The sequence below is a fragment of the Schistocerca nitens genome, chromosome 11 (assembly GCF_023898315.1).
Source record: "Schistocerca nitens isolate TAMUIC-IGC-003100 chromosome 11, iqSchNite1.1, whole genome shotgun sequence".
In the NCBI taxonomy this organism is placed as follows: Eukaryota; Metazoa; Arthropoda; class Insecta; order Orthoptera; family Acrididae; genus Schistocerca; species Schistocerca nitens.
In genome coordinates this window covers 100,273,976-100,346,064 of record NC_064624.1, presented here as the reverse complement: position 1 = coordinate 100,346,064, position 72,089 = coordinate 100,273,976, and the positions used below count along the sequence as shown (strand labels likewise).

At 40.0% G+C, this 72,089-nt stretch overlaps 1 long non-coding RNA gene across 1 annotated transcript; it reads left to right on the top strand.

The window, feature by feature from the left end:
- Positions 1-31,451: 31,451 nt before the first annotated feature.
- On the top strand, positions 31,452-65,966 carry LOC126212825 (uncharacterized). Its single transcript, XR_007540921.1, has 3 exons — positions 31,452-31,511; positions 45,162-45,230; positions 65,934-65,966. It is a non-coding gene; the product is annotated as an uncharacterized LOC126212825 (long non-coding RNA).
- Positions 65,967-72,089: the final 6,123 nt, after the last annotated feature.

Here is a 72,089-nt window from a genome sequence, read left to right as displayed (position 1 = left end):
AAGATGAGCCTACCATTTTTCAAAGTTAATGGTATGTTGCTTGCCAACATTCAAAGAAATTAAAAGTTAGTGTTCTGTGCCCAAAAGGATCAACTGCTTCATTGCTTTTCCTTATCTATATCTTGAAGTCTCTTACACATCTAAACTGGTTGTATTCTAGGGTAAGCCGAGCCCAGTACGGCCACTGGGAGAGTCTGTACTTTGATTTTTGATAAAGTATCATAATAACCACTTTGTTTGTTCTTGTTTACAATTTGTTGTAAAATCCAAACAAAAGGCATCTTACAAATGAGACTTCAGGTAACATAGCTCAAGTGACTGCTTTGTGTAATCTTATTTTATTCATTTTTATTCTCTTGTGGGATTAAAGGATTGCTTAAACCTTTCCAAACAAAATGCAAATGATGTTCATTAAAGTCATTGTTAGCCTTTGTTTCTACGGTGGGTAACTTTTATTACTTAAATACATCATCATATTCATACTATATATAGGATTGATAAACATGTAGTTCAGTTCTTAGTAAGACTAATACCATAGCTTTGCTTCTGGAGGAAAGTTGTTGGTTGGTCGATTTGGGAGAGGGGACCAAACGGTGAGGTTATCAGTCCTGAAGAAAAGTCATCATTTCCCGGCTTGTTACTTAAACAACTTAAAATGTACATAATAGAATGGTCTTAACATTGTATCTCAAATACCCTTGCTTTCTTTATCTTGAAATTTAACACATTGTATGTAAACAAAAGGACTGTTTTTGACACTTACCAAATATTTAAAAAAAAAAGAAAAAATTGAGAATCACTTTAGATTTCTAATCAAAGCTCAATCAAACCTAGACATTTACATTATTTATGTTGATGGTGATTGACAACTGTTTGAAATTAATTCGCTAAATAGTAATAACTTGGTACCATTGTATTAGGTACAGATGTTGTACCTTCTGGTGTTATATGAAAATATGTGCCAGACTGGGACTCGAACCCGGATTTCCCGCTTATCGCAAGGGGTCCTCTTACCATTAGGCTATCTGTTCATACCTCCTGGACCGATCCAAACACTGCGTTCCTATACTGTAGTCTTACTTTCATCACTGAATGCTTGCAGCTTAATTCTGTATGCCTGCATTAGTGGGAATAAGACTGTAGAGAATAGAGACCTATTCATTATAATCTAGGGCCTGCACCAATATGGAGTATTACATTAATAATGATTAACAGCCGCTTGAATTCAGATCAAAATAAATTAACTGAATGTGAATTACTTGGTGTCAGCTATTTTAGGTACTAATGTTTTACCTGTGGGTGACATTTGAAAATTTGCACCGGACTGGGACTCGAACCCAGATACCTTGCTTATCGTGAGCGGTTGCCTTAGAATGGAGCTATCTGTGCACACCTCTTGGATCGACACAAACTTCTATACGTTACGTTGTCCTCATCCCGACACCATAGGTGCTGGTCGGTCTGGGAGGCAAGTACAGACAGCCTAATCCTGAGGTGAGCACATGTGATAAGTGGGAAAAACTGGGTTCGAGTCTCCGTCCGGCACAAATTATCACGTGACCATCTGGTAGGACATCCGTATTGTAACAACTGATGTCAAGTTGCTTGGATTTGGTGAATTTATTTCGATCTAAGTCATTTATGTTAACGTCAGTTTCAGATTTCTAGCAACAGTAGTTCTGAAGTTTCATGGCAATCTCAAAAAATGCTTCTCTTGTTATTTGAAAAACAAATAACCTGTGCTTCAACAGAATATTACATTTATTAGGCCTACTTTTTGTTTACTCTGTGGGTATATACTTTAAATAAAAAATAATAAATACCTGACACTTTGATGTCAAAATCTTTTGGCTATTTGATATAAACTAGCCCACAGGTACCAGAAGCACAGATGATAATTTCCACATTATCCATATTGGTATCATATATCACGTTTAATAATGATTACGATAAGATATATAATAATAGTCCTAAGCCTCGATAGTACTAAGAAGAGGAATTGACATTTTGTATTAAATAGTCACAAGGGGACAAGATCACAATGAAGCAATGGACAGCACTAGATCTGCTGTTCCAAAAAGCTGACAAAACAGAATGGGGAAAAATAGCACTGTATTGCACCACATGATCAAATAGTGTTCACTCAGTGACAAACCCCATTGCAGTGTCCTTGCTAATCAGTGAAATTACATTTTCACCTGTCAGCCCCAAACACACACACACACACACACACACACACACACACACACACACACACACATTGATTACATTTTGTGTAATGTAGAATGGAGTATATGGGAAGCGGTTTGTTCTTTTCAGTAATCACAAAGTTTTTCCTGCTCAAATTGTAAACATTCTTAGTGTGGTATCCACATTTGTAGTGTCTCCCAACTTATCTTCAACCACGTTGTTGCCATTTGACCTGACTTATATCCCTAGCCGTATTGCTTAGCAATCTCCCACCGCAACCAAGATTTCAGGTGAGAAACAGTGCCTTAGTGTTGGCAGTAATAACTCACATTTAGAAGGGTGCATAAACATTTTCAGGAAGCTGTTTCTAGGAGTTCTATGTGACACGGTGGGGGTGGGTGGGACTAGTGAATATAAAAGGGGGGGGGGACCCCAAAATCACTGGAATTTCTTTGTAGAAAGCATTTACTTTATTGTTTTTCAAACACAACCTTGACCTCCTTCTAAGTACACTCCATTAGCATTAATGCACTTGTTCAAATGTTCATTCCAGTGTTGGCAGTACCTTTTAAATTCGTCCTCTTTGTGACGTGACACTGCGTCGTACGTCTTTGATATCGGCAGAAAACTTCCCTTTCGAGTCTCTTTTTATCCTCAGGAACAGGAAGAAGTCAGAGGGTGGTAAATCTGGCGAATAAGGCACGGGGTCAAGGTAGTCGTCTTTGCTGAGGACAAAAACTGGTGAACACTGAGAGCTGTGTGTGTGTGTTAGTGTTGACAAGATGCAGGGACCAATTACTGGAATCCCACAAAGTTGGACGTTTTCACACCAAACTCCTGTGCAGACTTTTCATAACTTCCATATAGAATTGGTGTTCACTGTATGGTCTTGAGGGACAAATTATGAGTGTGCAATCCGTTTGATGTAAAAAAAAAAATTTGACAGTGTCTTCACGTTCGATTTCACTAGCCGAGCTTTTTCTGGACAATGTGGGCCAGTTAACTTCCATAGAATTGACTATTGCGTACTATCTGGATCATATCGATAGCACTGTTTCTCATCACCTGTGATGATTTTGTTGAAAAAGTTTAGATCGTCTTTGAATGTATCCTTCAGTTTGTGACAGGCTCAAACGTGATGATCCTTTTGATCTGTGGTGATAATTTTCAGCACAAACTTTGCTGCCTCTTTACACCTCCCCAAATCAACAGTCAAAATGCACTGAATTGAGCTCCAGGACAACCCTGGCATGTCCTCAAATTGGTCAGTTGCCTGCATAGATCTTTGTTAATCAGATCACGCATTTTGCTGATATTGTCCTCGCTTCGAGCAGTCGAAGGGCGATTGGAATGAGGCAGATCTTCAGTGGCCATTTCTCTGATTTTGAACTGAGAAAATTGTTTGTACACTTGAGTTTTACTGAGAGCATGTTGTTTGTGCGTTGTTTTAATCATCACATCTGTTTCCGTTACTTGTCAAGAACATAGCGGAAACAGCTATGATGATGCAAACAGCTCACAAACAACACGCTCTCCGTAAGATTTGAGTGGTTATGTGAATTTTGAAAATAAAATGAAAATGATAGTAATGATGATGAAAATAATAAGAAATGATAATAGCAAGAAAAAAAATGCATATGTTTACCTTATGTATCAGGAACGTGTGCCTTTTAAAAAGCAGACATAATTAACATGAAAGTTTAAGTAAAAGGAATTGAAGAAAATATGTTTAAGGTCAGAAACCGATTATTTTCCTTGACTTCAGTAAGTGTGGTAAAACTGTAATAAGCCTGATCATAGACTATTTGTACTGACATTGTTTCACTACTTCTGTGGACTACACTGCAAAGAGAGCCAATTAGCTGTTAGCATGTCTTGCTTAATCATTAATCTTTTAGTTAAACCAGGTTAAGCAATTAATGTAACTACGTGAAGTAAGTTAAATTAACCTCCCCTGAAAATCCATACCAATTAATATTACTGCCACCCAGTATAAAACAGTATAAACCCAGTTTTGTCACGTAGCAGATGAAATATACAAAACCCATTTTAACTTATACAACATATGAACTTCTTATGTAATTTGTTGTTGGAGAGACCTAATCATTTATTCACATAAAAACCTTAATCTACACTTGTTAAGGCACCAACATCAGTAAATAATAACTTACCTCTCATAGAAGACTTAGAGGATGTTCCTTTTCTTCAAGCATTTTGATTACTGTTAGCATTACCATTTCTGGAGGACTCTCCCTTCTGAGCAATTCCAGCCAAAAACTAGCCAGTGTCTGTAGCAGGGGAAAAAGGAAAAGAATTGTGTCTCTGCAGAGAGAAAAGGGTTTAATTACTATTAGATACATGGGTAAATCAATTGCTATCCACAATTTAGTTATATTTTGGTTTATTTTGGTAGTACTGTCATTTTACGTTGATGACGCATACTTTGTTCATTGGATGCTCTGCTGTCTATTTGCACCAAAGAAGAGCAACGTTCAGTGATGCTTTTATTGTGGTCAGAAGGCATATCGGGCCGAAATTCATTGAAGACTTTCAGTACAGTACGGGAATAGTGTTTTGCCACAACGGAGTGTCTAGGAATGGATTGAAAAAATTCTGAAATGGTCGCACAAGTGTTACACACGATGAAGGAGCCGAACTACCGTTTACCGCCACAAATGAAGAAACCACTGAGCATTCATGTGAAATGATTCTTTTAGATAGACGATTAACTATTGATGAAGTGGCACATCGTCTGCAAATTAGTCACAGTTCTGCCTATGTAATCATCCACAACAGACTTGTGTTTCATAAAGTTTGTGCAAGATGGGTCCCAAATTAACTCACACAGTTGCCTAAACGAATGCGGTTGGACACCTGCAAAAAATATTTGGATTGCTATGGTAATGAAGGGAACAACTTCTTAGACAAGATCATTATTGGTGACAAAACATGGATCCATCATTACAAGCCGGAAAGTAAACAGCAGAGTGTGGAATGGAAACAACCAAATTCGCCATGCAAGAAAAAGTTCAAGAGACAACCGTCTGCAGGAAAACTGATGCTTACTGTTTTTTTCGACGCGCAAGGCCCAATACTGGAACATTATGGGGAAAGGGGCACAACAATAAACAATGTACATTATAGTGAGATGTTTACTGCCAGGCTAAAGCCTGCAGTTCGAAGCAAATGCCCAAATGCTGAGGATTGCTGTCAAAAGGTGTTGTGTGTTGTGTTGTTGCACGACAAAACCCTTCTGAATACTGCTGCCCACACTGCTGAAACGCTCCAGAAACTCAAATTTGAAGTACTGGATCATCCTCCATATAATCCTGATCTTGCCCGTTCTGACTATCACTTGTTTGGTCCAATCTAACAGGCATTAAGGGGCTGTCGATTTGCCTCGGATTAAGCAGTGAAAGAAGCGGTTCATTCCCGGTTCACAGCTCAACTGAGAACCTTCTTTTATGAGGGAATCAGGAGGCTTATACAACGATGGACCAAGTGTGTTGAAACGCAAGGAGGCTATGTCGAAAAATGATGTTCTTGTTAAGTTTCCTGTTTGATTACAATAAAATTTTATAACTACTTTGTGTATAATAATTGACTTACCCTTGTAGGTTCTTCCTTGTAGCAAGGGGAGAAAGATTTCGCACTACATTAATCTACACCATGTAGGTGCTCACCCCCTCCCTCTTTTTTTTAATGAAAAGAAGGAAGAAGAAACATTACTTGACCTCAATACTAATTTTAACATTCATTATGAATTTTTACATCATTTGGTTCATCATAATAGACCCTAACAAATGGTACCTCCTAACCAGGGCACAAAGTCCTCAGGCCACCATCCAGTCACACTTATACAGGGTGTAAATGATAGAAGCTACCATAATTATACAGCAGGTACATGTCATTGTGCTTGACAAAAAAAATCTATTGAGATATCACTGTATCACATTCTTTATTTTTGTACTCCTAAAAGGCAGATATTTGTGGGTTTGATAGTTGATGCACTTCTGTTTACATTGTCATCTGACGGCATACAGCGTTTCTTGTCTATTACAGACATTGACACAGTGGTCAGAGAAAGGTAATGGATGAACCAGAGCATTGGACGTGTACAAGAATGCTGCGTGGTGTCTAGGTATTAAAATACTACAATAGTACTAATAGTACAAAATGAACCAATTATAATTTGTTGTGCATTAATTAAAATCAACTGTTTTCTCTTTTTACAATAAAACTGCAATGAAAATTAAATTCAGGTTGTTTCCCTTTGCTACAAAAGTACTGTAATGAAACCCACATTACATTGTTTAGTGTTACACCAGTGTTCAAAACGCCCGCCATTCATTTCAACACATGCTTCATGATGGCGAACCCAGTCTTGTCACACTCATTCACACGTGTGCTCATTTGCCTTCACGGTATTGGCAGCATCGAATATCCTCTGTGTAAGTTCATCCACACTATTTACTTTCTGGACGTAAGTAATTCCCTTCATAGGGCCCGAAAAGTAAAAAAATCCAGTGGATTTAAATCAGGACTGCATGCTGGCCATCAATGTGCACAAAAACATCCTATCCATTGTCCTAGAAATCGTCCATTCAAAACCTCCATACTGTGTGACCAGTGTGGGGTGGAGCACCACCATGGAGGAACCATGTGTTGTGACATATGGCTAATGGAACATTTTCCAATGAAGTTGTTAGCAATGTCTCCTCTAGATAGTTTCGGTAATTGTTAGGAATCCATCATGCAGGTAAAACGTAAGGTCCAATAATTAAATCATCGATTATACCTGCCCGTACATTTACAGAAAAGTGGTACTGAAAATGTCTTGCTACTACTTGGCATGGACTGTGTTCATTCCTCGTGTGCACGTTATGAAAATTAGTTATTCTGTCGTGAGTCAAACACGGTTCAATCTGTGATGAGTATTTTGTTTACCATGCGATCTGTTGTTGCCTACCTGTTTCCAATTCACTCTCGCTATATCTTTATGCGCAGGGGCAGTGGTGATCCTAGAAGTCGGTTAAGGGGGGTTTTGGGGGAATGGAATATCGCTTAACTAAACGAGAGTTGGGGTCCTCCACTGACAAATTGTTAAAATTTGGTGTTGCTTAAAGTTGTTTTTGGTAATAGTTTTTGGTAACATGTCTACAGAATGTGTGTGCTTGTGAAAATAACACGATTTGTCCCAGATGTCCGGCAATTTCGAAGTTTTTTGTCTGGGGTCAGCAGTTTGTGTTGGTAGGCATACCCAGCATAGGCCTATTTAGCTTCCTTGATTATTGTAAGTGGTATTCGTACATCAATAATCATCCAGTGTATATTAATAAATAATAAGATGCCCTTTTTAAGTTAAATGATATTTATTGGTTTTGATAGTAAGCTATTTGCTGCTCTTATTCTTTTGTTAAAATGTGTTTGAAATACATTGCAACCTATATTGCTATATAATCATAAAAATGGTTGAATCTGTTGAAGTTATGTATTTGCTGATTTCTGAAGTCATTTTATCCAGTGTAACATGATACTCCATTGGGGGGTGGGAGGGCTATAGCCCCATAGCTAACCCCTTGCTACCGCCCCTGCGCAGTGGTAAATAATGTGAACCGATCGCTTACATAAGCGTACCTGTGTTGGAGGACGTGTGGGACAGGCTCCCTTAGTTTTTGATTCTCTTTAATGGATTCTTCCAGTCTACTATGCATAATGTTTCCACAAGTCACATCTAATCCGTGCGTGCTGTCCAGTGTCAACTTTTCCAAAAACATTGTCCCGAGTCGAACTCCTTTTTTTTTTTTTTTTTTTTTTTTTCCTGGAACATTTGTAGGAAATGGACAAACATTTTACTAGATGTTTTAAATCATTTGGTTGTGATTTACTAACATGATTTTTTTTTTTTTTTTTTTTTTTTTTGCAGCTTATACCAATTACATCTTGTATGTCTGTTCGTATATGCCTAAAATACTTCTCCTTAACTTTCTACCAGTTACTCATCTTGTTCCCATTGTGATAATCTAACTACTTCTCATCTTGTAGCAGACTCTTACAGTTAATGAGACAAATGTATTGTCATCTATGAAACTTCCAAAATAAATATAATCTTAAATCATTGCAGTGCCAGATGTTTTACCTGCCAAGTGCCTTAACCTAGTCTGAAGAGCCAGTAGTTACTCAAATACCCTGAATTTTGGAACTATGTGTTGGTCAGTTGATAAGACTGTCAGGTTTTCCATGATAATAGCTTACCCTTGCTCTTTGTAGGAAGGTGCTCCCACAAACAGTGATGTTATTTTATTCCTTATTTGTCTTCCACATGCACACTACTGGCCATTAAAATTGCTACACCGAGAAGAAATGAAGATGATAAATGGGTATTCATTGGACAAATATATTATACTAGAACTGACGTGATTACATTTTCACGCAATTTGGGTGCATAGATCCTGAGAAATCAGTACCCAGAACAACCACCTCTGGCCGTAATAACGGCCTTGATACGCCTGGGCATTGAGTCAAACAGAGCTTGGATGGCTTGTACAGGTACAGCTGCCCATGCAGCTTCAACACGATACCACAATTCATTAAGAGTAGTGACTGGCGCATTGTGACGAGCCAGTTGCTCGGCCAACATTGACCAGAAGTTTTCAGTTGGTGAGAGATCTGGAGAATGTGCTGGCCAGGGCAGCAGTCGAACATTTTCTGTATCCAGAAAGGCCCGTACAGGACCTGCAACATGCGGTCGTGCATTATCCTGCTGAAATGTAGCGATTCGCAGGGATCGAATGAAGGGTAGAGCCACGGGTCGTAACACATCTGAAATGTAACGTCCACTGTTCAAAGTGCCGTCAGTGTGAACAAGACTTGTAACCAATGGCACCCTATACCATCATGCCGGGTGATACGCCAGTATGGCGATGACGAATACACGCTTCCAATGTGTGTTCACTGTGATGTCGCCAAACACGGACGCGACCATCATGATGCTGTAAACAGAACCTGGATGCATCCGAAAAAACGACGTTTTGCCATTCGTGCACCCAGGTTCGTCATTGAGTACACCATCACAGGCGCTCCAGTCTGTGATGCAGCGTCAAGGGTAACCGGAGCCGTGGTCTCCGAGCTGATAGTCCATGCTGCTGCGTCGAACTGTTTGTGCAGATGGTTGTTGTCTTGCAAACATCACCACCTGTTGACTTGGGGATTGAGACGTGGCTGTACGATCCGCTACAGCCATGCGGATAAGATGCCTGTCATGTCGACTGCTAGTGATACGAGGCCGTTGGGATCCAGCACGGCATTCCGTATTACCCTCCTGAACCCACCGATTCCATATTCTGCTAACAGTCATTGGATCTCGACCAACGCGAGCAGCAGTGTCGTGTTACGATAAACCGCAATCGCGATAGGCTACAATCCGACCTTTATCAAAGTCGGAAACGTGATGGTACATAATTCTCCTCCTTACACGAGGCACCTCAACAATGTTTTACCAGGCAACACCGGTCAACTGCTGTTTGTGTATGAGAAATCGGTTGGCAACTTTCCTCATGTCAGCACGTCGTAGGTGTCGCCACCATCGTCAACCTTGTGTGAATGCTCTGAATAGCTAATCATTTGCGTATCACAGCATCTTCTTCCAGTTGATTAAATTTTGCGCCTGTAGCACGTCATCTTCGTGATGTAGCAATTTTAATGGCCAGTGGTGTAATAAAATAATCTTCAGTCTTGATAAATTTGCTACATGATCAAAGTCCAAACAGAAAAGGGTAATAAATTCCTGTAGTAATTTCTTGATGCAAATACTTAGCCTCCTCATGTATTATAAGTTTCAATACAGTCCAGATATCTAACTCCAAGGCATGTGATGACAAAAATATAGTAAATTTTGATTACAAATATGTGTAGCAAGTTGTCAGTAATTATTTTCTATTTCAACTGTCAAACCAAATTTCTTCCATTCCAGATTCATGTTACACTCCAGGACTGCCATGTGAGAGAGTCTGCTGTATGTAAAATCCATTAAAATTTTGTTACTCTTAAAGTGTTTTCCTTTTCACTATATTCTTTACTATTATTTATCATTATTATTTACTCCTTCATACTGGGAAATAGTTATCGACAGAATTAGATAACAGAGTACCTTGTTATATGCTACCTCTGTATATACATCAGAGCAACTTTTAGTACTCACTGTCAGCTTTTCTGTACAAGTTTTTACAGAAGCATTTTTGCTTGTAGCTTTCATTGACAGTGTCAGATATCTCTTACTCTGAGGCGCTCCTTAAGACATCCATGTAGAGTTGGAAGCTCTGTCGTGTACTTGGTATGACATAAAGGCATTTGCTGACAAATTTCTAATGCCACACACCGCCCAAGGAATACCTCAAATAAACAATAATACAACACAAACAAAATATGTGTACTAATATGTAACAATACATGCAAAATGTGGGCCTATGTGCCTTACATTATTAATAAACTGCACAATTCCTCATTTTTAGAGTTCCGTATCTCAGCTGATAAAAATGGAACCCATACAGGATCAGTATGTTATCCATCCGTTTGTCTGCCTACCCGTGCGGCCATTTTTATTTTATTTATTTACGCATCAAGTTCTGTAAAATCAAATTGAGGAGCAAATCTCCAAGGTCCTGGAATGTGTCAGTACATGACATTACAACATAAAAGTAATAACAGATAAAAATAAAATGTGTATAAGCCTGAAAAACGTCAAGCCATAAGTTTCAGTAAACCCAGTCAGCAATATAACGTAAGAATCAGCTTAATTTTTAAGAAACTCCTCAACAGAATAGGAGGAGTGACCCATGAGGAAACTCTTTAGTTTAGATTTGAAAGCGCATGGATTACTGCTAGATTTTTGAATTCTAGTGGTAACTTCTTGAAAATGGTTGCAGCAGTATACTTCACACCTTTCTGCACAAGAGTTAAGGGAGTCCAATCCAAATGCGGGTTTGATTTCTGCCGAGTATTAACTGAGTGAAAGCTGCTTATTCTTGAAAATAAGCTAATATTGTTAACAAGAAATGACAGTAAGGAATATATATATTGAGAGGCTAATGTCAAAATACCCAGACCTGTGAACAAGGGTCTACAAGAGGTTAACTTACACGACTTATTGCCCGAACCACCTGTTTCTGGGCCAAAACTATCCTTTTAGAATGGGAATAGTTACCCCAAAAACATAATACCAAATGACATAAGTGAATAAAAATAAGCAGAGTAGACTAATTTTCATGCCGGGCGATCACTCAATTCAGATTGCATTCGAATCGTAAAAATGGCAACATTAAGTCTTCGAACAAGATCCTGAGCGTGCGCTTTACATCAACAGTTTACTATCTATCTGAACACCTAGAAATCTGAACTGTTCAGTTTCACTAATCATACGCCTATTCTGTGAAACTAAAATGTCAGGTTTTGTGGAATTGTGTTAGAAACTGTTAAAACTGAGTCTTACTGTGATTTAGCGTTAGTTTATTTTCTACAGGCGACGAACTTATGTCGTGAACTGCACTATTTGAAACCAAGCCAATGTTGCGCGCAACATCCTTCACTACCAAGCTAGTGTTATCAGGAACAGAAATATTTTAGAGTTACCCGTAATTATTTATTTATTTACATAGTTTATGCCCACATTGCAGCACTAAGATCAAACATAATACAACAGAGTCTACAATGATTAAATTTAGGTCTTAGCAGTCAGCAATTTCTTCGTTTTCCAAAACTTCTTCATTCGCAGTGATCTGTCTGCTCGTTCTTCTGCAGATATGACATATTTCTTCCATACTGATGGTTTGAATCTCAGCCGTGTGTATTTGTTCTCCAGAAGCAGTTTCTCTTCACTTTGTTGAATTTGGTGTGTGGTGATGTTCAGTTCATCCAGATCACTTTGTACTTCTTTAAACCAGATGATTTTGGTTTTACTGTCCCAGAAGTAGTCTAAAAGTTGCTTCAGGATTCTAGTATTTGGAAGGTGAGATATGTGGCCGAAAAATGCAATCCTTATTTTCTGCATTTTATAAAAAATGGATTCACTTTCTTTATACACTACTGAATTTGGCAAAAGTCTCCTCTGCCCATTAACTTGATGTTTCTTACTGATAATTATTAGGAGTATTCTTATCTCAACTTTCTGCAATTTGTCAGTTGTTGCTTGAGTATTTAGTTGGAATAGTGTTTCACTTGCATATGTCGCTTCCAGTTTAACGACGGAGGAGTAACGTCGAAATATAGCATTTATTGAGAGAGATTTTTTTTTTTTTTTTGTAGGTTGGCCACATTGTTCTCTGCACTCACTGAAGTTCTTATGTTCTACTATCTACTGATGCTCTTTCATTAACATTCCAGGTAATAATCTCACCAAGTTATTAAACTTTATTTTAATTTTTTGATCATTATGGAGCATGATATGGGATGTGTCAACCGAGAAAGCTGGGCATCATTTCTGTTTTCTCAAACGAAATTTGCAATCCGATCTTTGCCGCTAGTCGTTCTATTTGTTCTGTCTGAACCTTTGCTTCATTAATATTGTTTGCTAATAGCGCCAAATCATATGCAAATGCAAGGCAGTAAGTCGAATCTTTCATCCAGTCTTAACAGGTGGTGGGCATATCTTGTTCCATTTACACATGATTTTCTCCAGCACCCAATAGAACAATAATGGAGACAATCCATTGCCTTGTCATAGGCCAGTATTGATCTCAAAAGGTTTAGAGAATTCATTTCTGAACCTTACTCTAGCTTTAGTATTTTGAAGGGTGACTGCAACGAGGTTGACACGTTTCTGATGTAAACCAAATTCTTTAAGAATTGACAGTAGAGATTCACGATGGATACTATCGTAGGCCTTTTTAAAATCGACAAATGTGATCACTAGTTTCTTGTCCCTGACCCTTCGATGTTTCATTATCCATATGAGACTAATAATTTGATCAGGACAGCTTCGTCCTGGACGAAAGCCTCCTTGATATTCGCCTAGTTCACCATCAAGCTGTTCATGAATTCTGAAATACCGAACCTTGGAAGAAATTTTATAAGTAATATCCAGCCGGGATATACCCCTATAATTATTTGGATCCAATCTATCTCCTTTTTTGTGTAGTGAATGGATTATCGCAACATTCCATTCCTCTGGTAAATTCTCAGTATTCCAAATGTCAGAAAGACATTTGTGTAAGTTCAGAATAATTTGTTCATTTGCATATTTCCAAAGTTCTGCCACTAGTTGGTTCTCACCTGCTGCTTTATAATTCCGAAGTGAGTTAATCGCTGCTTGTACTTCATCTGAAAGTGGTGGTATAAGTCTTTCTAAATGTGTTTTGTTTCTTGGATAGGGGTCAGATTCAAAATGATGTTCAGGTTCCACACTATTTAGTAACTGTTTGAAATATTTAGCCAATATCATTGAATTGTCATAATTGTTGTGTGCTACCTTTCTGTTTGTATCCTTCATCATAAGAGTAGGTGGAGTGTATTTCGACTGGTACTGTTTGAATGTCTGTTAGTAATGTCTGGTTTTGTGGTGATTGAAAGCATCCTCAATAGATTTTTAGCGATTCCTTATGGAATTGCCTTTTGACCCAACTGATTTCTTTGGCAGTTGATCATCTAGCATTTAATAATTCTTCCCTGGAGCTTTCAGTTCTCTTTTGTTGGTAATTTAACCAGGTCTTATGTTTACATTGAATCACTACATCGCATTCCTCATTCCACCAAGCATGTTTCTTGCGTTTCCATACAGGAGCTACTTCTTCAGCTAAGGCTTTTAATCAATTGACAGTGGCTTCTAGATTGTCACTTAAAGGTATTCTTGATCTCTCGTAATATATTTGATTATTAATATTATAACTAGGATCATATGTTCTCTTTGTATCTAACTTTTGAGGTTTGCTTTTTCTTTTAGGTTTCAGTTAGATTTTAATTTTAGAAGTGTGGTGGTCTGAATAAACATCAACGCCACGCAGCACTTATAATAGACTTCCTTATGGTATTTCTGATCCATGGCCACATCTATCTGGAACTCTACTAGCTTGACGTTAGGACATTTCCATGTCATTAACTTATGTGATCTTCTCTTAAACCTTGTTGTCTTAAACACCAATCCATTTGTAGTATAAAATTCAATTAACCGTTCCTCATTCCTGTTCATAAGTTTATGAGCTGGCCATCACCCCACCACACCTCGAAATTCCTTCTCTCGTCTTGTCTTCGCATTACAGTCTCCAAGCAGAATTTTAATGTTAGTTTCTAGTATGGTCCTTACTAGTTGATCAAGTTCATCCCAGAATTTTTCTGTTCCATCCTTGTCAGTTCTATTTTCAACATTAGTTGGAGCATGAATATTTATCAGTGTGTATCTTTTGTTTTCCACCTTAATAATGCCATTCTTGAGGAATTGGACGAAAGATCGTCAATGGAATCAAATATTCTATTGTGTACCAAGAAACCCACACCAAATTGGGGAAGATTTTCTATTACCCTTTCTCCTGGTGGTCCCTTATAAATTCGATATCCCCCTGATTCGATAGTGTCCCGGTTAACTCTTGAAGGGCCGTGATAACTATGTTCTGTTGATCTAAGACATCTGTTAAATGTTTCAATTTACCAACTTTCCTTAAAGAATTAATTTTAGCACCTTCTTATGTGGAATCTGTTGCTTGTTTGTTCATTCAGTGCATCGCTAGGTGCTCAGACTCGCCTTTGTACTCTACGTGACACCCCACCGTATCCGAATGGTGTCTTCGCCCGGATAATCTCTACGTGACTGTCCAAACCGGTGGATTCTTTTAATAGAAGACTCCTTATATTTGTTTGATTATCTGATCAATGATTAAGTGTCTGACCAAGGTCAGGGTTTACAATACCAGTTACCCGTAATACTAGAGGGCATATCATTTATATAAATAAGGAACAGGAGTGGCCCCAACATTGGTCCATCTGTTGAGACTCCTTTTTTCCGGGAATGGGTACAGGTATCAAGTGTGCCAAGTTGAAATTTTTTGTCAGCTACTATGGTTCCTTGGCAATGTAAAATATTTAAGCTTCTCGAAGTCAGTGCAGTATGGCCACTTATTTCGCATATTTGACACCCACAAATCCACTCGTCAAATCCTATAGCGTGCTTTACATTGACGTACAATAGTAAAATTTGGCAAGAAGCACGGTTTCACAGTACAAGTAAAGGAATAAAATCCAGAAACTGTTGAGTTCTTACTATGTCACATAAAGCAATATTTTTTTGCTATTTATCGGCCCCAGTATGCTGTTCGCCTGCCTGTCAAGACACCTTTTCCTCAGGAGCAGGTATAGGTATGACAATGAAAGTTATGTCAAGTACTAAGCTCTATGGTTCCTTGACTGTGTAAATAATTTAAGTTTCTAATTAATTGCAATCAAAAGATGTCACCATATATGACACATATATGGAATGTTTCCCTCTGTTTTATATATATATATATATATATATATATATATATATATATATATATATATATAACAGAGGGAAACATTCCACGTGGAAAAATATATCTAAAAAGAAAGATGATGAGACTTACCAAACAAAAGCGCTGGCAGGTCGATAGACACACAAACAAACACAAATATACACACAAAATTCAAGCTTTCGCAACAAACTGTTGCCTCATCAGGAAAGAGGGGAAGGAGAGGGAAAGACGAAAGAATGTGGGTTTTAAGGGAGAGGATAAGGAGTCATTCCAATCCCGGGAGCGGAAAGACTTACCTTAGGGGGAAAAAAGGACAGGTATACACTCGCACACACACCCATATCCATCCACACATACAGACACAAGCAGACATATTTAAAGACAAAGAGTTTGGGCAGAGATGTCAGTCGAGGTGGAAGAGTAGAGGCAAAGAAGTTGTTGAAAGACAGGTGAGGTATGAGTGGCGGCAACTTGAAATTAGCGGAGATTGAGGCCTGGCGGATAACGAGAAGAGAGGATATACTGAAGGGCAAGTTCCCATCTCGTGGCAAACAAATCTGCTCCAGTCCGGAATCCCTGAAACATTACACCAACAACCTGACGACAGCTTTCGCATCCCGTAACTACCCTCCCGGCCTGGTACAGAAGCAAATAACCAGAGCCACTTCCTCATCCCCTCAAACCCAGAATCCCCCACAGAAGAACCACAAAAGTGCCCCACTTGTGACAGGATACTTTCCGGGACTGGACCAGACTCTGAATGTGGCTCTCCAGCAGGGATACGACTTCCTCAAATCCTGCCCTGAAATGAGATCCATCCTTCATGAAATCCTCCCCACTCCGCCAAGAGTGTCTTTCCGCCATCCACCTAACCTTCGTAACCTGTTAGTTCATCCCTATGAAATCCCCAAACCACCTTCCCTACCCTCTGGCTCCTATCCTTGTAACCGCCCCCAGTGAAAACCTGTCCCATGCACCCTCCCACCACCACCTACTCCAGTCCTGTAACCCGGAAGGTGTACACGATCAAAGGCAGAGCCACGTGTGAAAGCACCCACGTGATTTACCAACTGACCTGCCTACACTGTGATGCATTCTATGTGGGAATGACCAGCAACAAACTGTCCATTCGCATGAATGGACACAGGCAGACAGTGTTTGTTGGTAATGAGGATCACCCTGTGGCTAAACATGCCTTGGTGCACAGCCAGCACATCTTGGCACAGTGTTACACCGTCCGGGTTATCTGGATACTTCCCACCAACACCAACCTATCCGAACTCCGGAGATGGGAACTTGCCCTTCAGTATATCCTCTCTTCTCGTTATCCGCCAGGCCTCAATCTCCGCTAATTTCAAGTTGCCGCCACTCATACCTCACCTGTCTTTCAACAACTTCTTTGCCTCTACTCTTCCACCTCGACTGACATCTCTGCCCAAACTCTTTGTCTTTAAATATGTCTGCTTGTGTCTGTATGTGTGGATGGATATGGGTGTGTGTGCGAGTGTATACCTGTCCTTTTTTCCCCCTAAGGTAAGTCTTTCCGCTCCCGGGATTGGAATGACTCCTTATCCTCTCCCTTAAAACCCACATTCTTTCGTCTTTCCCTCTCCTTCCCCTCTTTCCTGATGAGGCAACAGTTTGTTGCGAAAGCTTGAATTTTGTGTGTATATTTGTGTTTGTTTGTGTGTCTATCGACCTGCCAGCGCTTTTGTTTGGTAAGTCTCATCATCTTTCTTTTTATATATATATATATATATATATATATATATATATATATATATATATATATATATATATATATAAAAAGAAAGATGATGGGACTTACCAAACAAAAGCGCTGGCAGGTCGATAGACACACAAACAAACACAAATATACACACAAAATTCAAGCTTTCGCAACAAACTGTTGCCTCATCAGGAAAGAGGGAAGGAGAGGGAAAGACGAAAGGATGTGGGTTTCCTGATGAGGCAACAGTTTGTTGCGAAAGCCTGAATCCCGTGTGTATACCTGTGTTTGTTTGTGTGTCCATCGACCCGCCAGCGCTCCCGTCTGGCAAGTCTCATCATCTTTCTTTATATATATATATATATATATATATATATATATATATATATATATATATATAACAGAGGGAAACATTCCACGTGGAAAAAAATATATCTAAAAAGAAAGATGATGAGACTCACCAAACAAAAGCGCTGGCAGGTCGATAGACACACAAACAAACACAAACATACACACAAAATTCAAGCTTTCACAACAAACCGCTGCTTCATCAGGAAAGAGGGAAGGAGAGGGAAAGACGAAAGGATGTGGGTTTTAAGGGAGAGGGTAAGGAGTCATTCCAATCCCGGGAGCGGAATGTTTTTCCACGTGGAATGTTTCCCTCTGTTTTATATATATATATATATATATATATATATATATATATATATATATATATATATTTGCTATCTGTAGGTGAACTATCCAAGTACATGTTGGACCTGGTGGTTTAATGGTAAAGTGCATGCCTAAAAACCAAGAGGTGTGGGATTGAATCTCAGTTGAATAATGGCTTTTTCAGTCTTCATTTTAAAATAGCCTTCACCTCCCAACAATGTGAGAAGTCTCCAGAAAGCCCCATATCTAACTACAGTCGGGAATAAATCTGAGATTCAACAGTGGGACTGGATTGTGTACATAGCATACACTTATGACTCCACCTCCAGCTGGTTCATACCAACTTGTGTCAAAAATATACACAAAGACAAAAATGGTGAACAGTTTAGAGTCAGAAAGGAAAAAGTTGCACAAAAATACCACACTCAGTTTCCATGAAAACAGTTGGAATTTATGGATCTGCTATGTGATATAAGGCATGCGCATATGTAGTGTATGTGTGTTCGCAAAATGACAGGACAGAATTCACACCCACACTCAGAAATACACCTCCTATTGTTGTAGTCTTTCCAGGATTTGAAGGTAACTGTTGATGGTGAATACTTTGGAACACCAGCTCCACCCCAGACAGCACTAGCCTCCTCCTGCAAACCCTACAAATGCTATCGGCCGACTCCTCGGTTTCAAGAATTCCGAACTGCTTTCACCCGATCGATTTAAGCAACAGAATTCAGGCATTTCCATTGCCTGTTATTGACACCTACTAACAACACATACTGCTCAGTAATTCGTGGGACGTATATATCGAAGAGACATTGATAAGAATATTTTCTCTATTGAGTTTTAATTAGAGTGTGATGGTGAAGTTGTCTGGTCCTGTATAAGGACAGTTTTAGAGTCATCTGAAGATAGTTTGACCACTGCACGGACCCTCATATGGAAGATACAATAACAGATACACTACTGTTAATTAATTTCAGTACACCCAATATATGACATCTGGATTCTGTAGATAAGGTCTAATACCGTGGGTACGGTTGACTAAGCAAAGGAATAGTACAACAGTTGTACACGTGTCATGACTTTTGTTTGTGGTCATAGAGATACAACAGTATCCAACAAACAATGTTGTTTACATAAATATTATGTACCTATCTGATATGTTTGTTTACCTATTTGGCGGCAAACGCCGCATTTAGTGGACCTGCATTTTCCCTGTAGTGATGTGATGTCCGCAGTGAATGACAAGCGTGGCTAAGATACGTAACGTGTGGTTCCTGCATTTCAGTTCCTTCGTGACATTGAAGTGTGCACACTGCTAGTATGGCTTCACGAGTGAAGATGTCCGTAGAAAAACTGGCTGGTATTGTAGCACTTAGCCAAGCAGGTTTCTCTATTCGCCAAATTGTGAAACAGTGTAGTGTGTCTGTAGGGGGAGTGCAATACACCTTTCACTGCCAGGAGACAATAGGTAGCAATAAGGACATACCATGACCAGGACGACCTCGTAAAACAACCAAAAGTGAGATAAATATATCAGAATTACCAGTAAGAGAAACAGATTCAAAACAGCGCCCCAAATTCGTGCAGAATGGGTAGAAGTGAACACGACAACAATATCTGTTGCAATAGTAAAAAGGAGACTGACTGAAATCGGGTTGAAAGGATATGTCACAGTAAGGAAACCCCTTCTAAGGCCCATAGATAAACAGAAGAGATTTGAATGGGCTAGAAAACACCATAGTTGGACACTGGAAGAGTGGATGAAGGTGTTATTCACCGATGAATCAGAGTTAGAGATTTTTGGAACCAGAAGGATAATATTTGTTCGCCAATTTGTAGGGCAAACGGTAGCCCAGAAGTGTGTTCTACCTACAGTTAAACACGGTGGAGGTTCTATTATGGTTTGGGGATGTTTTACTGGGGATAGAGTTGGTGACATAGTGAAAATGGAGGGGTGTATGGATCAGAAGCAGTACCACCGCATACTTCAGTATCGGGCAATATGAAGTGGATTGCACTTAATAGGGAAGGGGTTCACTGTAAAACAGGATAATGACCCAAAACATTGGTCAGCATACTGTAGAACTGCATTTCATCAAAGGAAGAACAGAAAGTACTGAATGATATGGTATGGCTGTCTCAAAGCCCTGATTGTAATCCCATTGAAATAGTCTGGGATGAAGTGTACAGATATATCATGGAAGTTAATATATCCAGCAAAGGATATCTCTGAAGTATTGTCAAGGATGTGTGGAATCATATAGATCCACGATACCTACAAAATCTGATTGACCACATGCTTCAACTTTGTGAGACATTCATTAAATCCAAAGGATGGTACTTTAATGAAAGTAAAATATAATGATTGCGATTGTATTATGTATGTGGAAGTTAATATAATAATATTTTGTGAGAAATAATGTTCGATTTGTGTTGTAAATATGAAATAGCAGGATGTCTCGAAAATGAGCGGTAGTGTACCTCTGGCATAGAGAAACAAGGGAAACAGCTGAAAACAAGTGTCACCAGGTTGGTTTCAAAGAGTACTCTACGGCATTGGTCCTGTACTTAGCTTGCATTTATCGTGAATCTCCTGCCCAACTCAAAGTCTAAAGTGAGTGGAAAAAAGTGTAAGTGGCTCCTGTATGTAAGAAAGGTTGAAGAACCGATCCACAAAATTACATACTAATATCTTTAACATTGATTTGCTACAGAGTTCCTGAATGTATTTTCAATTCAAATGTAATAAATTTCTTGAATACTGAAATGCTTCTGTCCCTCAGTCAGCACAGTTTTAGAAAGCATCACTCATGTGTCATGTGAAACTTGGCTTTTCCTTTTCCCATATGATATCCTTTGAACTGTGGATGAAGGGCAGGGTGTAGATTCCATATTCCTAGATTTCTAAAAAAACATTTGACACAGTGCCTCACTACAGACTGTTAATGGAGATACGAGCGTATGGAATAGGTTCTCATGTGTGGCTCATAAGTAACAGAACACAGTATGTTGTTCTGGATGGTGAGCGTGTCATCAGGAGTGACCCAGGGAAGTGTAATAGGAGCTATGTTATTTTCTGTATACAAAAATGATCTGGCAGATAGGGTGAGCAGCAATCTGTGGCTGTTAGCAGATGATGCTGTAGTGTATGGGATAGTATCATCACTGAGTGACTGTAGGAGGATACAGTATGACTTAGACTATATTTCTAGTTGGTGTGATGAAAAGCAGCTACCTCTAAAAGTAGAAATATATGAGTTAATGTAAATGAGCAAGAAAAACAAACCTGTAATGTTTGATTATAGCATTAGTAGTGCATTGCTTGACAGTCATGTTGTTTAAATATCGAGGTGTAACATTGCAAAGTGATCTGAAATAGAATGAGCATGTAAGGATTGTAGTAGGAAAGGCAAATGCTTGACTCGAGTTTATAGAGAGAATTTTGGGGAAGTGTGGTTCATCTGTAAAGGCGACAGCATATAGGGTGCTAGTGCGACCTGTTCTTGAGTAACCTATTCTAGAGTGCCAGGGATGTGCACCAGGGAGAATTAAATGAATACATTGGAGCAATCCAGGTGTGGGCTGCTAGATTTGTTACTAGTAGGTTCGATCAGCCTGCAAGTATTATGGAGATGTTTCGGGAACTCGAACTCAAATGGGAATCCCTGGAGGGAAGGTGACACGCTTTTCGAGGAACACTGTTGAGAATATTTAGAGGACCGGCATCTGAAGCTGATTGCAGATTGATCCTACTTCCACAAATGCACATTTCATGTAAGGACCACGATGATAAGAGAAATTAGGACCCTTAAGGAGGCATGTGGACAGTCATTTTTCCCTCGCTCTGCTTGTACATGTAGAAGTGTTATGGATATCTCAGCCCTCTCCCTGCGGAACCGTATCCCCCATCGCCAGAATACCAGAAACCTAGTGTAGCACCCACAATGGCAAACACGACAAGGACACGTATGTGTCCAGGAAATGATACGCAATGAGGCTTTTTGCTACTGTGTGTTTCTTAAATATGAGAAGGTTTTTGGAATACTGCTACCAGTCACAAAATGTGTTGACTACTGAAATTATTTAATTAGCAACATACTTTGAAGTTGGGCATCATCATTGAGCTGCAGTGGCAGTAGAAAAATATTTAGCGCAAGGGTGCGTAGATGTTAAAGTTTGTGTGTGTAGTCTTGGCAGCTGCTGTGGGCATCCTGCAGAGAAACAGAAGGATAGCTTAATAAGAGGTGATGCCTCTTTGTTTGTTGGTCTGCTGTTCACATGGAAAAATTTTAAATAACAACTCACTTTGTTCATCTGAAGTGGCTGTCTTCTTACGATGTGTTCAGCAACCTCCATTTCTATGAATTTGTTAGCCATCGTTGACAAATTCCTGAAGGTAACTTGAAACACGATATCGCAAAAGAACTTGACTGTGGAGCAAACCAACATGGCAGTCAGAACAAACTGTGTTTTGATCTACCTATCAGTATGTCTACCTGGCTGTTGGCAGTCACTTGCGATGCATTCTACATATTATACTGTCACATCACTGATATTGCTCGACAACGTATATTACAGAATGGGAGACTGTGACAATTTTAGTTTAGAAATGACACTATAAAATTTTATTTTAAAGAATTTCAAAGATGTTGCTGGGACCTAGGTTTGTATATGATCTTAATGTGTATATGTTTTCTATTGAATTGAAGTTGTTCAAGAAATGCGGGTTCTTAAACTCCACTGTTTCATTTACGATCTTGTTTTTCAACTTTTAATGTGGATGACTCATCCATTTCCTCCGAGATGGCCATTTTCCAGCTCTTTTAGAAATTATGCTCTTGCAACAAACACTGTGGCCTGTTTTGTCCATGTGTTTTGCTGTGGCTGACTTCTTAGGTTCATCAAGTCTGAAACAGTCAAAAAGTTCTTTAAAATGGGTTTTAAAATTTCTGCCCATTTGATCACTGTAGTATTACAGTAGTTGCAATGGCTGCATATAGCTCTGTAAGTTTGTAATTTGCTCAGTTCTTCTGTTGATTGTGAGATGTCATGAACCAGTGAAGTTGTTGTTGGCAGAAGTGATCCTGATACCTCTGCTTTCGAACAGGTTGGCTGTTTTGTATAAAATGGCTCTGAATTGTGGTATAGTTATACAGTTGGGTTTTTGTATGTTGGCTGATGGCCCTGTCAGTTTGTTTTCTGGTATGTGTTGTGATAGCGCACCTAGTTCGTATTCATCATAGCCATTGTTTTGTGAAATCTATTTGATTGTGTGTGTTTGTGGGTCATTGTCGCCAGCATGAATTGGGAATTTCTGTATTCTGTTTAAGAAAGCAGTGAATGCAGATTGTTTTGCATGTGTTGGTGTGTGTGTGTGTGGTGGGGGGATTTGCAGTGACAGTGACTGTTTGTGTTGGTTTCTGTGCACATTGATGTTCAGGGTCTGCTTTGTATGTGTTATTGTCATGTGAAAGAAGTTTATATTGTTATCTTTCTGGTGTTCTCTCTGTGTGAAATGGCTGTTCTTATGAAAGCTGTTGAATCTACATTACAACATTTCTATTTGCTCTTCAATTTGATTATATATTATGAATGTGCCATCTACATATCTGCTGATTTTGTTACTGTTAAGTCAGGTATATATACAGTGCTTAAGTTGCAACATAAGCAGTAGTAGCATGCACTAATAAGTACCCCATGTGCATACCAAACGATCCAACTTTACTTCCCCACCAAATGGGTGACTGAACAACCTAATGAGTAGCAGACAGTTCATCTACGGAGGGGAGTGGTTGTCCACCATTGCAGTTACGTCCTTAAGTGCACATTTTAATTTTAAACAAGTAGCCAATGAAATGAAGTCAGTGAATTTTTAAAAAATACATTGAGTGATATATTTAAACAGCTGGAATCAGGGCAATTCTGATGAATGTAAACAAGACTTTTGAAACACTTGATTTATTCACAATGTTTCAGATTTCGAGCTCTAACACCTCGACACAGGATTCGTTGACACCAAATATAAAATGAAAGATGAGATCTTACGATATCAAGATGCTGGAACTTGTTCAATATTATAACAAGAACAAATGAAATAGGACAAATGACTTACAGTCTTTGGATAAACTATATATGTGAATATAAAAAAAAAAAGTTAAGTCATGCACAAAAGGATGCCATCTACTGATACCTCAGAACCACTGAAAGAAACACTGATATGTTTCAGTTTGAACATTAAAACATTAACTTCCAAAATTCTTTACTCAACACTCATGCACGAGTAGCATTTTGCTGCCTAAACAACATTACCAGATTGGCGTCCACTGACAAAAGACCCCAAAACACCTCACATGCTCTCGGCTCAGCAAGTCACCTGAGCAAACTGCCCTAGTCAGAAGTTCACTGTGGTCAACCACATTTGGTTGCAAAAAGTCATTTATGCTTAACATTTAAATTATAGACTATTGAAAATTATTAATTACAAATATTGAAACATCCTTTCATTTCATGCTTAATTGTTATAAAACTCTCTTATTTTTTTATATCATTACATCACTGGAATACACACAGTATACAAAACTCTTACTTTAAAAATGAATTAAAAACAGTTTCGACTGCAATAAAACATTTGTTTACAATGTTATTCAGTTTCGGTTGCAATGTGACCATCTTCAAAAGATTTATACCACGATGCTAGGTAGTGGCAGTGAATGGAGCTGGTGTTATTACTCCATGAATGTCAAAAACTCACTTTGTGGAGTCATAACACCTGTCCCGTTCAGCACTGCGCCACCGCCTACCGTCGTCATATAAATGGTCTGAAGATGGTCACATTCTGACTGCAACCGGTAACACTTTTAAATAAATGTTTTATTGTGGTTGAGACAGTTTTTTATCCATTCTTGAAGTACTGTTAGCCAGTCTGATGTTTCTCCATGAGAATTGTTCTCAAAAATTTCTAGAAGTCTTTACTAAGTTTACTCCTACCATTTCCAAACTGTGTTATTCAAATATTATCTTTATCATACCAATTTCCAAATTTTTGTTCAATAAACATACAGTCAAATCTTGTCAGGATTAATGCAGAACCGCAACTGTTTTTTGGTGGATGACTTGTCTCGGCACTTAAATTTCTAAATCAGTTTCCTCTTCTCTTCTCGGAAAATTCTCAGTAAAATTCACACACATTACACAGGGTCAGTGGACAGCAGTGCCACAACTATGATAGCTTTGCCATTTTGTTACACTTACAGAGTCACTTTCTAAAAACAGCTATTGAATTAAATTAAAACTTAGTTTCTGTAGGGAGTAATTCAACTCTTAGAAAATGACTTTCCATGACTGCTACACGAATTACAGCTCTGTGGTACTGACAACGGGGAGATCGAGTCACTAATTAAATTGCCGAAGACTGAGGATTCCCGTGGATTATAATGGGATGTGTAGCAGAATATCTAAATGCTGTGGCACATATGTTAGCCCAGTAATTAGCCACATTTGTAATTTTTGCTTTGGGAATGGTCAGTTGTATGAACTGCTCTATGAGAAAAGGATAATGTAGGGAAATTTAGACCCATTCCTATGCTATCTGTGTTCTCGGAAGTTTTTAAAAAGGATGTGACAAACAGCACTCGATTTTCAGTGAGCTTTAAGAGCACGGAGGGAACTCACAGGCTGTGAGTTTGTGAATGGTTGTAGAGGCTACTATGACCATCAATAGGAGGATCGGAAATGGGGGGCTGGGTAAACATCATTGAAAATTCCGATATTATCAGGGTTGACACAGATTATGGATATCAGGGAATTTCAAACACATGAGGGAAATCTGAAAAAAAAAACACGGGAAATATTTGGTTTTTGTCTCAGAAAATGGAATGGTTTGTTTACTGAGGTGTCGTGCATCATCGCGGCTGGGAGCAGCCGAGTGTGAGCGCCGCTTGCTTACTTCCTCATTCCCACTGCTTCTTCCCTTCCTACCACTCCCCTCAGCTTGCAGTCAGTGCTGCCACCACTTCTTGCCCCTAGCCTAGCAGCTGCCAATGAGAGCCAGGGAGGCAAGAGTAGTAGTTTATTGGGATCTGATTCTCAGAAACTGCAGATGCCGTGGCCGGAGACAGAGGTTATGTGTGACTGAGTTGTGTCTGAGTGGAGAGAGAGAGAGAGAGAGAGAGAGAGAGAGAGAGAGTGTATGTGTGTGTGTGTGTGTGTGTGTGTGTGTGTGTGTGTGTGTGTGTGTGTGTGTGTGTGCGCGCGCGAACTCTCTCATTTTGTGACAAATACTTAGGATGAACATTTAGTTGTGAGAGTGTGATTGTTTTTCCTACATGTCTGTCTGAGCCTCAGCAATTATCTTTATGGTGAGTTACCGTACTACCTATCCTCATTATTATTGATTCTCAGAGTATTTGAGCAAGTTACCTGTTGCACCGATTGATCACCACGGTCTCATTTCTTCAACTAGCTGTCTGTTGCTCGTGAAGAGCTGGCTGTGCGCGGGATTTCCGAGGTGGGCCAAAAGTGCAGGCTGCTCCTGTGGGTATCTGTAGTGGATCGGGCCTGCCGACCTAAAGCCATTTGGTTCCCACTGAGGTGCAGGCCCTGCCTGTCAGATCTAGTCTCACCGACCTGCCCGCAGGCTGGGTCTGTTTGTGTGTGACGTAATGCAGCAGATTTTCACGGTTTATCCGTGGGCCCAGGACTGTGGTGTTCCCCGGCAGGCCAGAGGCCGTGGGCGATGGACTTCAGGAATTACAACTGTCTCGTCATAAGTATGTTGTATAGTGTGGCATTTTATAGACATTTTATTTGTTATAGTTCATTTTGGCACTTAAAAGTACTGTATATGTTAGAAAGCGTGGAAAATAAGAAGAAAAAGATTATGCCAGTTGCTGGCGGTTTGTGCTTATACATTTCTCGAAAGAAAAATCCCTGAATACCTGTAAAATAATAGATGTAGCACAGTGGGTAATAACTGACAATAACAAAATTGTAGAACCGATATTTCATTGGGGGTCCCCTGCAGTGTTGCTTTACACAATTCTTTCCCACCTTATACACTTCTTTCAAGAGGCCAGCTTTTTCCTGAGGTTATTTCTGAAATCAGTGAAGGTATTTTAAATCTGTCTTGCAACTCCAAGGAAATATGCATTTTTATCACAATGTGTGTTTCGTTTTATTGAAGTAAAATAATATCAGTGGTCTGAATGAAACACACATACCATTTGGCTTGGTTTCTCCATCTAAAAGCAGTTCATTACAAAAGAGTTTGATGTTAGTACTTAAGATTTTTGCTCACATCAGGAAACCCCATCTGATTGCTAGCTTTTTAAAATATTTCCTCATTTGCACTATTGTACCATAGCTGCAAAGACAGATTGTCAACTTACGTCTTAACTTACCTTTGAGATCTCAAAATTTGTCATGGAAAAGTGCTAAAACTTGTCCGGAAATCAGGGAAATATCTTGGAAATTTGTGGCAACCCTGATTATTGTCTGTTAGTATTTGGGGGCTGATGTATTGCACTTTAAGTTACAGTTATGGAGAATGTTCTAGAAGTGTTGAAATGTAGAAGCTTTTTTCTTTCTTTCTTTTTTTCTATTGTGGTATTTTCTGAGAAATTGTTCGTCTTCCTAAACACAAAGAGGCACAGGTAAACCTACATTTATACTGCATCTAGTTGATACAGGGTCTCTGTTAAACAAGAAACTATAATCAAGTGGGGAAGTTGGTTTATTTGAAAAACTATATGGTGTGTCCTCAGATGGAAAACCAGTCGTAAGCAAAGAAGGGAAAGCTGAAAGGTGGAGGAGTATGTATAAGGTCTCTGCAAGAGAGGTGAACTTGAAGGCAATATTACAGAAATAGAAAATGAAGTAGATCAGATGAGATGGGAGATACTATGCTACGAGAAGAATTCGACAGAGCACTGAAAGACCTAATTCGAAAGAAGGTCCTGGAAGTAGATGAGATCCAACTACTGGTAGCCTTGGGGGAGCCACACCTGACAAAACAATATCTGGAGTGCAAGATGTATGCAACAGGCGAAATAACCTCAGACTCCAAGTAGAATGTAATAATTGTAGTTCCAAAGAATGTAGCTACTGACAGGAGCGAAAGTTATCAAAATATCATTTAATAAGTAATAGTTGTAAAATACTAACAGGAATTATTTGCAGTAGAATGGGGAAACTGGTAGAAGCCAACGTCGGGGAGGATCAGTTTGGATTTCGGAGAAATGTAGGCGCACACGAGGCAATACTGACCCTATAACTTATCTTAGAAGATAGGTTAAGGAAAGTCAGACATACATTTATAGCATTTGTAGACTTGGACAGTGTTGACTGGAATACTCCCTTTGAAATTCTGAAGGTAGTGGTGATAAAATACAGGGAGCGAAGGGCTATTTACAACTTATACAGAAAACCAGAGAGCAATTATAAAAGTCTAGGGGCATCAAAGGGAAGGAGTAGTTGGGAAGGGAGTGAGATAATGTTGTAGCCTACCCTTGATGTTATTTAGTCGGTACATTGAACAAGCAGTAAAGAAAACCATAGAAAAATTGGGAGTAGGAATTAAAGTCCAAGGAGAAGAAGTAAAGACCTTGAACTTTGTCAATGAGATTGCAATTATGTCAGAAACAGGAAAGTACTTGGAAGAGGAGTTTAACAAAATGAGTGAAATATACAATGAACAGCAGCAAAAGCAAAACAAGGATAGTGGAATATGATCAAATTAAATCAGGCAATTGTGAGGAAATTAAATGTAGTCAAATTAAATCAGGTGATGGTGAGAAAATTAGATTAGGAAACAGGACACTGAAAGTAGTAGATAAGTTTTGCTATTTGGGCAGAAAAATGACTGAAGACTGTCATAGTAGAGGGGATATAAAATGTTGGCTGGCAATGGCAAGAAAAGCTTTTCTGAAGAAGATTATGAAAAGGAAAGTTGCTACTCAACACACAGTGGAGATGCTGAGCCACAAATAGGCACAAAAAAAAAGACTGTCACAAGTAAATAAAGCATATCTAATATATGGTGAGTAGCAACTTTGCTTTTCACAATACTGTTACATTCCATCCTGGATTTTCCATTGTTGCATTTTCTGAAAAAGAGAAATTTGTTAACATCGAATACAGATTTAAGTGTTAGGAAATCTTTTCTGGAAATATTTGTCTCGAGTGTAGCCATGTAGAGCAGTGAAAAATGAACTGTAAACAGTTTAGACAAGAATACAAGCTTTTGAAATGTGGTGCTACACATGAATGCTTAAGATTAGATGCGTAAATGATGTAACTAATGAGTAGGTACTGGACAGAGTTGGGGAGAAAAGATCTTTGTGGCACAACTTGACTGAAAGGCATAATTTGACTGAAAGAAGGGATCAGTTGAGGGGACTCATTCTGAGACATCAAGGGATCACTAAAGTGTGGTGGGTAAAAATCATAGAGGGAGACCAAGAGAGGAATACAGTAAGCAGGTCCAGAAAGATGTAGGCTGCATTAGTTAGTATGAGATGAAGAGGCTTGCACAGGATAAAGTAGCATGGAGATGTCCATCAGACCAGTGTCGAGATTGATGACCCTGACAGCAATGTGTTGCTTCTGTAAAATTAAATTTGCCCAAAAATTTATGTATTCTTCTCCCAGAGAGGAAGCTAAAAATATTGTTTATAGTCAAGTTTTATGTTACAGTGCATTGAGTGTGTAAAATATGTTGCTTTATAACTGGTAGACAGTACTTGTACTTTTCAAAATTTGTTTAATAGAGGACTTGCATAAATAAATAACTGTGCAGTGGTGAGTAATCAGCTGGCTTGTTATGAGAATGATAAGCCTTGCCTTAGATATGCCAGTGCCTTTATCAGAGCAACTAAAATATTCAGTCCTGTAAGTTCAGGTTTTTTAGTGTTAAATGAGATGGAAGAAACCTATGCAATATAAGAAGAATATTTCAACAATTAAATGCTGCCAATCAGACTACTGGGTGTCGTACTTGTCATCGACATCTACATCAACATCTACACTCTGCATACCACTGTGAGGTGCATGACAGAGGGCATGTCCCATTGTATCAGTTATTAGGGTTTCTTCCTGTTCCATTCACATAAGTAGCATGGGGAGAATTGCTGTTTGAATGCCTCTGTGCATGCAGTAATTACTCTAATCTTATCCTCACGATCCCTGTGTGAGCAATACATAGCGGGTTGTAGTATATCCCTAGAGTTATCATTTAAAGCTGCTTCTTGAAGCATTCTTAATAGATTTTCTTGGGATAGTTTATGTATATCCTCAAGAGTCTGCCATTTCAGCTCCTTGTGTATCTCTGTGACACACTCCCGTGGATTAAACAAATCTGTGACCATTTGTGCTGCCCTTCTCTGTACACGTTCATTATCCCTCGTTAGTCCTTTCTGGTACGGACCCCACACACTTGATCAATATTCTAGAACCAGTTGCACGAGTGATTTGCAAGCAATCTCCTTTGTAGACTGATTAACTTCCCCAGGATCCTGCCATCTGCTTTACCCGTGACTGAACCTTTGTGATTATTCCATTTCATATTCGTACAAATTGTTGCACCCAGGTATTTGTATGAGCTGGCTGATTCCCAACAGTGACTCACTGATGTTATAGTCATAGGATTCTACATTTTTTTCATTTTGTGAAGTGCAAAATTTTACACTTCTGAACCTTTAAACGAAGTTTCCAATCTTTGCACCTCTTTGAAATCTCGTCAAGATCTCACTGAATATTTATGCAGCTTCTTTCAGACAGTACTCCAACATAGGTAACTGCAGCATCTGCAAAAAGTCTGATGTTACTATTAATATTGCCTACTCACCAAGCGGCGGCAGGGGAACACACACACAAAAGGATTTGACTTTTGCAAGCTTTCAGAGCCAGTGGCATTACATTGTATTATCAATAATTGATTATTTCCATTGTTATATTAATATTGTCTAAAAGGTCATTAATGTACAACACATATAGCAAGGGTCCCTACAAACTTCCTTGGGGCATACCCGAAGTTACTTTACATCTGATGATGACTCTCCATCCGAGATCATACGCTATGTTCTCCCTACCAAAAAGTCCTCAATCCATTCTCAAGTTTCACTTTATACACCATATGATCATACTTTTGACAATAACAACAGTCATTCTTATCCACTGTACCCATTGAACACCGTGTAAGAGAATTTGTAACTTCATATCTAAATGCCCTTATAATATTGTGTAATGTTAATTTCTTTTTTTTAAGAAAGGGAAAAAAAATAACAACAAAACCATTTGTAAGATGGCTGTACGAATAAAACTTAATTTAAAGGAAAAAAAGAGGAAATAAAGAAAAGAGGACATATAATTGAGTGACCTTTTTTTCCCGCTTTCAGATACGTGGCCAATGAGATGAAGTTGTACCACTTCCATCAGTCCCGACATTTGTCAAAGAAGTGCGGTTTGTAAGTATTCTGAAACACTGACTGTCTAGTACGCACTGCAGTTATGTGAATATTGACTGAATTCTGTCATGTTGAGAACTTGGATGACGCAGTCTGTGTTTTGTGAGGGGGAAAAAGCTTTCATTAGCAAAGATCACAGAAGTTAGTCTGTATTGTTGACAGTCGGTTTCAACAGTTGGAGCTGTCGTTTTCTGGTCTTAAGAAATTTCTGTGATGAAACATGTGCCATTGTGAATTTGTAGCTTATGGATAAAACCCAGCACATTATACATAGGTTTTTCAAAAACAAAACCATTTACAGTTAAAAAAGCAGCTTGTGCACACGAGCATGTTCACATACATAGCACTCGCAGAGGCTCGTTAAGTCTTAAAATGTACAGTATACATTAAACTGTAGTTGCACCATATACTTTGGCTGAGGTGTGGATCCACAATGTGTGGAACATTTCTGCAAACATAAACAGATGTGCATTTTGCTGTATATCATGTGCTTCAAGAATTAACAAGCCTCTGCGAGCACTACTTATGCAAACGTGCTCGTGTGCACGAGGTGCTTTTTAACTGTAAATGATTTTATTTTTGATAAAATTATGTATAATGGCCTGCATTTTAAGCAGTGCAATGACAGTGTGGCATAAGGTACAAGCTCAGAGAGGAACATGTTTCATAACAAACTTTTTTTGAAGACAAGAGGATGACAGTTAGAACTGTCAAAACCGGTTGTCCACAATAAAGACTAATTTATGCAATATTGGGTATTGAAAGTTTTTCTCAAGGAATAAATATTACTTCTGTTCCTTATAGCTATCACAGAGTAGCTGTATGGATGCAGTTTCATATCATGTCTGCTACAGTGAAAGACTGAACTTGAAACAAGGCTGCTGGATAGACACAGGGTGTATATACACCAGGCTAACTGGGAAATCTGGGGAGAACACAGGAATCTTTAAGATTTCTGATAATTTTTCATTGTTTTAGTTTCCAGTTAAATTTTTGTAATTTTGACGAGTAAGAACTGATATTCGTAACAAAAATTTTACTTTGGCCCACTACAGCAGGATAATATTGCAGAAAGAAAACATAAATGAGAGAATAACACCAAAATGAAATTTTAGTTGCAAAGAAAGTGCGCCATTTACTACAAAACAAAGTGCACACACAAGTGTCTGCCAACAGCAAAATGTGTTGAAGGCTTTAGGATGAAGACTGTGTTATATTTTGTAACAACAAACTGCTTTCAATGAGTATGATGTCACAAAAGTTTACTTTTATAACAGGTCATGGGAAAATATTGAGGATGGTGGTTTGAGAAGCATTATTTACGAAGTAAATTTCCTATTATGCAAGATGACTTACGTCACATGTGAGAATCTGTGATTAATTTCTTAAATCACAGAGCGTTTGACTGTCACTCAAAACTTAACACTTTGAGGGAGAGCCGTGCAGAAAAATTTTGAATCTAGAAGACCAGCCATTTATGCCATTATTTAAATATTTCCAGCATATTAGACTGAGTAACACCTGACAGTGGTTAGCACACTGGTCTCCCATTCGGCAGGACGACAGTTCAGGCCTGCGTCTGGCCATTCTGATTTAGGTTTTCCATAAAAAAAAACTCTCCGAACAGGCCTCGGAAGGCTCAACGGTACCGAACGGCCGCCGTGCCATCCTCAGCCCACAGGCGTCACTGGATGCGAATATGGAGGGGCACATGGTCAGCACACCGCTCTCCTGGCCGTATATCAGTTTACGAGACGGAAGCCACTACTTGTCAATCAAGTAGCTCCTCAGTTTGCCTCACAAGGGCTGAGTGCACCTCGCTTGCCCACAGGGCTCGGCAGACCAGATGGTCACCCATCCGAGTACTAGCCAAGCCTGAAAGCGCTTAACTTCGGTGACCTGACGGGAACCGTTGTTAACGACAGCAGCAAGGCCATTGGCTAGGTTTCCCATAATTTCCTAAATCGCTTCAGGCAGATGCTGGGATGGTTCCTTATAAAAGGGCATGGCCGACTTCCCCACCCTTCACCTATCCGATGGGACTGATGATCTCGCTGTTTGGTCCCTTCCCCCTAACCAGCCAACCAATCAGCGTATTTGTGTTTGATATATCTTGAAAGGTAACACACTAAAAAAGGACAAGCTTAGTTTTTCATATCTGTTTTATTTCTGTCATAGATTACAAATTATGCAATAACAGTGGCAAAAAGTAATATTATCCTTCAAAAGCAGTTCGAGGTGAAATCTTGAGCAATTTTCCATGTAACTGGCTTTTCTATGGAAAAGTTGGAGTGCTTGTCAAAGGATCCATCGTATCCTAAAAAAAAAAAAAAAAAAAAAAAAAAAAAAAAGGCAAAAAGCTTTCGATGACTGGTATATTGTAGGTGATAGCTTATCTTTTCATGTAGCTATACTGAATGTATGTTAATTTAAACCATTAACTTTTCCTGTTTGCATTTTCGCTCTACTTAACAGTGATGTTGCTATTGGCCGACTTCAACACAAGTCCTGTGCTCTGAATATCTGCTGTCTTTGGCTGGGGAGTACTGTAACTTGAGCTATGATTGGTGACAATGGCTCATCGCAATCTCGTTTTCGGTGCTTTGAAAGATACCGTGCTTTAATTGGTGGAATTCGTATTTATACTTTTGTAATTTGAAAATATGCGCTGTACATGATGCTGCGCATCAAATATTTTTCCAAAACAAGTTATTTTTTGCTGAAGTACCGGGAAGTTCTACGCTTGTATACAATACCTTTACAATTCAAAGGATTTGTCAGTTCAGCAGCGCGAAGGAAAAGTATATTGTTACTTAACACAGGGAAAGTTTATTTTTAACTGGGAAATTTGGGAAAAAATCCATCCCCCCCCCCCCCCTGCCCCCTTCCTTGTCAGCGCATATACCCTGAGACAACAATGGCCCAGTATTACTGATATGTTTGAGAGCGCCAACCATTATATAATTATTGCATGTGCTGTTCAAGATATATGAGACAGACAAACTATCAGTTTAATAACTCATGAAACTTCCTCACAGATCAAAACTGTGCGCTAGACCAGGGCTCAAACCAGAGATCTTTGCCATTCTCAGAGCTTTACCTCTGCCAGTATATCTCCTACCTTCCAAACTCCTCATTCAAAACATGTGGGACTAACACTTCTGGAAGAAAGGGTGTTGCAGAGACATTGTTTAGCCACAGCCTTACTCAGGAAGTTTCCTAATGGCATACACTCCGCTACAGAGTGAAAATTTGTTCTGGTTAATAATTCATGATATTGTCACAAATAATTTACAGAAGAATGGAAAAATTGGTAGAAACCGATCCCAGGGAAGGTAAGTGCAGGTTGTGGAGAAATGTAGCTGTATGTGAGGAAAAAATTACCCTGTGATTTATATTAGAAGATTGGTTAAAGAAAGGGAAAACTGGATTTATAGCATTTGCAGATTCGGAGAATGCTTTTGACAGTGCTGACTGGAATATACTCTTAGAAATTCTGTAGATAACAGGGATGAATTATAGTGACCAAACAGGTATCTGCAACTATTACAGAAATCAGACGGCAGTCACAAAGAGTTGAACAACGTGAGGGGGAGATAGTGATTGGTAATGGAGTGAGGCTGGGTTGTAGCCTATCCTCGATGTGTTTCAATATGTACGTAGAGCATGCAGTAAAGGTAACCAAGGAGAAATTCTTAAATGAAATTAAAGTTCAGGAAGAAGAAATAAAAACTGAGGTTTGCCGAAGACACTGTAATTTATTCAGAGTTGACAAATTAGTTGGAAGAGCAGTGTGGTGTGGGATGTGTAATGTCTTCAACAGAGACTGTAAGATGAATACCATCGAAGGTAAAACAAGGTCAGTGGAAGGTAGATGAATCGTGATGTTGAGGGAGTTAGATTAGGAAATGAAATGTGTTTTTCTATCTGGGCAACAAAAAGCTGATGATGGTCAGTGAAGGAGAATATAAAATGCAGACTGTTAGTAGCAAGAAAAGTGTTTTGAGAAAAGAGAAATTTGTTAACATCAAACTAAAAGTATAAGTGTTTGGAAGTCCTTTCTGAGGGTATTTGTCTGGTGTGTAGACCGGTACTGAAATAAAACATGGTTGATAAACAATTCAGACAAGAAGAGAATAGAAACGTTTGAAATGTGGTGCTGTGGAATGATGCTGTAGATCAGGTGGATAGATAGAATAACTAATCAGATTCGCTTAAAAAGAGTTTTGTGGCTCAGTTTCACTAAAAGAAGGGTATGGTTAATAATACTCATACTGAGCAATCACCAGTTTGGTAATGGGAAAGTAACTGGGGGGGGGGGGGGGTTAATAATTGGAGATAATGACCAAGGTTTGGCTACTGCTAGCAGGTTCTAATGGATGTAGGTTGCAGTATCGTGTATAGATGAAGAGGCTTGCTTAGCATGGAGATTTGCATCAAACCAACCTTTGGACCAGGCGCGGCTTGTAATTAAAGGCTCTGAGGCGGAGCCGCCCCAAAATATATGTTAAAGTAAATTTCGCAAGAACGTATTACATAATTTAAATGATCAGGACGAATTTCGCATATTTCCCATTCCGATTAAAATAACGACGGTCAACGTTTTTGGAACTGTTTGTATCGATGAATGTTTTCCGAACGGTTAGTAGTGTTTAGGCTGCGCCTTGGAAAGTCCGTAAGCTGCATGTAGTAGCGGTTTGGGGGCGTGGCTTCTACATAGCACTGCTCGTTATGGGCGATCCGAAGGCTCAGAGCTTGCAGCCTAAGGGTGTCATACCAACCACCACACGTTTTTCACGTTCCACTATCTATGTAATAAAGGAATGTAGTGGCCGAAACTTCGCTATCCAATCTCTGTCTCTGCACATCTCTACTACGCCTCGATGCGTCATTAATCGACGTTTAGTATTATTGTTTTGATAATGTTTACATAGTAGTTTTGTTTCTGCCATTGGCTATTGTATCCACATTTAGAGTAAGTTTGCAAATATCCCGCCAGAGTGCACTAGACTACAGCAACATAACAGTACTGCCATCTAGCGAGAGTTTCGTAAGTGATTAGAGGACAAAGCGCGCGAAATTTGTCCCGTTACTTTATTTTCCTTGCTTGCTGATGCTGACTGCTTTTGTTGATTCCGTGTGATATTAGCAAGTTTCTATTTCGGAGTGTATTTTGCAAGATGTTAGTGAGTTTTACTTCCTTGTGAATATCTGCGACATACGGCGAGTGTGAAACCAGCGCAATATGAATTCAGTGTGCAATTTAATAGGTAAAAACTTGGAACACAGATATAGGATGCAAGTGAAAGAACTTGGTGCACCCAGACCCGATCTAACGATCAATCAAGAACAGAAACAGTGCAAATCTAGGCAAGGATACAAACGCAGTTTTAATAGAGCAATGTACGATGCAGATGAGTGGTTGTGTGGTTGTGAAGTGAAAAATGCATTTTTCTGTTTCACCTGTCTTCGTACAAATACTACTGATAGTGCCTGGACTGAAACTGGTATCACTGACTTAAAGAATTTTCACGCAAAGGTGAAAAAACATAATTCCAGCGAAAAAAATTTAAATGGGTTCATTGAGTTTTCAATGCTAGGGAAAGTGGACATTATGTGCCAATTAGACAGTGCTTACCGCCGTAATATAAAGATATATAATGAAAATGTATCAAAAAATCGGTATAATCTGGGTAAACTGATAGACTGTATTAAATTCTGCGGCAAATTCGAGCTTGCCTTAAGGGGCCACGACGAAACAGAAGATTCCAAAAACCCAGGAATTTTTCGAGGATTAGTCAGTCTTATGGCAGAACTGGACTGCGTCTTGAAGCAGCACATTGAGGAATCAGAAAACCATGTTTTCTTAGGCCTATCGAAGACTATTCAAAATGAACTCCTGGAATCAATTTATGAGGTATGCCTGAGTCTCATCAGAAGTGAACTGTCGAAGGCAAACTTTCTCGCAATAGAAGTTGATGAAACTACTGACTGTGCAAATTTGTCACAACTGGTCCTAATAATTCGCTATGAGCTACTGGGACAAATAAATGAAAGATTTATTTCCTTTGTACGCCCAAAAAGTCACAGTGCACACGATGTAACTGCAGCTGTTCTCTGCGAGCTAGAGAAAATGAATGTACATGAAACACCTGAAAAACTGATAGCTCAGTGTTACGACGGTGCTCCTGTTATGAGTGGCCATAAGTGGAGTTCAAACTAGAATTAGAGAAGTGTACAGGAATGCTCACTTTATTCACTGTTACGCCCATCAGTTAAATTTAATTGTTGAACGTTGTGTGACGGGCAGTAAACAAGTTCGGATCTTCTTTAGCAACTTGGAAGGAATTTCCACCTTTTTTTCCCGGTCTTCTACCCGTACAGCCATTCTTGACCAAGTAGTGAAGAAGCGTATTCCTACCTGTCCTCAGTCCATCAGATGGAATTTTAAATCATGGAGCGTGACCACTGTGTACAAATACCAAAAGGAAATTATTGAGTGCCTAGAAAGAATTATTGATGATGATGCCAATGATTACAAGACAATAAACAAGGCCACGGGACTGAAGGGTTTCCTGCAAGACGAAAATTTCCTCTTCTGGTTAAATTTTTTTAATACAGTCATGCCACACTGTGACATTCTCTTTAATCAACTGCAGCAGAGGAATATTGATGCAGTGAAAACTGTTGAATATGTTTCGCACTTTGCAGATTCTGTCCAGCAAATTAGGGCCTCACTTGAAACCGATGATCACTGGAAACAGGTAGAACCAACTGCAAAACGGGGACGTTTCACAGAATCAAGAATAGTGTGTGCACGAAACGTTTGCGACCTCATCACAACTCAGATCAGAGAACGATTCAGTTTCAATGATCACTTATCGATTGCACAGCTGTTTGATCCATCGTTGTTTGCAAAACATCAAACTATTTTTCCGGAAAAAGAGTTTAAAATAGCTGTTAATTTGTTCAATTTACAGTCTTCTGATCTACGTCATAAGCTGAACGTGTTGTACAGCCGAAAAATTTTATGAAGGCGTCAGGTGCTTTGACCTTGTTGAACTTTCTTTACGATAACAATCTGGCTAAAGCTTTTCCTGAAAGTGTAAAACTTCTGCAAATAATAGTAACCTTCCCTATGACGACCGGCGAGGCAGAACGCTGCTTCTCGACGTTAAAGCGAGTGAAAACATTCATGCGCAACACTATGAATGAGGACAGACTTTGTGCGCTTGTAATGTGTTCCCTAGAAAAAGAATTATTGAATCGGCCAAATTTCAGTGAAATGATCATAGACCATTTTGCTGCGCAGAAGGGAAGACGAGCTGACTTCGTCTATAAACAAATGAATTGAGGTAAGCGAAAGTGCATTCATAATTGATAAGAGGTAATTTCTTTATATTAAGTCCTACTTAGCTTATTAAGTGAAGTGAGTAAAAAAGTGTAGTGTCATGTTTCGCCAGTCATAAACGTGATGACATTTTCCGAAACGAATCACTTTTGGTACCGGTACAGTGTGTTGCGCTACAGTGTCACATTTTGTGTACTTTATCACAACAAACCGTACTAAAAATGACGTATTTTGGAGAGATCTTTAGTGCGCTATTTCATATAAATGCATATTTTCATAATACACAATAAATACGAACTGTTCGCTTCTCAAACATGTGAATTAATATGGCAGTTGCACGGATTGCTCAAGCCACCCAATCACAGCACAAGACTTGTGACGTCGCGAAAACATCACAGTATCGTCATGCGAACTCGTAAACTTCGAGCTTTGGAGGTTAACCACAATAAACGCCTTAAGTTTAGTACTGAAAACACCAAAAATATTAAGCAACCGCAAAGTTAACATTCATCGCATTAAAGATCTCTCCAAAACGCGTCTTTTCATATGATTTGCTGCAAAGTGTCAGAATATGTAATGATGACGTACAAAAACACTAACCAAAGATTTTAATTCGAAGTTAGCTTTTAATAATATTTAATACCTGATTATAGAAGATGCAGTACGTAAAATTATGGGTAGAGAGTGATCTGCCACCCCCCTCCCCCTGAATTTTTAGTTGTTATGTCAGACTAATCTGTAGTGTAACCCTAGGTCTATGTTGGCTCCGATCGATAAATGCCGCAGCCTTCCCCAGTATAGAAACCACGAACCGCGCCTGCTTTGGACTGAAGGCTACATCATCAACAACAACACACTTAATATTGAGGAAATTTAGAAACCACACATTATAATAACGGCAGAGTCTTCTTTTTATTTTTGTTTCACCCGACTTTGCGATATGTTAAATTAATCACTTTTTAATGTTTTGTGCCTTTCTGTTAGCAGCTCAGTATTGTTTCATTCTTTTGACCTTGCTTTCCTGTCTTCATCAGAGATGTGGATGTTCGTTTGGATTTGAATTTGGAACCTACCCCCCCGCCCCCAACCTCTCCTTCCCTCCCTCCCTCCCTCCCTCCCGTTGTGTTCTTTTCCTCCTCTCTCTTTTTCTCCGTTTTATTTTTGAACATAGCTCTTGTGATTTGGAGTTATCTGAAGTCCTTTTCCATTTCAGTAATCCATTTTTTTCCTGCAGAAGTAAAGTGCGCGTCATTTATGTTGGCGGCCGAGTTTAGGTTCGTTCTGCGCATCTGACGTCACAAAACACAGTCAGGCAATGAACAGAGAATGACGTTGCCAGATCTCGACTGCAGTGCAGAGCATGGACGAGTGTCTTTAGTTTTAGAAACGTTCAGTCATAAATAAAGTAATAGAACAAAAGCGATGTCTTGATAGCAGACTTTCTTTTATACTGCTTTTTCGCAATAAAGAACAGCATTAATTGTTTATTTCCTATTGTACTTCGACGAAGCGTGAGTAATTCATAGTTATACCAACAGTGTTTGTCAGTATTTTGCGTGAAGTGTTAGAGTCCTCATGGCACTCCTTAGCTGGACGAGCCGCGATAGCGTAACGGTGAAGGTGTTTGGCTTCTATGTGAAAGGTTATGAGTTCAAACGTTGTGTGGTGCTTAATATTTTCATTATTTAAAAACAATATCGAAGTGCCTTACTTCACGAATTATATTCGTTTGAATGCAATTTTTTGAAATTTCTAGTGCTTTGTCTCTTCATTAACCCTTTCGCTGCTGCAGTCATGTGCTCCCTGCATTCCGTGCTGTGGGCGATTTTGTCATCGCTGCACTGCTCGCCTGTGCAGACACACGGTGTTCCCACTGCATTGACACGCTTATCATTCGATTTCACAAAAACTGTTTGGCCCAAAAATTTGATTTTTACACGTCTTCTTGACTGATACCTTCCCCCCATAAATGACTTAATTTTGTTTCAATGTTCAACGCAGTTATTATGCAGCATTTAATGTAGTAAACCATTGCACGAAATTTTGAAGAGTTTGCAGAGGTAGAAGTCCACAGCATATACTTTCCGTATGGTCGATTTTAGTTGCCACAATGTTGAGAATGAAATGTGGACAAGAGACCTAAATTTCATATAAAATTTACTGTATAACAATATCTCATTTAAGTACCACATAGGTGTCGTATGTAATATTGAGAAATATTCCGTCTTTCGCGACTGTAATAAAAGTTTTATTTACACTGGACGTGTTTGGCTTTATTTTAAAGCACTTCAATCAATGAAAGGTATGGCACGTACACAATGGTACTCATGTTCTCTTTCTTGTTTTTGTTCCACAGTCGCAGTTTTACCAATGGTACTGAAATATATTCCTCTTCTGCAACTGTAATAAGCGACTTTTGAAGCATCTTCAGTGGACAGTATTTTGTCTCCTCCATTGCCAAGTCACCTTTCGTAGTTTTGTGCTGCTGTAACACAATATTCAACGTTTGTGCTGTCTGATCAGTGTTTAGCAAATAAATGATGTTTGTGCGTGCCACACACAAAAATTATATTTGACATAGCTCAGAGCACTTCACTGATAGACGGTATATTCAAGTCCTAATGTTTTTGTAAGTCCACAGTTTTGTTTAATGTATTTTGTCTACTTCCTTTTGATTGATTGAAGTGCTTTAAAATAAAGCCAAACGTGCTCAGTGTAAATAAAACTTTTGTTACAGTCGCGAAAGACGGAATATTTCTCAATATTACATACGACACCTATGTAGTACTTAAATGAGATATTGTTATACAGTAGATTTTATATGAAATTTAGGTATCTTGTCCACATTTCATTACCAACATTGTGGCAACTGAAATCGACCATACGGAAAGTATACTCTATGGATTTTTGCCTCTGCAAACTCTTCAAAATTTCGTGCAATGGTTTACTATATTTAATGCTGCGTAATAACTGCGTTAAACATCGAAACAAAATTAAGTCATTTATGGGGGGAAGGTATCAGTCAAGATGTGTAAAAATCTAATTTTTGTGGAATCGAATGATAAGAGTGTCAAAGCAGTCAGAACACGATGTGTCTGCACAGGCGAGTAGTGCAGTGACAAAATGCAGGGAGCACATCTTCGTAGCAGCGAAAGGGTTATTGCGGCCGTGGTGGCTTTACTTCCTGAACTGCGCGCTCCCCCCTAAACGAAAGCTTGCGAACTATGCTACACTATGGCGCTGCTTCTATTGGCGCATGCGTCGTGTGCAACTGGCAACGCAGCAATCTCCCGCGTCTGGGCGGGCATGAGCGAGCCGCCAAGATAAAAGAATTGAACTATAGTCATAATTTATTCAGTTGATCTACACTCCTGGAAATGGAAAAAAGAACACATTGACACCGGTGTGTCAGACCCACCATACTTGCTCCGGACACTGCGAGAGGGCTGTACAAGCAATGATCACACGCACGGCACAGCGGACACACCAGGAACCGCGGTGTTGGCCGTCGAATGGCACTAGCTGCGCAGCATTTGTGCACCGCCGCTGTCAGTGTCAGCCAGTTTGCCGTGGCATACGGAGCTCCATCGCAGTCTTTAACACTGGTAGCATGCCGCGACAGCGTGGACGTGAACCGTATGTGCAGTTGACGGACTTTGAGCGAGGGCGTATAGTGGGCATGCGGGAGGCGGGGTGGACGTACCGCCGAATTGCTCAACACGTGGGGCATGAGGTCTCCACAGTACATCGACGTTGTCGCCAGTGGTCGGCGGAAGGTGCACGTGCCCGTCGACCTGGGACCGGACCGCAGCGACGCACGGATGCACGCCAAGACCGTAGGATCCTACGCAGTGCCATAGGGGACCGCACCGCCACTTCCCAGCAAATTAGGGACACTGTTGCTCCTGGGGTATTGGCGAGGACCATTCGCAACCATCTCCATGAAGCTGGGCTACGGTCCCGCACACCGTTAGGCCGTCTTCCACTCACGCCCCAACATCGTGCAGCCCGCCTCCAGTGGTGTCGCGACAGGCGTGAATGGAGGGACGAATGGAGACGTGTCGTCTTCAGCGATGAGAGTCGCTTCTGCCTTGGTGCCAATGATGGTCGTATGCGTGTTTGGCGCCGTGCAAGTGAGCACCACAATCAGGACTGCATACGACCGAGGCACACAGGGCCAACACCCGGCATCATGGTGTGTGGAGCGATCTCCTACACTGGCCGTACACCACTGGTGATCGTCGAGGGGACACTGAATAGTGCACGGTACATCCAAACCGTCATCGAACCCATCGTTCTACCATTCCTAGACCGGCAAGGGAACTTGCTGTTCCAACAGGACAATGCACGTCCGCATGTATCCCGTGCCACCCAACGTGCTCTAGAAGGTGTAAGTCAACTTCCCTGGCCAGCAAGATCTCCGGATCTGTCCCCCATTGAGCATGTTTGGGACTGGATGAAGCGTCGTCTCACGCGGTCTGCACGTCCAGCACGAACGCTGGTCCAACTGAGGCGCCAGGTGGAAATGGCATGGCAAGCCGTTCCACAGGACTACATCCAGCATCTCTACGATCGTCTCCATGGGAGAATAGCAGCCTGCGTTGCTGCGAAAGGTGGATATACACTGTACTAGTGCCGACATTGTGCATGCTCTGTTGCCTGTGTCTATGTGCCTGTGGTTCTGTCAGTGTGATCATGTGATGTATCTGACCCCAGGAATGTGTCAATAAAGTTTCTCCTTCCTGGGACAATGAATTCACGGTGTTCTTATTTCAATTTCCAGGAGTGTATTTTGGTTCAGAATGAAGATGTATCCATAAAAATGAATTCTTTTTGTCCTAATTGTGTCTGAGAGTTTTTCGGTAGTTGGGTAAGGGTTTCATTTTTTGGTGCGGATTAATTGTTGTGAAATCTGGGGTCAAGAAATGTTTCTAATATCTTTGTTTCTTCTATCTCCAGTCTTTCAACTAGGCCATGGTTGGTGATAGTGTTTTAGCTGCATACAGGGCTTCTGGTTTGACTACTACACTGTTACAATGCTTATTTTTGCATTCTGTGAGAGGGACCTTTTGTTGTATGTGTTTTTTGCGAGATAGAAGACCAGATCAACTTCACTTCTAATTTCCATTGCCTTCTTCTCGAGCCCATTCCAGCTGATGGATTCTCCAAGGTATCTGAGTTCTGTGATTATCTCTACTTTTTGTTGTCCCACTTTAAAATGTTGTGGTGGGTTTTTTATGTTTGTTGTTACATTGGTCTTTTTAAGGGTTTTGAGACCTGTTTTTTCTGTTCAAGGGTCTGTTCTTTGGCTATTTCCCAGGTCTCAGCTAGTAGGGTTATATCATCTGCAAAGGCTAGATAGTTGGCTTTGATGCCTTTTGTTTTGTGCTCCTAGGCAGATTCCAGTATCTCTGTGTTCAAGTCTCCAACAAGTTTTTCTTGGGAGCACTTAACTAGCAGTGGGGGATTCCATCTCCTTAGCTTATACCAGTTTTTATTTCAAAAGGGTTAGTGTTCTCCCATGAATTTGGCTTTGGGATATGTGGTGATAAGGGTCTCTGTGATTGGTTTTATATTTTTTGTTATCTAGGGTTAATTCTTTTAGTATATATAAGGGATTCCTGGTGTACTGAGTTGCACAATTTTAAAAACTCAATGACAGTCATAACATATCATTTTGCTCTTAATTTTTGGTATGTCATGAAGTTTTTGAGGTTTAGGGTTTGTTTTGGGCCGGCTGTTCCTTTCCTGAAGCCAATTTCATATACTTCAAGTTAATTGTCTAACTGGAATTTTGCTCTGTTTAGTAAGACTGTGGAGAGTATCTTGTATGTTATGTCTAGGGGGAGATTCCTCCATAGTTGTGATCTGCTTGGGACACTTTCTTATGGAGTGGGTGGACGAGGGCCGTCTTCCATTCATCAGGGGTTTTTCATGTATTCATATTTCTTCAAAAACGTTGTGGTGAGCGTCTGTGACATTTTTTCCTCAAAGTTCAGCTCGATTTGGTCTCTCTGAGACCTTGTGGTTTTTGAGATTTGAAATGACTGTAATTCCTCAGTGATGGACGGTTCAGAGTTAGGGCTGGTTGTCGAGCTCTTCGAGACCACTTTTGTGTGTTCTTCATAGTTGAGATGGTTTTGGAAATATTGGAAATTGTTTGCACGTATTTCCATTTCTGTCTTCAGTTTCCAAGTTCAGTGGGCTGTATTTGGTTATTTTTCGTTTAAAATTCGTATAAAGGTTCCTTGTGTTGTTTTTTTATGAAGATCATTGACTAATTTGTTTTCCACCTGCAGATAAATGACCAAGTGGATGAAGCAGCCACACTCTCACCGGTCCAGATATTCCTGAAAGAAGCGGAAGGTGTAAGTATTCATGAAATACTGACTGTCAGTTACACACTGAAGTAATGAGATAACTGTTAATTGTATTTCATTTACCAGTAGTAGAAAACGCATATACATAAAATATCTTATATACTATAGTTGAAAGTCAAACTGGAGAATACGCATTATAATAAGCCACAATTGTACTGTGTATACACACACAGATTAGGTAGATATTTCTAAGGGACTCTTTGCAAATGATACAGTTGTGTACAGTGATTTCACATAACTAGAAAATTATTGTTAAATGCTGGAGGACTTGATGATGATGTGCATGTGGTTCAGGGACAGGCAAGTGAAGTACTGTAGATGTGTAAACAGATGAAAAGACTGTCGTTGCTCAGTTACTGGAAAAGGACACAACCAGCAATAGCTGCAGTTTCAGGAGAAATCAGATGGCAGAAAATTCGTGCTGGACTGGAACTCAAACCCGGATCTCTGGGACTCAAACCCGGATCTCCCGGTTTATGTGTTAGGTCGCCATAACCACTTTGGCTATCCGTACAGGAGTCATGACAAGAAACACTTCCATATGTCGTCTTCTGTGCGTCACAATGTGCACTCTTGCACTTAATTTATAGGGATTGGAAAAATTTACGTTTCTGCTTCAAAATGCAAAATTACGTTTTAGATGCTATTTTGTGATAAATTGTATCCAGATGAACTATTTTATCAGAGATAATTTGAAATGTCTTGATTCCTGCATAAAAATATTGAAAATGTAACCAGTTTTTGGTTAATGGTATTGTGCATCTTCTGGTGAAGGTCAATTTGTAAAGGTAATGTGTATAAGAACCTTTCTGCAAAATGAAAGTGTACAAATGCAACGACATATCAGTGCTCTAAATGATCTGATGCCAGGACAGTTGTGGGCGGTTGAATGGTCTATTTAAGATACGTGCTGTGTAATACAATGTAGTACTCAGCTGTGGGACCTAGTATTTTATAACAAAGAAATGTGTACATTTGTTTGTTAAAAAAGCCCAAAATATGGTTTAATGTGGACATTTCTAAAGTGGCAAATTAGGTGGAGTATGTTCTGAGCAGTGGTTGTATCGAATACTGCTAGATATCAGGCCTGCACTGAGTCGTTAACAATAGTCCGCTAACATCAGCGAGCAGTTGAGCTGTAGCTTTCCCCCAAATATTTTGTGTCACGTGTTGCTTATCGTTTTTTGATTTTGAAATAAGTGAAGCTACTAATCCTGATGTGTTACGGATTTCGATTACGAACCTTACAACGTTAGAAGAGATGGGTGATCCCTTTGACAATACTGTTGGCTGTTGCCATGTGAAAGGGAGGCGGGGTTTGTTTCTGCACACCACTCTTCTTCCCTCTGGCAGTCAAAATTCTAGTTTATTTATGCTTGTGGTCATCTGTCACTATAGCCTGTAGTGTCTGCACTATGTGCCAAAATTCTTCTCCTAATGTTAACATAGCATTATGTTCAGTTCTGCTTCTATGCTAACTGCCTTGTCTGTTCTGTCTGTAGCATTGTGAAGCATGGGTCGCACACCTACAAATGCCCACAAAAGATAGAAATTAATAGTTTGTAGATTTTGTTATCATCGAATTGTGCAGAAAAGAGAGATAATGTCCAGAAACACCTTAAATTAGAGATGCATTCAGCTCACTGTCAGGAAAAAGCTGTGGCTTTTCAACAGAACAATCATTTTTAAATTCTTAAATATAGCCAAATGAAGAAAACAAAGGCTAGTTTGGAAGAAAAAGGTTTTGGAAGTTTTTGCAAAAGCAAACATTACTGTCACAAAGTTCCCAATCAGCACCTTTCTGTAGCAGTCAGTTTCAAAGAAATAAGGCTTTGTTTATTATCACTCACGTGACAACCTTTGAGGTATGTGCATCTAATCATTAAAAGAAATATGAATCTCAACAAAAATAGATGCAAATTTTGCCAAAAAGAGAGAGAGAGAGAGAGAAATTCCAGTACGTGGGGTACATATAGAAGTTTGGGCCTGGCCAAGAGTTGTGCACAGATAGCCAAAACAGTTAAGGTGACCGCTTGTGTAAAGCAGGAAACCTAGGTTCGAGTTCCAGTATGGCACAAATTTTAGTTGTTTTCATTCCATTATACAGCTGATGGTTGTCCGTATTTGCAACTGCAAATATGTTTTGTGTATTCCGTGTGGGCTGTGGTCAGTACAGTGCTTGTTCTTTTGGGCATGCATGTATGTCCAAAGGAACATTGCATCATACTTTTAACAACACAGGTACTGCAATATCATAAAATGTCTGTGTTTATACAGTGTCTGCATCGTCACAATATAATGCTCTTCAGACACGCATGCCTAAAAGCTGTGGATTAACATTATGAAATAAATCTACTTATTTCATATCTGCATTGATGTCAGCATTTTGTTACACACGAAAGTTTGTGCCGGACCAAGACTCGAACTCAAATTTTCCACTCGTTACGAGCGTTCACCTTAACTGCTTCGGCGATCTGAATGTTCCCCCAGGACTGATCCAGACTTCTATATATCGTGTAGTCACATCCCGTATGCCCACACAATTTGCGATTCTCGTGCAGGGAGAGAAGAGTGTTATATTGTCATTTTAGCCTCTCGTTGGTACATATTTGTAATATGCGAACTTTTTCACAACATTATATTAGTGTATATAAATTAGTTGTCAGTTGACAGCTCCCACCAGCAATACACGAATGGGACCTGGGCTGGTTTTGCAGGCTCCAACCCTGTTGGCAGTTCCACTGTGCAAATCATTGTTCTTGCTGGTACTCAAGTAGCAAATGTATTTTAATGAGAAAATGTTGTCTAAATGAAGAAAAAATGTAACCCTGGCCCTAATGACAATTAACAGCACTACGGAGGTCTAGATCGTAGTCAACTTAGAGAATTTTTATGTACTTTTTGTAGGAAGTACAGACATCAAACTTAATACTTGTTACGAGTTAAATGTTGAATAAAATTTCAAAACGATGTCATCCTCGAGCATTATGCACGAGTCTCTATAGACCGTATGCTGAAGCTGTGGCGCGATCCCAACCGAGGGATGTTTGGTGAAGACTAGGGACCGTATTATACGCATTTGCATGCTGCATATGCATTTGCATATTTCGCTCCTTACGATACATATTTCACTCTGTTTACAATATTTTAAAAATTGAGATGGGTAGTCTCTAGCTCTATCTAGTTTTTATGTCTCACACATTCACCGCACCTAAAACTGTGTGTAATAGCTAACCGAAAGCCCACTGCATGGCGAAATCATTACAGAATAGGAACAGGAAGAGGCGTACAGAGTCAGTGCTCCTGCGCCTGTGCCCCCCGGTTAACCCCCCCCACTGTCCCGCCGTATGCGTTCGCAACAAATAAATTAAATTATGCGAGCTTTTAGTCGCACATCCGTTGTTTCAGTTTAGCTTTCTGCTTACTTGTACACAGTTGAACGTGTTAATGATGTGCAGTGTACAACGTGTCATGTGCCATACCACCCGAAAAAAGAATGGTCGTTTCGTGGATAGCTGACCGTCCCGGAACATTTACATATGACGGAATTATTTTATGTTGTCAAGTCTGTGAAAAAAATGTTTTGTGAAAAAAAAAAAAAGTTTCAAGTAGATCAGCATGCCGAGACAAATCTTCCTATCACAGGAATGCAGAAGAAAAGTTGATGACAAAAATTTCTGATAACAGCAAGTTGCAGTAGCAGAGACTTGTCCAGAGGTAACCAAAAAAGTCTGTTTAACATGGATCTGTGCAGAGCATTCATTGCAAGCAATATTCCTCCTCACAAACTTATAAACACTACCCTCTAAGGCTTCCTGCAGAAGTATTGCTTAAATCAAAATATACCACATGAATCGACATTGTGTAAAAATTACATACCGACAATGTGCGTAAATGTTCTGGAAGAAATACGCAATGAACTCGAGGGCAACATGATCTGGATTTCAGTTGACGAAACTACAGACAGTTGTGGCCTGTACTTTGCAAATTTAATTGTTGGTGTTTTAAAAGAAGAGCCTTCTTCTTCCTATTTAGTGTTCTGCAAAGAACTTGAAAAAGTAAATCATTCTACGATCACTAGATTTGTGATTGAGGGTATTAGAAAAATATATCCAGAATCTTCTGCAAATGCAAGTGTGTTTGTGTTTATTTGAGATGCTGCTCCCTATATGATCAAAGCAGGAAAAGCCCTCAGAGTATTTTATCGTAATTTGATTCGTGTGATGTGCTTTGTTCACTGAGCACATCGTCTTGCTGAATGTAAGTAAACTGATTTCAGCCACAGAGAAAGTGTTTCTAACGGCTCCTGCTCGCATCAACGCCTACAAAGAAAAACTACCAAATGTGCAATGATTATAAAGAGTCCGCCTCGATTGCAAATAGAAACCGGATGTTCGCCCTAGGTTTCGGTGCAGATAACCACGCCTTCTTTGGAACACACTAAAACTACAAACTGCCTAAATAGGCATCGCCCAGCATTAATACAGTTAGTAGTTTTAGTGTGTTCCGAAGAAGGCACGGTTATCCGCGCCGAAACCTAGGTCAACATCCGGTTTCTATTTGCAATTGAGACGGATTCTTTATAATCATTAAATTATTCCAGTCGTAACTCATTGGGGTACGTAGGTTGAAGCTGTGTCATTTTACAATGAAAATTTCAAGGCCATTAGAGGGGTAGTAAATGACTTTAATAGTGCAGAGGCTTTGGCAGTTTGCCAATCCAAGGAAGCTTTTAATGATTCCGGTATTAAAAAAGACATTGCTGTGATTAGCACTACTTTTCCCATATGCCTGCAAGTATTAAAAAGCTTGAAACTCAAGGTTTGGCATTGAATGAATCTATTCAGTTAATGAATGAAATTATTCTAGTGAACTGCTCATTGCCGGAGGTATTCCCGAGAAAACTTATAGAAAAGTTTGAAAACATTTCATACAATAACCCATGCTTTGAACCCTTGTACCATATTGATAGTTTTATTAATGGGACGGGTGAACTTTTACCAGAAACGGTAAGTGCCAACATAGCACCCAAATTCAAATACTGCCCAGTCACCTCAGTTGATGTAGAATGGTCCTTTTCTACTTATAAAAATGTTTTGAGTGATCGAAGACACAATCTTACCACCAAACTTTTGGAACAGTACTTGTTTATATGTATTTACAATAGTAGAAAAATGTAAAATAAATTGTAAATGATGCTTTGGTCCAATAGTATTAATTAAAAGTTAATGATGTTAAAAAAATTCATGATTGTGTGTTGTTTTTTAAATAAAATATTACTGGGTTTTTGAGTGTGCCCCCCCTGCGTGCAGTATATCTCGAAGTTGGACCTGTACGTATCGATTGTTTTGCCGTGACTCAACTCACATCGCGTCTGTTACCGACAACAATAGTGAATAAGGAACAACTCTTGAAATGCAGTATGAGTCCCCATTTTGCAAATTTTTAGAAAATAATCCCAGAAAGCCTCCCCCCCCCCTTCCTAACCTCTACCAGAAATTATTCAGAAAGTGATATCAACATTCTAAATGTACCGATGTTTGGCATGGCTGGCACTCTTCCTCGTAATTGATATGCACGGGTTCGACTTTGAGATGTAATGCACGCAGTAACTCCTATGTTTTTTTATTATTTGATCTTGCAGATTTCTGCACTTTGTGCATTTTTAAGCATTTTTCATGCATATTTTAAGATTTTTATGATGCATATAATCCAGTGATGACACACCCACAAGAATAGCATTTTAGAGCAGTTTTGAAAAAATTGTAAGCTTTCATCAACCTGAAGGTGGTTTTGAGCAGCACAGTGCTCTACGAGGGACAGTCCTACTCAAGGCCATACACCATTGCCCTCCTCTGACCTTTGAACTCATTCATCTACAGTTTGTCAACTCCAAACTGTGGTGGAACTTGCCGTTTTTCACAATAACAGATCCATCAGGAGGTTAAGGAAGTGATTAATGACAAATAAAAACGTGTAGCTACCTCAGCGCTTACACCACTCTTCACCTGTCTGTCAGCGATGTCGCGAACGACCGACGGTGGAAAGATGGTGTGCTCCAGCAGTCAGTACCTCGCTACCTGCCATGGCGCGAGCATCAGTGTGTGTGCAGATAATGGATGTGTGTTACTTAAAATAGCAAGCGGGACTATGATATTACGTGTGCTATCAGTTGCTTGTCTTATTACTGTGCTGACTAATAAAACATTATTATCTCGAAGTGTAGTGTTTGATTAGCTGCAAAGGTGTTACTCATACTGGCACGCTGCCAGCTTCATACTGTATTTACTTGAGTGTAAGACGCCCCTGAATATAAAATGGCCCAATTTTTTAAATTTTTTTATTTATTCATTTTTTTAATGAAAGGCTCCTTGAGAGAAATTTATTTTTAACAGATTCTGATTAACTAGAATTACAAACTGTTTTATTGACATAAAGTATCTGCCAAAAAGGTAACCTTATAACTATTCTAAACTTTTGCCATTTATTGATTGTCTAAATTTTGATAACACTTGGAGAAATAAAATAAACAACAAGAAATTGTTCACATGAATTTTTGGACTGTTTTCTTTTCTGCCTTTTATGCTTACAATCCCTGTAGTGTGTGCTACCACTGTCTTGGGTCATCACCATCATCAGCCTAATGGCACAGCCGTGAAATTTATACCTTCATTGTCACAAACATATGGCTGTTTCTTTAGAATATGTGGCTATTTCTGAGGTGGTTGTTATGTTGGAATTTGAGAACACAGCTATTTTTTCCTGTATACATACCAGATTTCACCTCTATCCTGAAATGAGTATGTTATAATCTCACTTCCAAACATGTCACCTCCCCCCACTCTGTGTAGAACCCCCTGATATACCCCCTTTCATTCTTGTCGTACGTCACAGAGAGTGTTGACAACATTGCAGCAAGAAACACAGAAGTACATCACTTGCCTAGATCTAGGTCTTGTGCAGAAATGAATACTATTGTTGAGTATTTGTCCAATTTTAAAGTCAGTTCAATTCCGACTACAAATGCATTTGGGCAAACTGCAGTTTAAACACAGTAGATGTTCATACACTGAAGTGCTGAAGAAACTGGTATAAACATGTTTATTATAACACAGAGATTTGTAAACAGGCAGAATACGGCGCTGCGGTCGGCATTGCCTTTACAAGACAACAAATGTCTGGGGCAGTTCTTAGATCAGTTACTGCTGCTACAATGGTAGGTTCTCAAGATTTAAATGAGTTTGAACGTGGTGTTACAGCCAGTGCATGAGTGATGGGACACAGCATCCCTGAGCTAGCAATGAAATGCAGATTTTCCTGTACGACCATTTCATGACTGTACTGTGTACTGTGACTATCGGGGATCTGGTAAAACAGCAAATCTCAGACATCACAATGGCTGGAAAACAGTCCTGCGAGAACAGGAGCGACGACAACTGAAGACAATTGTTCAATATGACAGAACTGCAACCCTTATGCAAATTGCTGCAGATTTCAATACTTGGTTATCAACAAGTGTCAGTGTGTGAACCATTCAACGAAACATCATCGATACGGGATTTCAGAACCGAAAACCCACTCGTGTACCCTTGATGACAGCATGACACAAAGCTTTAGGCCTTGCCTGGGCCCAGTCAACACCAACATTGGACTTATGATCACTGGAAACATGTTGCCTGGTCGGACGAGTTTTGTTTCAAATTATATACAGTTGTGGAGACAACCTCATGAATCCATGGACCCTGGATACCAGCAGTTGACTGTTCAAGCTGGTGGAGGCTCTTAATGGTGTGGGGCATGTGCAGTTTGAGTGATATGGGACCCCTGATAAGTCTAGATATGACTCTGACTGGTGACACATACGTAAGCATGCTGTCTGATCACCTGCATCCATTCATGTTCATTGTGCATTCCGACTGACTTGGGCAATTCCAGTAGGACAATATGGGGCAATTACAGCAGGACAATGCGACATCCCACACACCCAGAATTGCTACAGTGTGGCTCCAGGAACACTATTCTGAGTTTAAACACTTTTGCTGGCCATCAAACTCCCGACCATTATTGAACGTATCTGGGATGCCTTGCAACGTGCTATTCTCAAGAGTTCCATCTCCTCACACTCTTAGGGATTTGTGGACAGGCCTTCAGGATTCCTGTTGTCAGTTCCCTCCAGCATTACTTCAGGCATTAGTAGAGTCCATGCCACGTCGTGTTGCGGCACTTCTGCGTGCTCGCAGGGGCCCTACGTAATATTCGGCAGGTGTACCAGTTTCTTTGGCTCTTCATTGTAGAAAGCAAAAGTACTTGGTATAGATTACCACGCATAACAACATGATGAAATTTGCTGCGGGCTCAGTGCTTCCCTCCGTGCAATCGTCATAGCTCTCAGCCAAGCTGGTGTCACTGTTCTCCTTCCAAGCTTGAGTAACTGTCAAAAACAGACTGCAATATCTGCTAGTATGCAGGTCATATGTAACAACACCAACTAATATGTAAATAAAAGATTGCATTTAAGATTCTGTTCCACTCTCGAAGTTTTGCTCATCCCGCGATCTACTGACGTCTGTCCGTACTATCTCCACAACGGGTCTTGCGACTGTAATTTATTTTTGCTTTGACAATTACAGTCTGTTTAATATGATCTACTTCATTTGTTAGCCACGTCATTCTATATTAATTTTCCTTCTTGTTTCAACTGAATTTCACAAACATGGTATACAGCTGAGTAAAATCAGGTAATGTTTTTACATGGTATTGTAATACATGAACAGTGGTCAAATTTCTCATTTGCAATCTACGTAGTATCATTACAGTGTCTCATAACCAAATAAAATTTTGGTCTGGTTTCTGAATCAACTAATGTTCTTTGAAGGACAAAAATTTCTATATTTGAATGTTACCTTTACTTAAAAAATTGCATTAATGTTTGTATAGAATATTTATACATGTATGAGAATGTTTATTGGAAACCTGTTAAAATACGACAAAAGCTTGTAAGTTGATAGACTTTAATTCTATTTCCTCCTGTGTTTCACAAAACTGTCAAATGTCAATCAGTGCAATAGACTGTTGTGGCTAGTTCATTATTTGTTGTGTATCTCTTGCACTAGTCAGTGTCATGTGATTGTTCGAGTAACGTCGATACTGTACCGAGCACTTCGGTGTATCGGGAACTCTCGAGCTTGTCGGAACGTATCATTTGCCAAGCCCTGCCCTTCAGAATTATTTAAAATAAAATTGCACAAAGCTTCATCTTCATGATGACCACTGTAAATGTAATACTACTACTGTGCACATTACTAAACAATGTGATAATGGTGACCTCAGAAAAGTAGCTCAATCAGCCAATTTTAAGACAACCCTGTAGCTTTTGAATGACACATTTGGAAAGAAACCTCGTCTTATAATTATGTAAATACTCTAGATGATGCAGCAATATGTTATCTGCTGATACATATTTCACCATGAGTGATCTGAAGATGATTGTGTGGTCAACTGAAATTAGTCTTCACATAATGTTTTATAGTGCACGGGATCTAGACAGTAAAAAAGTTTTTACTGATTTGAGCTATTAATACCTGCTGGGTCGAAATGGAAACACAGTTTTCTTCTGTAATGTGTTTCTGTTGTTTTAGGGGAGGACACCAGACAGCGAGGTCATCGGTCTCATCGGAATAGGGAAGGACGGGGAAGGAAGTCGGCCGTGCCCATTCAGAGGAACTGTCCTGGCATTTTCCTGGAACGATTTAGAGAAATCACAGAAAACCTAAACTGGGACGGCCGGACGTGGGATTGAACCGTCGTCCTCCCGAATGCCAGTCCAGTGTCCTAACCACTGCGCCACCTCACTCGGTGTGTGTGTTTCTGTCGTGGCAAGATTGACGGTGGGTCGAGTGGTGTCGCTAAATGACTGCCACATCTGGGAGGGTGGTGGCTCATCAGTTTGCACGAGGGCCGCACTGTTTTGGAAGACTTGCAGTATTGAGGGCTGCAATGTGGCAGAAGCTCTGTGTCTAGTGGTAGCCTGCATTGAGGTAGGCTGGCTTGCACCAGGACATGGACAGTGCTGTGTCTACCCCTTTAATGTGGAGAGTGAGTGTGCTAGTGTTGTGTCCTGGGAATGGATTTGAGCCTCAGAAGGGCGGTTCTAGTGCTCCACGCAGTGGACCGTGTCAGAGGAAAATGTGGTACGTCATTGCCAGCTCTCTGAGAACAAAAGTAGCCTGTTTTCAGTGCCATGTTGTTCCACTCGGTAAGTAAGTGTGGAGGGTAAGAATTGGAAACCTAGGTGTAACTACGGGAAGCAGGTCCGAAAAGATATAGATTGTGGTAGTTGTGCGTGAAGAAGAGGTCTGATCGGGATACACCGATGTGGGAAGCTGCTTATCTGTTGCAAAGCCATTGTACAGCAGGCATGTGAATTGGTACTGAGGATGTTGTGCCACCAGTTGTCAGACGTGTGATACTTTTACCGCAACATATTTGGGACTATGTTACCTCATTATTGAGTGCTATAAAATATGGAAGCCAGTTAAGAAATCACAATACTACACATACTGACCCATATAAAAATATTTATATCTCCCTTTAATGTAACATACCATAAAGCTTCTGTGCCATTAGGTATCATCAGCAGTAAAATCCAGCAGCAAATGTGCATTGTCATACATAACTCTTCTCAGAACATCTCATATTGGCAGGTTACACTCTCGAGGCACAGTTTGCGTGTTAAATTGGACGACACTAGTGTCACTTTAGCGATATCTCCTCAGGGAACAGCAACTGATTTATTCGAATTAGCGGCATTAGGTTTAATGTTTTCAGTTGTCTTCCGTATGGATGCACACAATGAAACACAGGTGTAGTAATTGTTTTTAGAATTTTTAGAACTTTTGATTTTCATAAATTTTACAGTAGAAAGTAACATTGTTGAGGGCTCTGACATATGCTTTGCAGTCGAGTGCTATTTTTGGTAGGTGACAGCAGCAGCTTTAGTTTAACTGTGCCTTGAGAGTATAACATACTAACATGAGATGTTCGAGGAAGAGTTTTATGTTTGACAGTGCATGTTTGCTGTTGCCTTTTGCTATTGATGATGACGCCTAATGGCACAAGAGCTTTGAGGTACATTACACTGTGGGCCGACATAAATATTTCAGTATAGGTCAGTAGGTAGAGTGTTGTAATTTATTGGTGGGTTTCCTTGTTTTATAGCACTTGATAAATGCGTTGTGGTAAAAATACCAGACATTTGACCACTCATGGTGTAACATACTCAGTACCATTGGGGTGCAGCATAAAACAAAAGTCTTTTGAATGAAGACCACAGCAACATGCAGTTGACATTGATGAAGTTATAATAAGTGACAGATAATTATTATTCACGTATGGGCCCAGTAGGACCACGCGAGGTACAATCCATCAATGTCATGTTTGGTGGTTGGCCTTTCTTTGTGCCCAAATTTGTTTCATCCTTTCAGAATGAAGTCTCTTTCTTTCATCAGACCACGGTGTTCCAATCTGTTTTCTAATCAGTGGCAGATTATTGACTGATTTCTCCCCCCCCCCCCCCCCCCCCCCCCCCCCCGTTGACTTTCATCTACACTCTGAACTAATGAGATACCTATTAATTGAATGTCCTTTAGCTGTAGCAGAGAAGGCCTGTGGATGCAATTTCTTATCTACTACAGTTGATAGTGAGTGAATTGGAAAATACACATTGTATTGAGTCAAAATTTTACTGTGCAACAACCGAGCGAGGTGGTGCAGTGGTTAGACACTGGACTTGCATTCGGCAGGACGACATTCTTCTGACAGAAGAGTTGAAGGGGATGGAAAGAGGGGTGAAGGAAAAGGTCTGGTGAGCTTTAGGCACCAGAGAGGAGAAGACACTGATTCCAAAAGCCTGCGGATTTTAATACGTTTATATTTTTCTCCTGCTGCCACTGCTCGGAATGCACTATTTGGAATTCTTAAGTTGTCACGCGTAAAATACAGGGAGCGAAAAGAAAAGCCTTGTACAGAAATAAGACTGCAGCTGTAAGAGTCAAATTGCTGCAGCGCACCTATCACGGACTGCTGGCAGCCCAGTGTCTGCCAGCTGCACAAACCACGGCAGGGCCGAGAAGTCGGCAAATAGATTGTGTTAAGAGGGCCGCACCAAAACGACACTTGCTGCACGCTGTTAGCATTGGCGTTAAGCGATTGAGGCTGTGTTCCGCTTCTGTGACCCGGCCGAGCAGCCAGTCGAAAAGCTGTAGTACTCTGCACACTGAGGATTTAAGTTCGTGCTATGGTAGCAGAAGGCAGTGACATTGCCAGTCCGGAACTGTCGAATTCACCAGAGCCGCTGCCGTCCGGTTTGCCGTCGACTGCCACTCGCAACTGAGATGTCGCACGCCCTAGGAACGGTCTCCGCCACCTTGGCGTATCAAATGCGTTGCCACAGTTGCAAGCAAATCGTTTCTGAAAAACAGAAATTTTTAATATTGAATATTAATTTAAATCTTTGGGAGTCTTTTGTGAACGTCTTTATATGAAGTATAGCCTTGTATGGAAGAGAAATTTGGACGGTCATCATTTCAGGCAAGAGGAGAAGAGCTTTTGAAATGTCATACTACAGAAGGCTGCTGAAGATAAGTGGTAGTGGATAATTAGTGAAGTAGTTCTGGATCAAATTAGAAAGAAAAGAAATTTATGTCACATCTTGGCTAAAAGATGATGTATGCTGGGGCATCAAGGGATTGTCATTTTGGTGATGGAGGGGATAGGGTTAAAATTGTAGAGGAAGAACAAGGTTTGAATACACTAAGCAAACTGAAGTGGATGCAGGTTGTTGTACCTATACTGTGATCAGGAAAGAGGCTTGCCAAAGATAGACTTCACGGAGAGCTGCCTCAAACCAGTCTTTGTGTTGAAGACCACAGCAGTGTTGAAACCCTAATTTTGTATGAAAGGTCAAATTGAGTGAGTTCGCCATAATGTTCCAAGCTATAGTGTAATTAGTGGCTGCTTAGAATGTGTGAACTGTTTCAAGAAGTGTTTAGGCCATACGGTATATAGTGCCGCAGTTAATGCTGGAAATGGGTACTGCACTCAAACATGGTGGCAACAGAAGTACACATTAATGGTCACACAGTAAAGGTAACACTGTTTGTAGCATCTTCCACTGTGTAAATGTAAAACAAACTGTTGGCTTGTTTTATGAAAATGAAAGTTGCTACTCACCATATAGCGGAGATGCTGAGTCGCAGATAAGCACAACAAAAAGACTGTCACAAATAAGCTTTTGACCTACAAGGCCTTTGTCAGAAACACACACACACACACACACACACACACACACACACACACACACACACACACACACACACACACACACACACGCGCGCGCGCGCGACTGCGGACTTTGGCAGCTGAAGCCACACTTATTCGTAATATATCATTATTTCTGAATTTTACATTGTTTGATGTTGGCTTACCCCCCCGCCCCCCCCCCCCTCCCCATAGTGTTCATAAGCAGTTGTCCTCTGGGATAAAGCACATAAAATAAATAGCTATGAGCACCCATATGGGGTCATTCTATGCCAAACTATTCATGGGCCATCTAGAGCAATATTTTCTAACTGCCCAGAGTCCAACCCCTCACCATTTCAGATTCATTGGTGACACCCTCATGATCTGGACTGAGGGTGAGATCACCCTAGCCACATTCCCCCAAAACCTCAACACCTTCCTCAGTGCTGACCTCCACCTCAAGGATAGCTTCATCAGTACCTCCGTCCATACCAAACCTTCCAAACACCGACAGTACCTCCACTTTGACAGCTGCCACCCATTCCGTACCGAGAAATTGCTCGCGTACAGACTAACCACCCGTGGTCATCCCATCTGCAGGGACGAGCAGTGCCAGAGCAAATATACCGAGTATCCCACCGAGACCTTCGCAGACCGAAATTACCCTCCCAACCTTTTACAGAAGCAGATCTCGCATAGCTTGTCTCTCCATCTCTCCAGCCATCTACCACCTCCTACTTACTCACCATCTGCCTACAGAGCAGCATTCATCTCGTGCCTCGGCACCACGTACGACTGGAGCAACGGTTTTGACTACCTCTCACTGTGCCCTGAAATAGACCTAGAGGTAAGACCTATCTCGTACATTCTCCCAACCACATACTCCGGTCAGACATCTTCTACCCCATCAGAGGTAGGACTACCTGTGGAAGCAGTTTTTCTGAACTGTGCAGGTGGGAACTCTGCCTGCAATATATCCTATATTACCGTAACCCCCCTGGCCTCAGCCTTCATTAGTCCCTGTCCTCCACTTATCTATCCCCTTCCCTGCTCTCACTCCAGCAATACACGGACTTCTATTCCACTAACACACCCATTAGTCACTAGTCTTTTTCCCCATCTCTTCTTCTCTCCTCCTTTCCCAATCGCCTCCCCTCCCATCCTCCTCCCCCCCCCCCACTCCCCACACATACAAACCTCCCAACTGCACCTAAATGCCCTACCCTATCCCCACTGCCCCCTTGCAAGCTCCCACAAGCAGCACGACACCTTTTCCCACCCCACTCTGCACCCCGTGCCGCCTCCTTACCATCACAACTGGATAGCTGCTCCTGTCGGGCGCATATACGACTGCAGAGAGAGAGAGAGAGAGAGAGAGAGAGAGAGAGAGAGAGAGAGAGAGAGAGTCCGTCCGTCCGTCCGTCCTCTAGTCCTGTGTATGGCTTCTCACAATATTGTTAAAATAAATAATGTTTTTATTCAGGAGAAATGAGCAGCAAGAATATTGTGTAAAGTAGAGAGATGGTGGTGCCCCTTGCAGAGGCTGCTTTACGGATCTCGAAATTCTTACACTCACTTCCTGGTACATTTATGTCACAACGACTTTTGTTGCTTATAATAAAAATTTCCTTCAACTGAAAAGTGATTTGCACAGGTTCCTTTGGGTCTAGTATTCAGAGTTAAGTTACGTACTCTGGTGCAAAGGATTTCAACATATACTACAAACATAAAGCAAAGATATTTGGGCAGGAACATTTGGCAGTTGATAAGAAAATAGAAAACATTCCTTGTTGGCCATTCCTTCTAAAATTATCTGAATCTGTAGATTTAAGAATTGAAAATTCATATTAGCTACATGACAAATAACAATGTTCATAGGAATCTACATCTACATCCAGATTCCGCAAGCCACTGTATGGTGCATGTTGGAAGGCATGCTCTACTACTACTAGTCATTTCCTTTCCTGTTCTAGCTGCAAATAGAGCGAGGGAATAACAACTGTCTCTATGCCTCCATGTGGCCCCTAATCTCTCTGAGCTTACCTTCATGGTCGTTACAAGAACTGTACATTGGCGGCAGTAGAATCGCTCTGCAGTCAGCCACAAATGGTGGCTCTCTAAATTTTCTGGATAGTGCTCCTCGAAAAGAACGCTGTCTTCCCTCCGGTGATTCCATTTGAGTTCTTGACGCATCTCCATAATACTTGATTATTGTTGAAACATATTAGTAACAAATCTAGCAGCCTGCTTCTGAATTCCTTCGATGTCTTCGTTTAGTCCGACCTAGTGCGGATCCCAAACATTCGAGCAGAGCTCGAGAAGAGGTTGCAATAGTGTCCTACATGTGGTCTCCTTTACAGATGAACCTCACTTTCCTAAAATTCTCCCAATAAATCAAAGTGGACCATTCACCTTCCCCACTGCAGTCCTTATATGCTCATTCAATTTCATATCCCTTTGCATTACGCCTAGATATTTAACTGACATGAGTGTGTCAAGCATCTCATTATTTGTAAACTGTGGGTTTGTTTTTCCTACTCATCCGCATTAACTTACATTTTTCTACATTTAGAGGTAGCAGCCATTCACCACACCAACTAGAAATTTTGTCTGAGTCATCAACTACCCTCCTACAGTCACTCAACGATGGCACCTTACTGTACACCACAGCAACATTAGCTAACAACCGCAGACTACTGTCCACCAAATCATTTACATATGTAGGAAAACAACAACTTTCCTGTCACACTTTCCCGGGACACTCCTGTCTCTGATGAACACACACCATCAGGCACAATGTACTGGGTTCTGTTACTCAAGAAGTCTTTGAACCACTCACAAAATCTGGGGACCTATTCCGTATGCTTGTACCTTCATTAACAGTCGGCACTGTGGTGCCGTGTCAGATGCTTTACAGAAATCTAGGAGTATGGAATGCTGCATGACAAACAATTTTGTGTTTTAAACAGCACTGTTGTGACCTCTCTGGTTATCTCAGGGTGACTGATCAAAGGTGTACACTCTGGTGTTTTGCTGAGTTGTCGTTTCCATCTCGTGCACAATATTTCAACAACTGGACGAGCCTTCTTCTTTAGGTGCTGTGAGTTTTACTGTTTTGTGCACTTGCTGGGTGGACTCCACTCCACACAGTCTGGTTGGAGTCTGGGAAGTGAGTAACAGCAAAACTCGTAGCATCCGTGGAAGACGGCTGCGTGAGATGTCGAAATATTGTGCATAAAATGTAACTGACAACTTGGCAGAACGGCTGGTAGCACACAGTTACAGATTTTGTTCTTAGGATCTGCAGCTGTTTTCTTTTAAAACTGACAGTGTAATCAACTAAATGCACTCACAGAAACAGCAAGTGTCATATCGTGAAGCACCAGTCTGATACTTGTCAACCTTCACGGTGATGTTTATCATGTAACAGTTATTTCATGATTAAAATTTCATTCCATTTTGAACTTATTCATCAATAAAAACTTATCTGGTTTTGATGGTGTTCCAGTAGAGTACTAAAGATTTATTCTCATAAAATAAGCCTGGTATTATTGGAAATATGTAATGCATCAACTGAGTCAAGACATTTTTCCAGAGAAACTGAAATACACCATTGTTAAACTCCTCTTTAAGTAAGGTGATAGGAGAGGTTAATAACTGCTGACCTGTTTCATTGTTGACATCATTTTCCAAAATGCAGTTGAATACCAGCAGCTGCCAGTCTTGTGATGGCTTTTGTTACCACTGGAAAGTTGGCATTGGTGACGCCAAGTTTCCAGACAAGGTGTGTGTGTGTGTGTGTGTGTGTGTGTGTGTGTGTGTGTGTGTGTATATAAAGACCTCTTTCACAGTTTTGGTAGCACTTGATTCATAGCTATTGAGCTCACAAAAGATTACCTTTCTTTTAGTGTGGATCATCCAGTAATATTCAGCAGCATTAAGCCAGGAATCCAATCATCTAAGCACAAGGTGGGGGAAGGAGGGGCAGTGAAGGTGCTTGTTCCTTAGATTTCTGCACCTGTAGCGGGACGTTCACATTAATTGTCGTGCCACAAGTAATTAATTTTCCTACATCAGAGCAATTTGATCACACCTCTTCTGCAACTCTGCATAACGCATGCATGCGTCAAATGACATAAACCATACTGCGGTAGAGAATTTGAAGCCCTCGGCTGCTTTAGCCGTGTATGAAGCACCATCTGTTGCCAGAAGCAAAACATTTTCTCTGCTCACAACATCTTGTCACAGTAGCTTTACAGAGTTGTGAAACGAAATGGCAACTGTTGAATTTTGTACTCTCTCTCGAGAGCTTCACGCATTAGGAGGAACATTTTTCCAGGCCTGTCAACTTTCAGAACACCCCATAACATCTGCAACATAATGTCCCCCCACATTGGTATCTTTGTATAGGGACGTTGATCTTTAGTTCAGCAACACTAATTCATTTTTTTTTTTTTTTTTGAGCTGCTCTTCGTAGCACACTGATAAATAGTTGTTTCTCAATATAGATTAACCTGGAACAGGATGTTTTGTGTACTTCTCAAGAACTGTCTGAAATGTGGATTCTTCAGCTTCTCAGATGGGATGTTGCAAGACACCATCATTTCACCTGTCTTTAAATGTTTGTACAATTGAAGATGAACCTGTCTGCTCAACTAACAGCATTTGTCTGCTGCCATTTTCAGCATTTCTCTTCACTCAGCTGCTGTATTTGGTGGTATTACAGTGCTGTTGCACATTAAAGTGCTTTTCTGCACTAACTTTGACTTCACTTAATTAACAAAATAACATTTCCCCACCAGTGCTGAAGAACTTATCATCAAACTCACAAACGAAACCTTGCAACTCCATGCTGATGGACTGCTTTTGTTGAACCACTTGAGTTTATATTCTCACTGAATAGTGTGACCACGTGTGCGATGTTCAACATGTCGGGAGGTGCATTTGTTAGTTTTGAGAACGTTTTGTTGGCCCCACCCAACAGTGTCTTGCATCAGCAAACTGACTAGTGTGTAATGCTACTTGTCTACTGTTGTTGTGATCTTCGGTACAGAGACTGGTTTGACGCAGCCCTCCATGCTACTCCATCCTGCGCAAGCTTCTTCATCTCCAAGTAACTACTGCAACTCACATCCTTCTGAATCTGCTTAGTGTATTCATCTCTTGGTCTCCCTCTACGATTTTTACCCTCCACACTGCCCTCCGATATTAAATTGGTGATCCGTTGATGCCTCAGAACATGTCCTACCAACCGATTTCTTCTTCTTGTCAAGTTGTGCCACAAATTCCTCTTCTCCTCAATTCTACTCAGTACCTCCTCATTAGTTACATGATTTACCCATCTGATCTTCAGCATTCTTCTGTAGCATCACATTTCAAAAGCTTCTATTCTCTTCTTGTCTAAACTAATTATCGTACTTGTTTCACTTCCATACGTGGCTACACTCCATACGAATACTTTCAGAAAAGACTTTCTGACCCTTAAATTTATACTCAATGTTAACAAAGTTCTCTGCTTCAGAAAAACTTTCCTTACCATTGCCAGTCTACATTTTATAGCCCCGACCATCATCAGTTATTTTTATCCCCAAATAGCAAAACTCCTTTACTACTTTAAGTGTCTCATTTCCTAATCTAATTCCCTCAGCATCACCTGATTTAATTCAACTACATTCCATTATCCTCTTGTTTTGCTTTTGTTGATGTTCATCTTACATCCCCCTTTCAAGACACTGCTTATTCAATTCAACTTCTCTTCCAGGTCCTTTGCTGTCTCTGACAGAACTAGTATGTCATCGGTAAACCTCAAAGTTTTTCATCAATAAACACTTCCGGGCTAAGTTGCCGTGGTCGATCTGTAAAACTTCTTCTCCCTAACGTTTCGTTCTCAACTACGGAGAACATCTTCGGAGGTGAGTCAACGACTGGCTGCTAGGAGCTGGGGCCGCCGCTTATATGGATATCGTAGAGGGCGCCACCGCACGTCACGTGGCGTCGATGTGCAGCTATCTCTGGCTATCGTCTGTTCTCTCGATTGCAGGCAATCGATTGTCACGTGATTGATGCAACGTCGACCGCCATATCTTATCCAACTTTAATCCTTCTTCTTTACGATTAAAATTGTATTGATGTTTGTGGATTTCAATTGCCTCTCTACACATACGTGTATAATAATGCGACGTCCTCGCTAGCACGCTGGTTTCACCGGTCGACGTTGCATCAATCACGTGACAATCGATTGCCTGCAATCGAGAGAACAGACGATAGCCAGAGATAGCTGCACATCGACGCCACGTGACGTGCGGAGGCGCCCTCTACGATATCCATATAAGCGGCGGCCCCAGCTCCTAGCAGCCAGTCGTTGACTCACCTCCGAAGATGTTCTCCGTAGTTGAGAACGAAACGTTAGGGAGAAGAAGTTTTACAGATCGACCACGGCAACTTAGCCTGGAAGTGTTTATTGATGAAGACGCCGGCCGTGAAAGCCTACATGGAATGACTCAAAGTTTTTATTTCTTCTCCGTGGATTTTAATTCCTTCTCCAAATTTTTCTTTTGTTTCCTTTACTGCTTGCTCAGTATACAGACTGAATAACATTGAGGATAGGCTACAACCCTGTCTCACTCCCTTTCCAACCACTGCTTCTCTTTCATGTTCCTTGACTCGTATAACTGCCATCTGGTGTCTGTAAAAATTGTAAATAGCCATTTGGCCCCTGCCACCTTCAGAATTTGAAAGAGACTATTCCAGTCAACATTGTCAGAAGCCTTCTCTAAGTCTACAGATGCTAGAAACATAAGTTTACCTTTCCTTAATCTATGTTAAGGTAAGTCGTAATTCGTAGGTCAGTATGCCTCACATGTTCCAACATTTCTACAGAATCCAAACTGATTCTCCCCAAGGTCGGCTTCTACCAGTCTACTAAAGTCGTGATAAATAAAGATTTGTAGTAATTGTTGTGTTTGTGGCATTATAATCTGAAACATTGTCATGTGAGCAACATTTTCATGTTTTTATTCGTGTGTCCATATAAGATACAACAAATATATAAAGTTTTGCAAAAGTTGGTGGAAATATAACCTGTTACTGAAAAAAAAGATGTAAATGTGACTTTGGATGCATAATAGAAGTACATTTATCTATACTATAACACCTGAATTTATGCATAAATTGTTGTTAAATTCACCATGAAGTTCAGGAAAAAATATGACTTGTCATAAAAATGTGGGCCCTTGTTATGATTACTTGAAGTGAAAAGTGAAGTGTCAAAAGTATTCAGTAATGTACCATAAGGAAACAGAGAATTAAAACTTTTAAACATAATTTCCGTCTTGTAAATTTCAAACACCACGAAAACATTATAAATCTGACATCTGTTGTAAATTTTTCCAGCTTTATGAATCGCCAGAGGACTTTGAAGTTGGCAGTCACCCATTGCTAATAAATCTGGTGAGTCACTGAGTTTTATAATGTTTCAGTACTTACAACTAGAATACAAGTTGCAATAAGCTCAGTAAGAAAGCCTGACTGCAACTCATTTTCTCAATGAAATTGTGGTTCTGTTGTTTGTCTTCTTCTTCTTAGTTCTTCAATCGTCAGGTTGGTTGTCGGCAGTGCACAAAGCTTTTCTTTCTTGGGCCTTCATCTTGAGAGTGGTATGTGGTGCAGTCGTTACTGTCCATGATCTAGGCAAAGTATTCCAGTCTCGGTCTGCCGCTTGTGTTCTTATCTCATTCTGTACAGCGAAACACTCCAAACAAATGCCTTTATGAGGTCTTTCCTGAAATGTCTGTCTATGCAGCTGGGTGTGAAAAGGTTCCGCAGTTTATAAATATTTTAGCATACAGTCACTAATATTAGGAACAAGTCCAGAGCAATGTGTTTCGAGAGTCGAGCTCTCATCATCAGGCTGTCTAAGTTAACCCTACATAAAATGCACTTCAGAAGCACTGGAGGTCAAAATATAAGATTATTCAGACATGGAGACTATCATCTTACTTTAAAACTGGAAGCACCAGATTCCCTGCATCCTTATCTGCATATTCTTCAAAACATTGTTTATGTAAGGCAGTAAACATCAGTCACACCAGCTGCCTCTCAGTGCACGTCAGAGCTGCACACGTGTTTATAAATAAGTGGTGCCTTAAAAGCAGCACTTCGAAGGATGTGTGTTAACATGGATAAGGAAGCAGGGAATCTGATGCTACCACTTTTCAAGTAAGACAAGGACTTCGTAGCTTAGTAATTTTATTTGTTTTTCTATTTTTACCTTGAATGTTTTTGAAGTGCATTTTATGTAGGATTAATTTTGAAGCCGGATGATGGCAGCTTGACCCCAAAAACATGTTGCTGTGGATTATGTTCCTAAAATTAGTGGTTGTATGCTAAAATATGTATAAAGATTGCCTTAAAAATAGCTACCTTTGGTGCTTAAAATGGACAATATTAGAAAGTTTCTTCTCTTGTTAAAATCAGTCTTTGTGTGATAGATTTGGCTTGCAATATTCTTCTTTGATCTTCCATTTGATGTAATTTTACTCCATCAGTAGGTGAAGGATTCGGTGGTTTACAGTTGCTCACTGAGCTTTGAGCAGTGATATTTTGCTTACTCACCACAAAGATCTTCTTTTTAGCTTCATTAATTTCCATGTTATAAGAAAAACTGAGTGTGGTTCCATCTGGACCAGCATCACTTCTAATTGAAGGGACTGGTGGAAGAAAGTGCTAACTCACAATAGCATAATTTGGGTTGTTACATGTTGTTCGATTAACCCTTTTGTTACAGCAGTCTGCTTCGCTGAGCTGATGCCACTGATCGGTGCAGCGTGCCGCAAACTGTGCACGTTGCACATCAGTAAGATGATGTGCAGGTTACTGTATTTAAGTGTTACATAACAATATATTTGGAGATTTTATAAGTATTATAAGAAAAGCCATTTAGGATCATTTGAAAGATTCTTAATAATGTAATTCAGTATGATAAATTTGAAAACAAGGTTCAACACACAAACCCACATTACAATTTTTACACTTGTACTTAGTTCCCCCCCCATGAACCATGGACCTTGCCGTTGGTGGGGAGGCTTGCGTGCCTCAGCGATACAGATGACCGTACCGTAGGTGCAACCACAACGGAGGGGTATCTGTTGAGAGGCCAGACAAACGTGTGGTTCCTGAAGAGGGGCAGCAGCCTTTTCAGTAGTTGCAGGGGCAACAGTCTGGATGATTGACTGATCTGGCCTTGTAACATTAACCAAAACGGCCTTGCTGTTCTGGTACTGCGAACGGCTGAAAGCAAGGGGAAACTACAGCCGTAATTTTTCCCGAGGACATGCAGCTTTACTGTATGAGTAAATGATGATGGCGTTCTCTTGGGTAAAATATTCCGGAGGTAAAATAGTCCCCCATTCGGATCTCCGGGCGGGGACTACTCAAGAGGACGTCGTTATCAGGAGAAAGAAAGCTGGCGTTCTACGGATCGGAGCGTGGAACGTCAGATCCCTTAATCGGGCAGGTAGATTAGAAAATTTAAAAAGGGAAATGGATAGGTTAAAGTTAGATGTAGTGGGAATTAGTGAAGTTCGGTGGCAGGAGGAACAAGACTTTTGGTCAGGTGATTACAGGGTTATAAATACAAAATCAAATAGGGGTAATGCAGGAGTAGGTTTAATAATGAATAAAAAAATAGGAGTGCGGGTAAGCTACTACAAACAGCATAGTGAACGCATTATTGTGGCCAAGATAGACACAAAGCCCATGCCTACTACAGTAGTACAAGTTTATATGCCAACTAGCTCTGCACATGATGAAGAAATTGATGAAATGTAAGACGAGATAAAAGAAATTATTCAGGTAGTGAAGGGAGACGAAAATTTAATAGTCATGGGTGACTGGAATTCGTCAGTAGGAAAGGGAGAGAAGGAAACATAGTAGGTGAATATGGATTGGGGCTAAGAAATGAAAGAGGAAGCTACCTGATAGAATTTTGCACAGAGCACAACTTAATCATAGCTAACACTTGGTTCAAGAATCATAAAAGAAGGTTGTATGCCTGGAAGAATCCTGGAGATACTGAAAGGTATCAGATAGATTATATAATGGTAAGACAGAGATTTAGGAACCAGGTTTTAAATTGTAAGACATTTCCAGGGGCAGATGTGGATTCTCACCACAATCTATTGCTTATGAACTGCAGATTGAAACTGAAGAAACTGCAAAAAGGTGAGAATTTAAGGAGATGGGACCTGGATAAACTGAAAGAACCGGAGGTTGTAGAGAGTTTGAGGGAGAGCATAAGGGAACAATTGACAGGAATTGGAGATAGAAATACAGTAGAAGAAGAATGGGTAGCTCTGAGGGATGAAGTAGAGAAGGCAGCAGACGATCAAGTAGGTAAAAAGACGAGGGCTAATAGAAATCCTTGGGTAACAGAAGAAATATTGAATTTAATTGATGAAAGGAGAAAATATAAAAATGCAGTAAATGAAGCAGGCAAAAATGAATACAAACGTCTCAAAAATGAGATCGACAGGAAGTGCAAACTGGCTAAGCTAGAGGACAAATGTAAGGATGTAGAGGCTTGTCTCACTAGGGGTAAGATAGATACTGCCTACAGGAAAATTAAAGAGACCTTTGGAGAGAAGAGAACCACTTGTACGAATATCAAGAGCTCAGATGGCAACCCAGTTCTAAGCAAAGAAGGGAAGGCAGAAAGGTGGAAGGAGTATATAGAGGGTTTATACAAGGGCGATGTAATTGAGGACAATATTATGGAAATGGAAGAGGATGTAGATGAAGACGAAATGGGAGATACGATACTGCGTGAAGAGTTTGACAGAGCACTGAAAGACCAGAGTCGAAACAAGGCCCCGGGAGTAGACAACATTCCATTAGAACTACTGATGGCCTTGGGAGAGCCAGTCATGACAAAACTCTACCATCTGGTGAGCAAGATGTATGAGACAGGCGAAATACCCTCAGACTTCAAGAAGAATATAATAATTCCAATCCCAAAGAAAGCAGGTGTAGACAGATGTGAAAATTACCGAACTATCAGGTTTAATAAGTCACAGCTGCAAAATACTAATGCGAATCCTTTACAGACGAATGGAAAAACTGGTAGAAGCTGACCTCGGGGAAGATCAGTTTGGATTCCGTAGAAATGTTGGGACATGTGAGGCAATACTAACCTTACGACTTATCTTAGAAGAAAGATTAAGGAAAGGCAAACCTACGTTTCTGGCATTTGTAGACTTAGAGAAAGCTTTTGACAATGATGACTGGAATACTCTCTTTCAAATTCTGAAAGTGGCAGGGGTAAAATACAGGGAGCGAAAGGCTATTTACAATTTGTACAGAAACCAGATGGCAGTTATAAGAGTCGAGGGACACGAAAGGGGAGCAGTGGTTGGGAAGGGAGTAAGACATGGTTGTAGCCTCTCCCCGATGTTATTCAATCTGTATATTGAGCAAGCAGTAAGGGAAACAAAACAAAAATTCAGAGTAGGTATTAAAATTCATGGAGAAGAAGTAAAAACTTTGAGGTTCGCCGATGACATTGTAATTGTGTCAGAGACAGCAAAGGACTTGGAAGAGCAGTTGAACGGAATGAACAGTGTCTTGAAAGGAGGATATAAGATGAACATCAACAAAAGCAAAACAAGGATAATGGAATGTAGTCAAATTAAATCGGGTGATGCTGAGGGAATTAGATTTGGAAATGAGACACTTAAAGTAGTAAAAGAGTTTTGCTATTTAGGGAGTAAAATATCTGATGATGGTCGAAGTAGAGAGGATATAAAATGTAGACTGGCAATGGCAAGGAAATCGTTTCTGAAGAAGAGAAATTTGTTAACATCGAGTATAGATTTAAGTGTCAGGAAGTGGTTTCTGAAAGTATTTGTATGGAGTGTAGCCATGTATGGAAGTGAAACATGGACGATAACTAGTTTGGAAAAGAAGAGCATAGAAGCTTTCGAAATGTGGTGCTACAGAAGAATGCTGAAGATAAGGTGGGTAGATCACGTAACTAATGAGGAGGTATTGAATAGGATTGGTGAGAAGAGAAGTTTGTGGCACAACTTGACTAGAAGAAGGGATCGGTTGGTAGGACATGTTTTGAGGCATCAAGGGATCACAAATTTAGCATTGGAGGGCAGTGTGGAGGGTAAAAATCGTAGAGGGAGACCAAGAGACGAATACACTAAGCAGATACAGAAGGATGTAGGTTGCAGTAGGTACTGGGAGATGAAGAAGCTTGCACAGGATAAAGTGGCATGGAGAGCTGCATCAAACCAGTCTCAGGACTGAAGACCACAACAACAACTTAGATTCTCATTTTCTGTCATTTGCACTTCAAACAACACACCTTCTATTTCGGTTTCTTCCTACTGGTTTGTAAACTGAAGAAAAGTGTCTTTCTGTTAAGCTCAGTAGATGATTATTGCCTGTTCGGTGTTGATATTTTATGCTTCGATGATACACTTCCAGTATCTCCCTAATTAACTGCAATTGAAGTTTTGCCATGGATACCAGTTCTTTCCTTTTGTGTTTATAAAGACAATAGGCATTTCACACACAAATGTCCAGCAAGTGAAAGAAATGTTTGCGATGCCATTGCAGAGATTTGAGTGTTGATTCCACAATGCTTATAACCGTGTCAGCTTTATCAACTGCACCCATTGAATTATTATAATCCAATACGCATACAGGTTTTTGGATAACTTTTACTGTATTAAATTCATCTGAGTGCATGGTAGAAAGCATATAGACTTCTTTTTTATCCATCCACTTTTTGAATATTACATTTTTGCACGATTGACAGGTTGCCTGTCCTCATTTTAATCGTTCACCAGTTTTAGTAATTCCTTTCCTTCCCTTTCTTATGGTCCCACACACATTTGTGCAGTTATTGTGTAGCTTTCTAAATAAAGCTGCACTGAAATACCAATTATCTATGTGAACGGTATGGCCCTTTCCTAAATAGGGCTTTACAAGTGCTTCAACTATCGCTCCTGACTTTCCAGTATCCTTATTTTTGGTATCCACCAGGGCAGATGATCCCATGTAAACAATTAAATCTTGTACAAATCTTGTTTCACAGTCACAGAGAAAAAAAGATTTTATTCCAAATCTGTTTCTTTTGACAGGATGTATTGTTTGAAAGACAGCCACCCTTTATAAAAAAAAAGTAAACTTTCGTCTATGCACAGCTTTTGGAATGGCTGAAATGACTGACAATTTTTTTTTTTTTAATAAATCAGTGATGATGTTCTGTATTTTGTATAACAATCATTGGTAGAACTGACATCATGGTTGAAATCCAGCATTCATAGTAATTTGGAATAGTGGTCTCTAGCCATTACGTCTCCAAAAATATTGCTTCGCAGAAGTTTGTCTTTACTCCAGTACTCTACTAAATATAATTTCTTGTTCCACGTCATTCAGAATGATATGGCAAAAAAACATAGTTTGGCTACTCCAGTTCCTTCTGAATTGTTTGTTACTATTATCTTGCTGAGGGCAACAGTGATTTGTTTCATTTGCAGT